Raw genomic sequence first — 72089 nt, 5'->3', positions numbered from 1 at the left:
CGGTCGCCGTCACTATCCTTCGTGATACCTCCATGGTGACGGCCATACGCCGCAACGTCGGACTAGCAGGAGGCTGCGGCACGAGCGCCTCAGTCATGTGACTGCTACTGAACGTGTCCAGAAGCCTGGCAAAGGATTGGTAGGACAGGCGAGACAAGCTGGAGCGCAGGAAAGGGTTGGACTGGATCTGGAAACAAATTCAATACATTTCAAATGATTTAGAAATCCAGCCGGTACTTCACACACGCATGCAGATGAGCTGCACGACCTCGTGGTTTTATTGCTTGTATATTCATCAGATTTGTTTCTGATGTGGCTCTACTGAGGTATTTCTACCTGCTGGGCAGCAAAGCAGTGTGCCTTTACTGGGGGGGGGGGAACTTCCCAGACCAGCTCCAGCCGTCTACCGGCCAATCAGGAACAAACGTTGTTTGCATTCCGGGCATTCTGCTCACATCGGCGTTCAGCTTCCTGCTGTCATGTTAACCCTAGAACTGCCATGGGCTCCGTTTATCCACATTATTACACCAGATGTGTCAAGTCTGGTGAAACTATTATGCTTAGTTTATACAATAGTAATTACAGCTGGTCCTCACTTAGCGACGGAACCACGTTTCAAAGTCCTCATCGCTAAAAGATACCGTCGCTAAACAAAACCTCGAGAATCGGCAGACGTTTTGTGTGGTCACTTTTTTTATATTTGCATACGTATAGGCCATTTATACTGTACATGTACGTACATACTCGCTCACGACGCCACAGCAGCAACAGCGATTCCTTGTCGCTAAACTTTAAAAATTCAGAAAGCCCGTCTTAAATCCTACAAGTCGCAAAGTGAGGACCCCCCCGTATTGTGGACAGTATCCTGGCCGACTCCCAGTGAATGAGTCTTCCTATGGTGCCATTCTCCTGCCGGCCACCAGTATATGTTAGTTCGTAGATTTGCTTTCTTCTGTGACCATGTGTTCATTCATCATAGCGCATGTATCGTTTCTTCCCCTTAAGGTTCTCCCGCTCCATTTTTCACTCCACTGTCTTTTTTAAATTGCAACAATATAGCTTTTGTGTTTGCTTCCACTCTGTCCCCATCAACTCTTATTCCTGTTATCCGACTGGGCCTACTAGTCATGTACAAACTGTACATGGACTGGAAATGTGATTTTGCCAAGTTCCCCCTGGACTTAAATATCTACCCCACCCTTTGCCACCTTCGGTCATGACTCAAAGCTCCAGTATTTGGTCGACTAGAAGATTTTTCAGTATCATACTTTTGTTTGCCAGGTATTCGCCAACTACCTGGTGTGAACGGCCTAGCTTGCGATAAATTCTGCGATTTGACAGGTTTCTGTGTTCTAACTCATCCATCCTACCTTCTTTCTTTCTGACAATGCAATCTTGTGTACCATTAAGTGTTGTATAAAAATATGTGACAATATTCTGAATGAAGTTTATTGAAGTGAAATTCTAGAGTGGTCCTATATTTTTGTCGCTCTTTGGGCCGCTGGAATTTTGGTGGTTTTCGGACCAGACCTTATTGGAGGGCGGGGGAGGTCGGGTGGGGGTGGAATGTGCAGTCTTGATTTTTGTTTGGCTGCTTTAAAGGGTAATTTGCCCCCTGAAAATGGATGGTCCTATGTTTCTGTTACATACTGTATATGCAAAGAAATCCCTAAATAAATCATCTCTGGTATTGTTCAGGGGGCCGGGCCAGATGTGGAAGGAGGCCGTAGTTTGGGGACAGTGAGGGTTCGGGCTTTACGACTAGAATGGAGACACTGGTATTTGCATCAGGGACTTCAAGTATGTTCAATCAAAACTTCAAAAGAAAAAAGAGCTTTGATTCAGTTGGTATTTCCTGTACATTGATGCACCAAATGAAAAAGTCTTAATCAGACAGTTTAATTTACCTTCATTATTGGAGACAAGTCTACCTTGGGACAACGTTATGTAACAAACAATAGAAAAATAAAGATGCTTCTGTGGGACAAAGTTCTCCATGTAGCACTCTGCATAGCCTTGCATGCGATGTGTTCCGGTCGCCGTCACTATCCTTTGTGATACCTCCATGGTGACGGCCATACGCCGCAACGTCGGACTAGCAGGAGGCTGCGGCACGAGCGCCTCAGTCATGTGACTGCTACTGAACGTGTCCAGAAGCCTGGCGAAGGATGGGTAGGACAGGCGAGACAAGCTGGAGCGCAGGAAAGGGTTGGACTGGATCTGGAAACAAATTCAATACATTTCAAATGATTTAGAAATCCAGCCGGTACTTCACACACGCATGCAGATGAGCTGCACGACCTCGTGGTTTTATTGCTTGTATATTCATCAGATTTGTTTCTGATGTGGCTCTACTGAGGTATTTCTACCTGCTGAGCAGCAAAGCAGTGTGCCTTTACTGGGAGGGGGGAAACTTGCCAGACCAGCTCCAGCCGTCTACCGGCCAATCAGGAACAAACGTTGTTTGCATTCCGGGCATTCTGCTCACATCGGCGTTCAGCTTCCTGCTGTCATGTTAACCCTAGAACTGCCATGGGCTCCGTTTATCCACATTATTACACCAGATGTGTCAAGTCTGGTGAAACTATTATGCATAGTTTATACAATAGTAATTACAGCTGGTCCTCACTTAGCGACGGAACCACGTTTCAAAGTCCTCATCGCTAAAAGATACCGTCGCTAAACGAAACCCCGAGAATCGGCAGACGTTTTGTGGTCACTTTTTTTATATTTGCATACGTATAGGCCATTTATACTGTACATGTACGTACGTACTCTCTCATGACGCCACAGCAGCAACAGCGATTCCGTGTCGCTAAACTTTAAAAATTCAGAAAGCCCGTCTTAAATCCTACAAGTCGCAAAGTGAGGACCCCCCCGTATTGTGGACAGTATCCTGGCCGACTCCCCGTGAATGAGTCTTCCTATGGTGCCATTCTCCTGCCGGCCACCAGTATATGTTAGTTCGTAGATTTGCTTTCTTCTGTGACCATGTGTTCATTCATCATAGCGCATGTATCGTTTCTTCCCCTTAAGGTTCTCCCGCTCCATTTTTCACTCCACTGTCTTTTTTAAATTGCCTTTTGTGTTTGCTTCCACTCTGTCCCCATCAACTCTTATTCCTGTTATCCGACTGGGACTACTAGTCATGTACAAACTGTACATGGACTGGAAATGTGATCTTGCCAAGTTCCCCCTGGACTTAAATATCTACCCCACCCTTTGCCACCTTCGGTCATGACTCAAAGCTCCAGTATTTGGGTTCTTGTTTAGGAGTGAGGGAAGGATGGAGCGTGAGATTGACATGCGGATCGGTGCCGCAGTGATGCGGTCGTCGTATCGGTCTGTCGTGGTGAAAAGGCGCTGAGCCGAAAGGAGAAGTTCTTGATTTACCGGCCAATCTACGTTCCTCCTCTCACCTCTGGTCATGGTCAGCAAAGTCTCTTTGCCCATTCATTCAGGCAGGAGGAAAGAACACCAGGCCTGGGTCAGACAGACCAAAGCCACCTCCTGTGGAAACTCAAGGCCTGGTGAAATCAAATCATCTGGTTCACTCATTCACCTCAAGGTTCATCTAAGCTCTGCTGCTGTATCAGTAACAGGGTCGGGGGGTCATGCTGGAGCCTATCCCAGCAGTCTGCGGGCGAGAGCTTGACACTCACCACCTTTCCGTTGCTGTCAATCAGCTTGATCTGCGCATCCCCCTTTTTCTGGACGCTGCCGGTCGTCCGTGTCCCATCCGCCAGCTGCATGATGTGGTTCCTTGGCCTGAAGGTCTCATCGAATCTGATGAAGGCTCGCTCGTCGGTCACGATGTGGGAAGAGGCACCGCTGTCCACGAGAAGTCCCTGCTGTCACGTGGCATGGGGCCTCCATTCGCTCCCCTGGAACGCGAATGTTTCCTTTTCTTCCTTCGCGGGTCTGGAGCCATCTTTATCCTGACGATAACCTTGTCCAGTGTCTGCAATGGTGGCCACTTTATTGCTGTTATGTGGACCTGCCCATCTTCTCTGCGTCTTCTTTTCTTTATTTCTGCAATCTCTTGCTTTATGTCCCACTTTATCACAAATAAAGCATTCTCCGTTGAAGACATATTTTTTCTCCTTCTCGTTACACTTTGATCTGGGCGTTTTGTAATTAGCCGTCATTACTTCATCAGCCCGGGGTCTGCTACGGTAGCGCAGTGAGCATTCAAAACTTCTCAACCTCGCTTTGAACTCAGAGAAGGTTAGCACTTCCCTTGTTTGTGTAACATGTACAGAAAACGGATTGTAGTCATCTGTGAGTCCTTTTAGCACCATTGCCACCAAAAGTGCATCGCTGAGGGTCTCTTTAGCTCTGTTTAATGCGGCCACTATCTTCTCCACACGTGCTAGATAGTCCGCTAGCTCTTCACCGTCAGCCATTAGCATATTGGTTAGCTCCGTGTACAGCCCGACAATTCGCGGCTTTTCTTCTGACTCAAAATGGCGCCTCAATATTTCTAGGCTTCTCTTGCCATCATCTGGCGCTTCATAGAGGATTAGCACAAGTGTCTTGTCGTCCAAACAGCCACAATATTCTGCGTATGCTAGCTTGTTTTTCCTACCCGTCTCGGCAGCTTCATGTGCGTTAGCTCCTGCTGCTAACCCACGTCCAAGGATAGCGTCTTTGAGGTGGATGGTTTTCAAGTACGCTAAAAACCTTGCCTCCCATATATGGTAGCGTGACTCGTCTCCGTCGAAGCGTGGCGGTAGCCCCCGTCCGTGCACCGCCGTACCTAGCCTGGGCCCATAACCTGTTGGCTCTTCTGCAGCAGCTCGCCGGTTATTTGCTTCTTCCATTTCTGGTGAAGACAGCTTCCAGTACTTCGCTTCGTCGTCTCAGCACATACGACACAGGAGACACGTGAATCACTTTCTTTCGGTACAGCCTCTCCTGTGCTTCGCTCATCCATCACCAACTTGCACAGGGAGGTTCCGCCTTTTATTCACACAACATAGAACACAGCGTAACCTTCCGCCCAACTCAGCCGTGGCAAGTAGTGCCAACCTAAGCACACATTAATAGTGGCAAACATCGCTCTCAACAACGCTCAAACAAAGACTCTGACGCAGCTTAAAATAAGATCCATTCTACTTTTGCTTTTGATTCACAACCTGTGACAGTTCTGCCGGGACACAATCCAGTTCTGCGACGTCATCGCTCAGACTAAATTCTGATTGGCTCAGACGGACGGGGAAGTCCGCTCCTCTCGTGTTTTGTCCTCACTTCACCCTTGATGGTCGGACTGGAAGCTTTAAAGAATCTTGTGGCTGTTCTGTTGTTTGAGCTGCAGATGGGACAGTTCACGATGAAGACCTCGGTTCTGGTTCTGGTTCTGGTTCTGGTTCTGGTTCTGGGTACAGGTGTACCTGGGGCGGTGGGAGGTGAGTTTCTATCCTGCTCGCTGGGTTGACGGTTCTGTTGTTGGACTTCCTGACATGTTAGGAGTCTAGAAATGTCCAAACGGTACCGACCCGTCATCTTAAAGTTCTTCCTGTAAAGTCCATTTACTTCAGGTCCAACTGGGACAGGAGGACAGAGGTAGTTCTTCCTTCTTTGTCCTCTTTAATTTGATGGGTTCAGAACCTCCGGCTCAGACGGACATCAGACCTGATGACGGAGGTGTGCTGGTGTCGGTCGGTGGTTCTGCTGAGGTCCAACAACAAACCAGTTTAGAGATGATTTCCAAGCTGCGTCTTCATGATAGAGTTTGTCCACCAGAGAGTGGACAGCTTTATTCTCCAGCTGACAAATGTCCTGATCCGTTTGGATCAGGGTCACCAAAAAAACCTGCAGAGTGTTGACCCGTGTCAGCCTCAGAACCCAGCATGGACTGGACCGCACGGTTTCCACACCGAACTATGAGCAGGGGACGGATTTGTTCAGCATTCTGGACGTGACACAGAAACAGGATGTCCACGTCTTCAGACGACGGCGGAGGTTCTGAGGAGAACAACAATGGAAGTGTCAGAACTCAAAGAGAACAAATCAGAGAACCTTCCTGTTGATACCTGAACAGAACCAACTGTTAGAACCAGGACGAGAAGGAAGAGACGTCAGCTGATGATGGAGGGAATGTTGGAACGTCAGAGGATCAGAATCCGCTCTGAATCCAACGGATATTATAACTGGTGTTATAACTGAGGTTATAACTGAGGTTATAACTGCTGTTATAACTGCTAACTGGTGTTATAACTGGTGTTAGACTGGTATTATAACTGGTATTATAACTGGTGTTATAACTTGTGTTATAACCGGTGTTAGACTGGCGTTCTTTCTTATTCAGAACCGTGTCCTTCAAATATTAAATGTATCAATATTAATGAGAAATATTCTTCACAAAATCTGTTGTGAGAGAAACAGGTTTTGGGTTCTGCAGGTTCTGCCCATCAGGACCTGACGGTGTTTCGGGACCGGGTCACACCTTTATTTGTTGCGGTGCTGAAACCAAAATCTTTAGGGTTAAAAAACCTTTTTAATTAACAAACTCTCCGTCACGGGGGCTGGGCCAAACTGGACGCGGGTTTGAGCTGGTTTAATAGCCCACGAAGGAGCAAGAAAATCAGAGGGAAAGCTCGATGAATCCAGCCGGAGTCCCGAGACGAGCCGGGAGGGCGTCGGCAGGGAGGCACCGCAGAACTGCAGAGGGGAAACACGAACACGTGGAGTCAGGAACTCTGGGAGACGCTGTCGATCCGGCAAGGCGCGGGGCAAGAGCCAGAGTCTTTATTGGAGCAGGTGAGGAGAGGAGGCTCGATTGGAACCAGCTGCTCCAGCTCAGCCCCGCCCCCTGCTCCTCCTGCTCCAGCTCAGACAGAGAGAGAGACACATCAGAAGGAACAGAATCCTGACTCTCTCCGGCATCTGAAAATGATGCCAGTTATCAGCTGATGGTGGAAAATGACCAGCGCGACTTTGTGAAACCAGAGAAGAAGAAGTTCTGCTGGGTTTCAGCTGCAGGAGCCTCAGAGTTCAAACCTGTAATCAGAACCAGAAGTTGTCATCGGTCACAGGTTCAGGTGTGAGTGGAGAGCAGGAAGTGATGTCATCAGGTGGAAACAGGTTCAACCTTCAGATCGTGATTCTGGTTTTTCTTTCAGAGACTCACTCTGTGAAGTATTTCCACACGGCGTCTTCTGGAGTCTCAAACTTCCCGGAGTTTGTGTGTGTTGGTTTGATCGATGACGTCCAGATGTTTCACTATGACAGTAAGACCAAGAGAGCAGAACCCAGACAGGACTGGATGGACAAAGTCACAGCAGAGGATCCAGAGTACTGGACCGAAGAGACGAGGAACAGTGTGGTGAACCAAGAATGGTACAAATTCAGCATGGAAAATTTAAAGAAGCGCTTCAACCAATCAGAAGGTTTGTTTGTGTTTATTAAATGTTGTGTTCATGCTGTAGGAAGTAAACACACACACACACACACACACACACACACCTCTGCAGGAACGCTTTTGCATCACTGCTGGGTTTCTAAAGCTCCGGGACACAGACTGGTTCTGCTGGTTCTGCTGGTTCTGCTGGTTCCAGTGAGGACCAGGTCGATGACTGGAGTCTGTCTCTCTCTCAGGTGTCCACATTGTCCAGCAGCTGACTGGCTGTGAGTGGGACGATGAGACTGGAGAGGTCACTGGTTTTCAGCAGTATGGTTATAATGGAGAAGACTTCATCGTCCTGGACCTGAAGACGGAGACATGGATCGCTCCCAGTCCTCAGGCTGTCATCACCAAACACAGATGGGATCATGATAGAGCTAAGATGGAATACAAGAAGCATTACCTCACCCAGGTGTGTCCTGAGTGGGGAAGGAAGTATCTGGAGTATGGGAGGAGCTCTCTGCTGAGAACAGGTAGAAGCACATCACCTGGTGGAGTTTCAAACCAACAACCTTCATGTTCCTCTGCAGTTTCTGACCCACACACAGAGACACACTCTGTCCTTTACCTCTCTGTCCTCCTCTCTCCTTCATTCTTCTTCTCCTCTGCTCCTCCCTTCTTTTGTCGTCTCCTCTCCTCTGAGGTTTATTTGCGTCGTTTCAGTGTCTCTGGCGACAACAGTGACTCCTGATGACGTGTCTTTGTCTCCTCCTCCAGAGCTCCCCCCTCTAACGTGTCTTTGTCTCCTCCTCCAGAGCTCCCCTCTCTAACGTGTCTTTGTCTTCTCCAGAGCTCCTCTCTCTAACGTGTCTTTGTCTCTTCCTACAGAGCTCCCCTCTCTAACATGTCTTTGTCTCCTCCTCCAGATCTCCCCTCTTTAACGTGTCTTTGTCTCCTCCTCCAGATCTCCCCTCTCTAACGTGTCTTTGTCTCCTCCTCCAGAGCTCCCCTCTCTAACGTGTCTTCGTCTCCTCCTCCAGAGCTCCCCTCTCTAACGTGTCTTTGTCTCCTCCTCCAGAGCTCCCCTCTCTAACGTGTCTTTGTCTCCTCATCCAGATCTCCCCTCTCTAATGTGTCTTTGTCTCCTCCTACAGAGCTCCCCTCTCCAAAATGTCTTTGTCTCCTCCTCCAGAGCTCCCCTCTCTAACGTGTCTTTGTCTCCTCCTCCAGAGCTCCCCTCAGTGTTTCTCCTCCAGAAGACTCCTTCCTCTCCCGTCAGCTGCTTTGCTACAGGTTTCTACCCAGACAGAGCCGCTCTCTTCTGGAGGAAGGATGGGGAGGAGCTTCATGAGGAGGTGGAGCACGGAGAGATCCTCCCCAACCATGACGGAACCTTCCAGATGAGTGTGGACCTGGACCTTTCATTGGCGGCGGCTGAAGACTGGAGGAGGTACGACTGTGTGTTCCAGCTCTTCGGTGTGAAGGACGACTTGGTCACCAGACTGGACAAAGGAAAGATCTGGACCAACTGGGGTGAGACTGGGATCAGGGGGTGAAGGTGGGGACACATTTCTGTCTCTCTGATGGTCCAGATCATGGGTTTGAAGAGTTGGACAGAAGTTTTGTTTCTTTCATTGTTGTTTGCTGTTTTCTGTGTAACTTTAGAGTTCAGATAATCAATAAGCCACCCGGGACCCGGACAACGGTACCAGAACCCTAACCCGGTACCTGCACAGAAGGCGGAAGCCTTTGAATCAGTGATAATGAAACTGTCTTTAAAAAGTCAAACTTCTGTCAGACCATTAGAACACGTGAAGAAGAGTAGATTTAGTGTCTTTATTTGACCATTGGACGAACGGATCCGTCTGTAAATCCGTCACAGGACAGTTTATTGGACGAGTCTCCCTGAGACTGGAACCAACATCAGGACAGAAAGAAGCACAGACCGTCCTCCTGTGGACAGGTGGACATGAAACCACCTAAACAGGACGGCAGGACCACCAACCAGGTGGTGTCCGTCTGCAGGACGGTTCTGTTGGGACATGGACGTTGATCTCTGACCTGCTTCACCTGTGCAGGTGTTGACTTGTTGTTTTCTGCTCTCCAGAGGAACCCACTAACGGGAACGCCATCATCATCATCGTCATCACTGCAGCGGTTCTTCTCGTCCTCACGGCTGCCGTTGGATTCAAGCTGTACAGACAGAGGACAGGTGAGCGACCCAGACAGAACCAGTCTCTGTCTCCTGGCTTTGATTGGACACTTTGACCTGATGAAGCAAACAGGAGGTGGTTTCAGCTTCAGAGTCCAGAACCACGATGACGGACCAGGGAAGACAGTCGTGCTGTGTTGACCCTTGAGTAACTCCTGGACAGTTTAGTCCATTTCAGAAATTCTAAACTCCCTCCAGGACAACCACCGTCCTCTTTGGTGAGGCGGAGTCACAAAATCTCAACGTCCATAATTTGACTGTGTAATCCGTGTTTAACCTGTCCACGACCCTTGAGACAAAAATGTCCATTTGTTCTACATAGTGTCCAAGAAAAGGTCACAGAGGGGTGATTTTTGAAAGGGGGGTAATTTGGGTTTAAATTTGAAAACCCATATTTGCCACCGCCGTTTGTCTGTCCGGCTGTTAGCAAGATAACTCAAAAAGTTCTGGACGGATCTGGATGAACTTTCAAGATAACTCAAAAAGTTCTGGACGGATCTGGATGAAGTTTCAAGATAACTCAAAAAGTTCTGGACGGATCTGGATGAAGTTTCCAGGATTTGTCGGGAATGTTTCCAGGAACAGATGATTACATTTCGGTGATGATCCAGAAGAGATCCTGGATTCTGGATCACTTGGAACTATTTGTTAATATTGCAGTCAATGGAGATTCAAAATATTTTCCTCAATATCTCAGTTGATTATTTATCAATGTTTATGGAATTTGACACTGTCACGCAGGGTGGGGGGGGGTGTCTATCTCTCCACCTGCAACCGTGAGCGGTGGACTGATGCGTCTTTGTTATCCAGGTAAACCTCGTCCACCTTCTGAGGACAGCGCTGAGCTCACGAAGAGACTGCAGCCAGAGGTGGACATGCAGCCGGAGGTGGACATGCAGCCAGAGGTGGACATGCAGCCAGAGGTGGACATGCAGCCGGAGGTGGACATGCAGCCAGAGGTGGACATGCAGCCGGAGGTGGACATGCGGCCGGAGGTGGACATGCGGCCGGAGGTGGACATGCAGCCGGAGGTGGACATGCAGCCAGAGGTCGTCATCCAGCCAGAGGGCGTTGGGACAAGGACAGAATGAACGCAGTGAGTGTCTTCGTGTGGGACACTATGTGTAGAAGAACCTTCTGACACGGGGAGATTATTCTCAGACTTGTGAGACAAGATAGTCTTTGTCCTTTGGTGTCTTTTCCCCAACAAAAGGTGAAGCTGTTTCACCTGAAGGGATCTGAGGTTGTTGGACAAAGACAATCAGTCCACCTGGACATTTAAGGTGGACTGATCGGGTTCGGGTGTGGCTTCGTGGAGTTTCTGCTCAGTTCTGTTGGTTCTGTCTCCGCAGGGTTCTGGGACAAGGAGCGGTGTCCCCACATCGTCCTGTTTGAACTGGAGTCCACCGGGTCTTCACCAGAACCCGATCCGATCAAAGACATCAGCGACGAGGATCCAGTGATCGATACTTATTGATTAGAGTCTAAACGGTGTCATTTAAATATTTCGGGGATTGTTCTCGTCTCTCTTCTCTGGAGACGTCAAACAGGATCTTTAAGACTGTCTTCATCCGACGTCCTTAGAACGTCCTCCATCATTACACTTTAACTCTTCGGCTGCTGGGTTGTTTGTGCTTTCCCTTTGTCCTATTGGTCCTCCTGGTGTCATGTGATCTGAGACGAGAGACATCTGACGGCCTCTAGAGTCGTCTCTGCTGTCCGTCCTCAGAAATCCTTCCTTTGCTTCCAGTCCTTTCTTTTTCTTGCTTAAATTCTGGCACAAATAGACCCAGCAAATTGTCCAAAATGTACATGTTAACATTATTGACGTGAAGTGAAAACTGATATTGAGCACAAAGTGTTGCTCAACACGAACACGCACGCTTTATCATCAGAAACAGAGAAACAGCTGCCAGCTAATATGCCGTTCAAAATAGCTGCTAGCACAAAAAGGCGATTCTAGCTGCTCTCCTTAGAGCTAACGTGATAACTGCTAATAACAGAAGCGCGTCCATCATCACTAGGATAGCTTAAACTTAACATGGGGACATGTATCTGACTAAAACCCAAAACATCGCGTCTTCAGTTTCCCCGTGTGTCCTGTTAGGGTCCTCCGGGTATCATCACGGCTAATGTTGTTAGCCTACGAGGCCTTCTGTTAGCTGCTAGCCTTCCGTTTCGAACCAAGCTGCAACGCGAGACTCACCTGAAAGTTGAATACTTGGACAGGCAAAGGCATCTTTCTGATTCCTGACCACAGTGCCGATGGGAAAATATATTATTAGGAAATTAACTTTCAGGACAGCTAACCGGAACAAGAGAGTCGATCGTCAGCGAGCTTCCGCCTCCCTTCTTCTTCCTCTTCTTTTTTCTTTCAGCACCTGCCGTCCACGGAGTTGCATTACTGCCATCTGCTGGATCAGCACAGCTACATATGGAGCTGTCCAGTGCTGATCCTGAAAGTGGCGTCTTTTCCGCGGCGTTGACTCGGGGAATGTTCTTTATCTTGCCCACTTCGGTTGGTTTTTTTGGTTTCTGCATGTCCATGACAAGACAAGGTGGTGCCTTTTTGGTTTTGCTTTGATTTTGTATCGATTATCTTTGTTCCTGCGTGATGATTGCATTTCAATGGAACTTTTCCACATTATTAGATGTTAATTTATTCCCATCACAAACTTTGGTTCATACTTATGATTTTTCTCATTTACAGTATGGCTTTATCTCTAACAATTTTTAAGTTACAACCTTTTAAAAATGTCAGGGTCCCAAACGTACGCCGACTGTGTTTCCGCTTTTTGCCCACCAGATGGCGGCACGGAGCACGGGAGATGGCCTGAGACCGGAGCAGCTGCACCACATCACCCCTGATTACACTGCCTCCATAAAACCCCAGGTCCCACCAGTGCCGGGCACTCGGATATCATCATCCATGCCGTCACCAAGTCCTCCGTCCGCCTATTGCCTTGCCTGCTCCCTGGTCCTCGGTGAATCTCCCGTGCTCCGCCTTGTTTGCTCTGACCTGGTCGTTGATTCCACAGTTGAGTATCTTTCAGTTTTTGCCTCTGGCCCCGCCACCCTTTTTGCCTTTTGTCCTTTTGTTTGGCGGTTCTCCTTAGTTGTACCTTCTCTGTTCTGTTGCTACTTTGTAGGTCCCTTGGTTGTTACTTTTATAGAAGAGTCCTTAGTTGTTTCTGGTTTCCGTTTCCTTTATTTTTGGGTAATAAGTTTGGTATTTGTTACTTCCGCCTCTGCCTCCTACTTCCGGGCTCCACCATCCGGGCCAGGCCTGACAGATATCCGAGTCACCATGGAGCCCGAGGAAGTCCAGAGACTCCGCCGGGCGGTCGCCGCCCAGAGCGAATTTTTGTCCCAGCAGGCCGACTCCACCCGGGTTTTGTCTCAGGCCATACAGGCCCTTGAGTCCCGGCTCACCCAGGTGGGTTCGGACTCTGCCGCCCCGCCCGCTCCGTCACGAGAGCCTCAGCTGGCCTTACCGGCTCGCTACGCCGGGGAACCCGGACGCTGTGGGCGTTTCCTACACCAGCGCTCGATTTTCTTTGACCAGCAACCACGAACCTACCGGACGGACGAATCCAGGATAGCCGTGGTTCAAAGCCTCCTGCTGGACCACGCCGCCGACTGGGCCCTCGCGGTGGCGGAAGCACACTCCCCCATCAACCGTTCCTACGGCCGCTACACTGAGGAGCTCAGGAGGGTCTTCGACCACCCAACAAGGTCCCGCGACGCGGAGGACCAGCTGCTGCTACTCCGCCAGGGACCCGACACGGTGGCTGCCTACGCCATCCGGTTTCGGATACTCGCCGCAGCCACCAATTGGAACCCGTCTGCCCTTCGGACCGCTTTTCGCCACGGCCTGGCGGAAAATATCAAGGATGAGCTTGCCCTCCGTGACAAGTCCCCGTCCTTGGACGACCTCATCACCCTGGCGGTCACCCTGGACAACCGCCTGTTGCAACGCCGCCAGGAGAGACAGAGCCTCTCCCGACGACCCCGGTCTCCCCCTCGACGGACGCCGTCCCTCCCGGGCCACCCGGCCCCCAGCGAGAGACCACGCCCCAACCCCGTCACCGCACCAGCAGAGGAGCCCATGCAGTTGGGTCGATCCCGGCTGTCCGCCCAGGAGAGGGAGAGACACCGGCGGAACGGCCTCTGTCTGTACTGTGGGGAGTCCGGGCACTTCCTGGCTGCTTGTCCGAGCCGTCCTGCCCCACCGGACCTACGCCAGCTAGGGGCGATGCCTCGAATCCGCTCCACCGCCGCCGTGGACCCGCCGGTCCGGACCCACGTCCCAGGTGCTGTGTCTCACGGGGGACAAATGTTCCCCGTCCAAGCTCTCATTGACTGTGGGTTAGACGCTAATTTCATAGACTCTGAATTCTGTCAGCAGTGTTTGATTCCTGTAGAGCCTCTGGAGAAACCGCTTAAGCTGTGTGCGTTAGACGGCATTAAGCTCACCCCCGTCTCCAGCCGTACTTCCGCTCTCTCGCTCACGCTAGCCGGGAACCACCATGAACACATCACCCTGTACGTTATTCCCTCACCCGGTGCACCAGTAGTCCTCGGTCTCCCCTGGTTACAGCTCCACAACCCCCTCATAGACTGGTCATCCGTTTCCATCTCGGGCTGGAGTGCCTTTTGTCACACCCACTGCCTACGCGCCGCTACACCACCACCCGGCTCCTCACACTCACCCCCCATAGAACCCGCCGATCTGTCTCTGGTCCCCTCCGTGTACCATGACCTCCGGGAGGCGTTCAGTAAGGAACGGGCCTTGACGCTACCACCTCACCGCCCATACGACTGCGCCATAGATCTTATCCCGGGGTCCTCTCTTCCCTCTAGCCGCCTCTACAACCTGTCCCGACCAGAGCATGAGGCCATGGAGGACTACATCACCGATTCCCTGGCTGCCGGGCTCATCCGGCCCTCCACGTCCCCGGTCGGGGCAGGTTTTTTCTTCGTCGGTAAAAAGGACGGCTCACTCCGCCCCTGTATCGATTACCGGACCCTGAATGACATCACCGTTAAAAATAAGTATCCACTCCCGCTCCTAGACTCAGCCTTCACCCCACTCCATCAGGCCACCATCTTCACCACTCTCGACCTGCGTAACGCCTATCCCTTGGTTCGCGTGCGGGAGGGGGACGAGTGGAAGACGGCGTTCAACACTCCTGTGGGTCACTTTGAATACTTAGTGATGCCTTTCGGTCTGTCAAATGCACCTGCCGTGTTTCAGGCCTTGATTAATGATGTGCTGCGAGACATGCTGGGCCGCTTCGTCTTTGTCTTCCTGGATGATATACTGATCTTTTCACGTGACCCACAGGAGCATATACAACATGTCCGCCTAGTTCTCCGGAGGCTCCTGACTAACCGGCTGTTTGTGAAGGCTGAGAAATGCACATTCCACGCACGTTCTGTGAGTTTTCTGGGATTTATTGTGGGGGAGGGAGAACTGAGACCTGATCCTGTGAAGATCCAGGCCGTTACAGAATGGCCGCCGCCCGGGACGTGGAAACAGCTGCAACGATTCCTGGGGTTTGCTAATTTTTACAGACGTTTTATTCATGGTTTCAGTGTCGTTGCAGCTCCACTCACCCGGCTTACCTCCACCAAGATCCCCTTCACCTGGTCACCAGCTGCTCAGACCTCATTCGACCGCCTAAAGGCATTATTCACCTCTGCCCCCATCCTGATCCACCCAGACCCGGCAGCCCAGTTCGTGGTGGAGGTGGACGCCTCTGACGTTGGAGTCGGGGGCGTTCTCTCCCAACGCTCCTCTCAGGACCAGAAACTCCACCCCTGTGCCTTCTATTCCCATCGGCTCACCGTCGCCGAAAGGAATTACGACGTGGGCAACCGCGAACTCCTGGCCGTGGTCCTGGCCCTGCAGGAGTGGCGGCACTGGCTGGAGGGGGCCACCCAGCCTTTCATCGTGTGGACCGACCATAAGAACCTGGCCTACCTCCGCTCCGCCCAACGGTTGAACTCCCACCAGGCCCGGTGGGCCCTTTTTCTGGGCCGGTTCCGCTTCACCCTGGCCTACCGCCCTGGCTCCAAGAACCAGAAACTGGACTCGCTCTCGCACATGTTCCAGACCCCTGAAAAGACCCTGACCCCGGACACCATCTTGCCGCCCGCACTGGTCGTGGGTGTGGCCCGATGGGAGGTTGAAGAGGCCGTCCAGGAGGCCATCCGAGACCTGGAGGTTCCACCGGGCTGTCCCGAGGGCCTCCTCTTTGTGCCGGAACCCCAGTGTTCTGCCGTCCTGAGCTGGGGCCACGCCTCCAAGGTGGCCTGCCACCCTGGAATCCGACGCACCCTGCTCCACCTCCAGCGACGTTTCTGGTGGCCAACCCTCCGGAGGGACGTCCAGGCATACGTTAACGCCTGCCAGGTGTGCGCCCGCAGCAAAACCCCGAACAACGCTCCGGCCGGGCTCCTTCGTCCTCTCCCCATCCCTCACCGTCCCTGGTCACACATCTCGCTGGACTTCATCACCGGGCTGCCTCCGTCCCAAGGTAACACAGTCATCCTTACCATCGTCAATAGGTTCTCCAAGTCTGTCCACTTCATCCCGCTAGTCAAGCTTCCAACCTCCCTGGAGACAGCCCAACTGCTCACCCAGCACGTCTTCCGTCTCCACGGGATCCCCGAGGACATCGTATCCGACCGGGGGCCCCAGTTCACCTTGCAGACCTGGAGGGCTTTCTGCCAGACGCTGGGGGCCTCCGTCAGCCTATCCTCGGGGTATCACCCCCAGTCCAACGGTCAGACGGAGAGAGTCAACCAGGACCTGGAGGCAGCCCTGCGCTGTGTGACCGGGGACCACCCGGCTTCCTGGGCCGACCACCTTCCCTGGATCGAATACGCCCACAACTCCCTGGTTTGTGGGCGTTCCAGGCGGCCCTGGGCTACCAGCCCCCAACGTTCCCGGCCCAGGAGGGTGAGATCGCGGTACCCGCGGTCGAGGACCATCTAGAGCGCGCCCACCAGGCCTGGCAACACACCCGGGATGCCCTCCTCTGGACGACGGAGCAGAACCGCCGCCTGGCAGACTGCCACCGGACCCCGGCCCCGGACTACCAGCCAGGACAGCGGGTGTGGTTGTCCACTCGTGATCTCCCCCTGCAGGCGGTGAGCCGGAAATTGTCCCCCCGTTTCATTGGTCCGTACGAGGTCGAGCGGCTGGTGAACCCGTGTGCCGTCAGGCTTAGGCTACCCCCCTGCCTGCATATCCATCCAGTTTTCCACGTGTCCCTGCTTAAGCCGGTCTCCCACAGTGACCTGTGTCCTCCGGCCGAACCTCCCCCTCCTCCTCGCCTCGTGGACGGCCACCCGGCCTACACGGTCCGCCGTCTCCTGGACGTCCGACGGCGGGGACGGGGGTTCCAGTACCTGGTGGATTGGGAGGGTTACGGCCCGGAGGACCGCTCCTGGATTTCCCGCTCCCTGATCCTCGACCCGTCCCTCCTGGACGACTTCTACAGGGAGTTCCCCGATAAGCCGGGTGGGCCGCCGGGTGGCGGCCGTTGAGGGGGGGTACTGTCAGGGTCCCAAACGTACGCCGACTGTTTCCGCTTTTTGCCCACCAGATGGCGGCACGGGAGATGGCCTGAGACCGGAGCAGCTGCACCACATCACCCCTGATTACACTGCCTCCATAAAACCCCAGGTCCCACCAGTGCCGGGTACTCGGATATCATCATCCATGCCGTCACCAAGTCCTCCGTCCGCCTATTGCCTTGCCTGCTCCCTGGTCCTCGGTGAATCTCCCGTGCTCCGCCTTGTTTGCTCTGACCTGGTCGTTGATTCCACGGTTGAGTATCTTTCAGTTTTTGCCTCTGGCCCCGCCACCCTTTTTGCCTTTTGTCCTTTTGTTTGGCGGTTCTCCTTAGTTGTACCTTCTCTGTTCTGTTGCTACTTTGTAGGTCCCTTGGTTGTTACTTTTATAGAAGAGTCCTTAGTTGTTTCTGGTTTCCGTTTCCTTTATTTTTGGGTAATAAGTTTGGTATTTGTTACTTCCGCCTCTGCCTCCTACTTCCGGGCTCCACCGTCCGGGCCAGGCCTGACAAAAAAAGTGATATCAAAACTGAATATTTTATTGTAATTAGTGGTGGCTAAAGAATAAATAGGTATTTAACAGCATGTTAAGGAGTAGTTACATTTAGTTACATTTTTACTGTGTTACGGTTCACATTTGGCCTTGAGGGCAAACATAATGCTAATGTAGCCCTTGGAGAAAATGAGTTGGACACCCCTGCTCTATTAGGTCACCTAGAACGAGGCTCACCTGGGCTTGGTCCACCTTCTTTATGGTCCTTATTCTCAGGCTAAGCCTGTAATGTCTGAGCATGGATGAGGCTTTGTTTTGTTCAGCGTGCGTCGTTGATACAAGCCTCGATACACGCTTCACAGAGCTTTACACGCTTTGCTTGTTGATTAGTGCTTCTTGTGAATTACGGTTTCTCCCATCATCTACCGTGACTTGGGATGGCAACGAAATGTACCTGACACTGGCTCAAGTGTCATCATTGAAACGGCATTTGGCTTGCTGTCAAATTGCGGGTCGACTGTCCCGTAGTCTGAAGCAATCCTTTTAGCTTCGGTGTTGGTCGTCCTTTAATTAGTATCTCCTGCTTTGATCCAGTTTAGTCCAGTTTAGAAAATTCCTTCAATTTAGATATGTAATCCTTCATTTTGAAATAAAGCCCAAGCAACGAGAAAACAATTACTGGATGGCTGCACTTGACTTGCTGTTAGTTTGCTAATATTACATCTTCTTCTATTGTTTGGCGCCAAGGAGTGCGCCAACTGGAGAACTGCGTGCCTCACTCTGCAGCAGTTTAACGACACTCAGCACAAGAATACGTTACACACTAATTGTATTATTAAAGATCATACAATATAATATGAATTTTAATAAAACAAATACATGATTTTTATGATGACAGGTGAGGCACCCCCTCCCCTGCCTCCCCTGACTGCACGCTACTGGCTGCCTGTCATTATACACTTGTCCAGTAGGTGGTGTTGTGAACACCACAGCAGAAATGAACTCTTTCTCGAACCTATTGGCTCGAGTGGTTCAATGCCCCACGAGGCTTCATCTCACCATAACTAGAATCCAGGAACGCAACTTTAATGTTTCCTGCAGACAAATCAGAATCGGACAGGCAGGAGATGAGTTCCAGGAAACCGGCAGAGTTCACAAAGGAGGTCATCAGATCAGGCAGACAAATCCAGAGGAGCAGGCAAACAGACAAAACCCCAAAAAACAAGCAGGGCAGGGTTCCAGAATCAGGACTAGAGTGCTGGAGAGTAGGAACAAGTCACTGACAATCTGGCAGAGGGCTGGGCAGAATATAAATGCAGTGGGCTGATGAAGAGACGAGCAGCAGGTGTCCAGAGCAGCACAGGTGACGTGCATGAGCTGATGATGCGTGTGGCAGGCAAGATTAGAGCAGGAGGGTGGAGCTACATGGAGCAGGAGGGCGGAGCTACGTGGAGAAGGAAGCTCTGGCCGGTTTCCTGACAGAAAGTATAGGCTCCATAAAAAATAGAAAAATGCGTAAAGCACAAACAACAAAGAAAGAAAAAAAACTAAATTAGGGAAAGAGTTTTGACAAATTTGACCATGCTGTCCTTTTTTGATGACATTACATTTATATAAAGTCAAACTTTGGTCTTAAGAGTACCTGATGTACCTGAAATAGTAACATGTTCGATTAAAGCATTTATCTGCATCCAGTCTAGCTAGCTCTGCAGCACCAGTATTAAGCCCTCCCCACCCACCTGCCACAGCTAACATTGATCGATTTGCTCCTTTAATCACTTTACACCAAAATAACAACATTATTTCCCCACAAATTCATCCAGGTTCACAATGTTCCCTGCGTATATCAGGGAATTAAGGCATCCATGCATCTTCCTCCTGCTTCATCACTGTGATGCGTATTCCTGATTCCACCCCCCCCCCCCGCAGGCCTCTCTCCCTGTCCTACTTATTTTTCTTTTCTTCGGTCCATTATCTCGGCAGTCTTTGCTCACCCATCATCTCTTTCATCTCTCTTTCTCTGTCCTCATTCCTCTTCTGCCTTTATTTTTCATCCTTGCCATATCTTTTTATCACACACGCAAACGTGTGTGTGTGCGCGTGCAAACATAATATACCCAAGGCATTTCAAGCATGGCATAAAAGTGCTGAAAAAACAGTGAAATTACAAAATGTATGTTACGAACAACGACTGCATCAACTCCAGCCGCTGCACCGATCCGTCTGTCAACCTCATGCTGCATCCTCCCCTCACACAGACAGACGATTATTATTATATTGTTGTGCGTAAGTTATCTGTAATTATATAAGATGATATTTGACGATATGTTGTCTTAAGGCTCAGGGACTGAAAATGCAGAGACACAGGTAGATGAATTCAGAAACAGTCTTTCACTCTTGTAAGATACAAACTGAAGAAGTCACGGGACTGGCTGACATCCAAAAACCAGTAACAGAAAAAAGAGAACAATAAAAAAAAACTAAAGCTACTCAAGCGCTGGCTGGAAGCTGAACAGAAACAAGCGGGAAAAGTTCAACATCCACAGAGAGCAGGAGAAAAACAGTTAAAGCGGCGTAGCAGGAGGCACCGACGTGAAGCTCGCTGGCGCAGGTGTGGTGGCAGATGGGAGGCTTTACGAGGAACAGGTGCGTCCGGGGCGCCAGCCGATCCCACCTGCTGCAGGTCGTGGAGCAAGGCACAACAGAACACAGGTGAGCGAGGGAAAACGAGAGAACTGCAGGCAAGGCAGACCATCAGAACATGTTGGACCGCCCTCATGGGGCTGAGACAATCAAGCTATACTGAATCCACACATGTTTGAGGAGCGATTCAGTCGATGTTTAGCTGTAAAGCCCAAATCATCATCACCTCTAAATCAGGTATATTGTAATGTCTGTGATTTCTGTCTCTCAGCCATTATTCACTACAACCGGCCGCTGCGGCCATTTGTCTGAAACTGAAGGAAACCTTGTTGATCAAAACACGCAGCTAATTCCATTTTCATATTCAGAACAGATATTTTGTGGGGTAAAACTCATGTCACTATAGTAACTATACTTCATATTTGTAAAATATTGTATCATTTTAAAATTTAAATGTTTGCCATCCAGTAAAAATACTTGTTTATATCAGGATATCCGAGACGATATCCTGATATAAAATAGGCTCAGTATTCAGTCCTATCGGCATGATTTATTATTTATTTTTATTGAAAGACAAGTCAATACAAAACATTAAACAAAATAAATACACACAATAAGCTTTCCAGGGGGAGAATCTGCGTGACTTCAATGCCAAGTTGAGCAGCTCTAGTCTCACTCCGGGAAAAACGAAGGAAGACTTTTTGAAGCTACATGGAGAATTGTTATTGCTAAGAAACCCTGGAATGTTTAATACCATTTGTTACAACATATCTATGAGAGCAATCCTTTGAGGATGCTGGACATAAGAACAAAGAAAAGGAACAGACTTTGCTGTGAACATGACATGAGAGCGGCACCAAGGTGAAGCCACGCACCTGAACTCCCAAAGGCAACAGCAGAATCACTCTGATTGGCCGGTTTGTAGTTTCTAGTGAGTTCATGCACGGTTCATTTTGTGCACCATTAAAAAAATCATATACCTGTCTTTAATTTAAAAAAAAAAATCATGTTTCAGGAAGGGTTCGTTGAACGTGCATATGGAACTGGTTCGGTACCTCCAACAAGGATAAGAACCGCTGCGCTAGAGCCTGTCTGTTGAATTGATCCATTCAGGAGGAGATGTTTGACCTGAGCCCTGGTTTATAACGGGGGCTGCGTGGACAGCGTGGAAGCGACACCTCCTCCATCTCCTCCTCCTGTGACGCGGCCGCAGCCACATCCAGCTGCCGGCTCGCTCTGCGTGCGTGGCGTGCGTGGCGTGCGTGGCGTGCTCACTCCGGCCGGCTGGATGCGCGCTGCACACCCTGTCTGGTGAGAACCCCGACGGAGCCGCGCAGACTGGATCCGGGGACGGGATCCTGCTGGCCAGAGGTAACGGAAGCCGGAGGAGCCGGTTCTCTAAGCACGGTAACGTACGCGGTAACGGGCACGGAGACACAGATCAAAGGGACCCCCAGTCTGTGCGCGGACATCTCGTGAAACTTCAATCAGGCGGATGCGCCTGAACATTTTCATTCGCATCTCCAAGGCTCAGCGCACGCGCCTTCGCCGCATCCTCGACAGGAACGCGTGCACTTCTGCGATGACGCGCACGCGACGCTTTGTGCATTCATTCATATGGATAACAAGTCACGCGCGCAGGACATCGTTGTTCTTGCAGTATAGGCTGTAATGCGCGCGTGCGTGCGCGCGCGCGCTTTCAAGTCCCTCCAGTGTGGCTGTCGCCCTGCTTCTAACTACATTCAGCCCTTACATGACATTCAGTCTCTCTCTCTCTCTCTCACACACACGCACACGCACACGCACACACACACACCTGTGTAACGGGTCTGTTGTGAGGCGGCGAGGGGCTGGAGGATGGATGTAACTGTCACACTGCTGTTTCTGATATAGCTGTAGCATGACAATATGTGTGTGTGTGTGTGTGTGTGTGTGTGTGTGTGTGTGTGTGTGCGCGTCAGTGTGAACATTGGTGCATGTGACTCTTGACTTTGAAGGTGTGTGTATGTGCATACAAACATGTGTGAGTGTGTTTGACCATCGCTGAGCTGGACCACCTCACCTGTATCACACCTGCAGTGTGGCTGTGCTGTGTGTGTGTGTGCCTGCGTGTGTGCGTGTGTGTGTGTGTGCGTGTGTGTGTGTGTGTGTGTGTGTGTGTGTGTGTGTCAGGAGATCTATCACCTTCCTGACTGTTTCATCAGGTGCCGCCTGTTTTCAGTCCATCTTAAGCTTTAATTGATAAAGATTCATTTACCTGTAGCTTCAGCTGAGAGCATCCAGCCAATGGATGACCGGCAGCAGAACACCTGTTGTTATACGGATGCTGTGAAAGGTCACTCAGGACAGGCCACGCCCCCACACAGGCACAACCATCGCTTCTTAAAGGAAACCCTCTCAGCCCCATCAAAATGGCTGCCTCCAAGTAAAAAAAACTTCCACCTCGTTTCACGATTCATGATTCAGTTCTACGAAGAACAAAAAGGTTCCGGGTTCGAATCCCTTCTGTGAGGAGTGTGCATGTTCTCCCTCGCACGATGAGCTGGCGTCTCATCCGGGGTGTACGCAGGTTGGGATCGGTTCCAGCAGACCCGTGACCCGCAAGGCGGATAAGCTGCTGAGACCAGAAAGTTGAGGTCATCGCGTCTACGAGAAAATGAACGGATGGATGGAATGTGCTATTAACTCGTTCAGTGCCAGCTGCTCTGACCGACCTTTGTGTTCTATGATTGTGTAAACGCCGCACCAACCAAAGGAAGGAGTGAAGTCTCTTCTTTGATCCCGTTACCTCCTCCGAGGCGGCGGTTATGTAATCACCGCCGTTGGTTTGTCTGCTAGCAAGATAACTCAAAAGGTTACATACAAATCTTGATGACATTTTAGATCCCATCAAAGTCTGGGAGCGATCCGGATACCGTTCTGGATACAAAAAAAAATTAGATAAAATTAGATTTCAAGAAATCCGTTCTTGTAAAATCTGCATTCAATTCACTCACTAAAAGCTCGTAACTCAAATCACTCGTATGTCAAATCAATTATAAAATAACTGAAAACAATTTAATCAGTTCCGGCGTCTAAAAACACTCAAAACAACTCGAATAATGAAAAAAACGTTTTTATTTCCAAATAGATACACAAAATGATATACAGTATTACTGTAATATGAAATGTGGTTTTATTATGAGATTAACTTTGAGACAGAGCGAACAGAGGTGGGGGGGGGGGGGGGGGCTGGACTGTACGTACCTTAAACTCTTATATAAATGTCGACATAATAGTTCTGCCTTTGTGTTCTTGATATTCTCCTTCTCTTTGAGGATCCCATCACGGTCACGCTGATCGCTAATTTCCTGCTTCATCTCCATCATCATCATCATCATCATCGTCATTGTCCTTTCTGGTCGCTGCCATCCTCACCACCCGCTTTCTTTGGACCCGTCACCGATCTACTGTGACACACACCTGCTCTGTCACTGCGCATCCTCACTTCAGATGCAGGCAGCCTGGGGGGCGGGACGAAACCTCTGTCCACATGAGAACCAAACATCCTCACTGTCGAGGCCCCGAAACGGCCTCCAGCTTTCAGGCTTTTTGCTGCTTGCTAATGGAGCAGGGTCGAACCCATCACATTCTGGAGTGGGGCAGGATAAGGGACGTCAGTGGGTTTCCTCCGGAGGACAAACATGGCCGCTTCTTTACACTAGTTATTACACTACTCTCTCTCTCTCTCTCTCTCTCTCTCTCTCTTCTTTTCCTACCTGAACGAACACGGGCTGATTTAGGGTCAGTACTTGGTACTTGACTTGAAAGCTGATATGTTTGACTTGCTCCCACCTTCGTAGGATGCAACGCAACAACCTCCTCAAACAAGAGGGATACCAGGATTCACGCTGCCCTGACCTTAGAGGTCAGAGGGTCAGACTTCTGTGACCCCATCTGAAGCATCATGGCCGTTATTTCTGTGTGAGGTTTTTGATGTGAAGGCTGTTTGCTGTCAGACGTATTAACGGCAGCAGCTCCGGCAGCGCGGCTTAAACCTCACACAGATCAGGCAGAACGAGGAGACGGCTGCAGGATATTTGACTGGCTGACATTAAAACCAATGCAGTGGTTGTGGAGATGCTGCTTCTAAATGTATACTCTCCAGGGATCAGGAAGTGTGTGTGTGTGACACTGCTTCTGCTTTCTCCTATTTGTTTGAACTTCTCGTCTCGTCTGATCTCGCTCTGGATCGAGACAGGTGATTACAGACCTACGCAAACTACAAAGGATTGACTGGATGGTTGATTTAGCTGTTTTTGGGTTGATAAGGAACCAAAATCACCATAATAGTGTAGAAACATGGGGAAAGTGAGTGTTTCATAATATGGGACCTTTAAAACGCCATTTGTGCTGGTTGCTATGGTGACTGTTGCTGCAGGGTGGTTTCTGCCCTGCACAGCTGCGGAGGCATTGCTGAACTGAAGGAGACGCACCTGTTACACGTCTCACCTGATCAGCTGCTGCCTCCTGCAACAGATGGCAAAACAGAAATACATTCTCTTTCTCTCTCTCTCTCGCTCAGGTTGCAGTAACATACTGTACCTTACACATACCTTTTATGTGCTGTGTGGTGCCTTTTGTTGTAGTTTTGTTTTTATTTTCTGCATTTCACAAATAAACGACCATTTTAAATGAATAATAACCAATGCAGCGACTGCCCTTGTAGCGTTCAGCTTCTGTCTCCGTCCCATGCCGAGTGCAAATATAACGGGTGAAAGGGATTGGAAGGCTGACGTTGAAGCTGCCATTTATGTTTGAGTTTAATTTCATTACTAAAATAAGTATCCAGATGGCATCAAACTTTGCCGTGTAGAATGTTACAGATATTCTGGTTCCTCAAATGACCACAGCCTGTATTTCTAACCAATCAGAGGCTTCCTCCTGAATCCTTGTAAATGGTGGACTCCTGGAAGATTATACCAGAACTGCAGAGTCGTCATTTTTACCACCTGAACAAAGGAAACAATCCTCTCTATTCTCTCATAGAGAGAATAATGGAGTGTTGGATGCAATAACAAAAAACATGTTTGCATACAGCACATGTTTCATTTCTACCTCTCCGAGAACTGCAATATTAAGCTGCCCTCAACAGTCGCAACACGCCTGGTTGCTTAGAAACTCCAATTGTTCTAATGACTGCTGATAAACCTGAGCTGGGCCTGCAAGGTTTCGACTGGAGGAGAAGACGGACAAGGTTTTACAGTGCACCGGTGTAGGAGAAGCTGATGGTGAGACAGAAACAGTGACCGATTATTTAAACCTTCATCTGAGGATGAGGAGCACACGTTCTGAAAGCATCTCATCGAATCATCGCAGCCTGCGTGTCGTACGTATTCACACGGGCTCGATGACTAAATGTGTCGGGGGAAGGGAAGAGGGATCGAGGAGATACTAAAGCGGGAATAAAGACGTAAAAATAGCAAGAATGCTGGAAGGAGAGGAGAGAGGTAGCCAGCAGGTGAGGATGGTGCATGTGTGTGTGTGTGTGTGTGTGTGTGTGCGTGCCGCCAGGCTACCAGCTTTCATCTGCAATCTCCAGGCTTGTTTAAGCTAACTGTTGTGTTGCTACCCAACAGTTCATTATGATTCTCCTGTTTCTCAGTCCACAAGCAAACTTCACCACGGAGACACGTGAGGGTCGTGCACGTGCCTTCTCATCAGACACGTGCGCATTCAGAGCTCGGTCCAGCAGAGGGTGACTGAACACTGTGACAAGAGGATCCTGGCTGAAAATCCACCTGCTCACACACACACAAATGCAATAAAAAAACACTTACGTGAAAACATTGACTCAGACCAGTCCAGGTTCGCCATGGCAACGAGCCGACAGACAAGTTTCTCCTTTACAGAGATAATGTTCTGAGTAGAAAGATGACGCCAACAGCCTGCCAGTAGAGACAGGTTCGTGTCTCTGGGAAGCTCGTACGAGAGGCGTTAGCTCTGAACTTGTTCCTTTCCTGCCAGAATCAGAATCAGGTTAATGCAAAACATGAATATTAGCTGTATATACATAAATATATATATGTAATTAATCCACCCATATATGTATAGGTGGATTAATCAGGCCTGTCCTGATGACAGCAGAAATGGACAGGATCCATTATCTCCTCAGGTTTACACGCTAACAGGAAGCAGATAATAATTATAATGCTAGACCAATTTTACCAGCGGCTTTTCAGAACATGGCAAAACGTCATATTCCACATTGGTTTCAAAGTTTCATGTCAATTACTTCTGACATCACACCTGAAGGTTGTAGAAGTTAGGATGGCCGGAGGACAGAAAAGTAGTGAACCCACCAACCATGAGGCCAACAGAACAACATCGTGATGAAATCCTTTGACTCCCAAACCGGACCCCCTCCGGCCCCTGACTGCTCCTAGAGATTCTGTCCATAAAGACTGAATGAATGAATGAATATATTTATTAGATAGAATGTTAGAGTACAAGTACAGTCACACAGTAGCATGTATTACAGTACAAGTACAGTCAAACATCCTGTCTAAGAGGAGCATTTCAAAAAAGCCCTTGCGGTCTTGTTTCCGTTGAAAGTCCTTCGTACATAAATCATCGACATTTAACAATACAAATAAAACTAATATTAAATTACTCAATTGATGCAAAATAACACTAGAAAAATGAAATAAAAATAATTTTACACCACAGGTGCAAACTAACAATAAATTTAAAATGAATTACACCACAGATGCAAAATGACAATGAATTACAATATATTACAAAGACACTTAATATGTGCAACGTAGGTGGACAAAAAAGGGAGGGGGGGGGGGGGGGGTGGATCCTGAGAGAGTCGTGATGACTTTCTCCATTTCTGCCCCTCTAAAAGGTGAATTTTTAGGGCTGTTTTGAAGGAGACCAAAGAGGTGCATGTTTTGAGGGCAGGAGTCAAACAGTTCCACCCTTGGGGGGCAGTATTGTAAAAAGATGATTTACCCATGTTTGTCTTATAGGAGGGGGTAATCAGGTTGTTGTTTGAGCTCCCTCTAGTGTTGTGGCTGTGGGTGTCACTCAAGCTCTGGAGGGCAGAGCTGCATTGACTATTTTAAATGCCAATCCCATTTTGAGTTGTTTAACCCTGTCTTCTACCCTGAGCCATTTTAGGCTAGCAAAATGTCCAGGAAGAAGGTGGGTCATGGGCCCCAGATTGAGGAGTAGCCGAATCAGTTTGTTTTGGGAAGTTTGGAGCCTGGTTTTCAGGGACATTTTGATGTTGGAATACCAGGAGGTGCTAGCATAGTCAAAAAGGGGCTGAACGAGGGCTCCAGCAAGCGTCCGGAGAGCACTTTTGTTGACAAAAGTAGATATTCTGCACAAAAATCTTGTTCTTTGATTGACTGTTTTGATCACCATAGTTGCCATGCTAACGCCAGACAGGTATTTGTCAAGAACACAGCCCAAATATGAATAGAAACAGTGATAAAGGGCAGCCCTGATGGAGTCCACCTGCAACAGGTTTGACTTACTGCGAACTAAGCTCATGCTTCGGGCACACAGGCAATGGACAGCCCTCAGCAAAGGGTCCCGGACCCCGGACTCCCCGCAAGCCACGAGGGACGGGGTCGAATGCCTTCTCCAAATCCACAAAACAAATGTGGACTGGTCGGGTGAACTTCCACGACCCCTCGAGCACCCGGCGGCGGGGGTAGAGTTGGTCCAGTGTTCCACGACCGGGACGAAAAGCACATTGTTTCTTCTGCATCTGAGGTTCGACTATCGGTCCGATCCTGGAATAGACTTTCCATGGGAGGCTGAGGAGCGTGATCCCCCTGGCTGGTGCACACGCCCCAGAAAAGGGGGACCAACACCCCGGCCTGCCAATCCAGAGGCACTGTCCCCACCTGTTAGGGTTTGACGTGCCACCTTTGCCCTTTTTGTCATTGATTGGTTTTCTCTGTTCTTCCTGGCAGCATGTACAGCTGAGAGGGGTTTGGCTGAACTCCGCCCAGACACCTGCTGCTTATCTCCCTACTAAACCAGTGCCCAACTTGCAACCCTGGTCAGAGTATGCTTTTGCCCACGCCTGTGAAACTTTGCTGTCCTCTCGTGTTCCGACAAGTCTTGTTCTGGAGACGTGTCAACCAGGACAGTCCCTGCACACCCAGAGGCTCAAGATACTTGGGGTGAATCTCATCCATCCCCGGAGCTTGGAAACCGGAGGTTGGGCCCACGTCATCCTTTTGGGCAGAGGTCCAGCCACCAGGCACGCACATTCGAGCCCCGACCCCGGGCCTGGCTCCAGGGTGGGGCCCGGGTGCCCCATGCCATCCTTGATTTTTGAACTGCTCTTATCACCCATGGGCTGTTTGCCGTGGGACAACCGACCAGGAGCATAAAGCTCTTGACAACATCGCTGCTGGGCCCATTCGGGCCCTCGAACTCCCCCCGCCACGATGAGGTGGCAGTTCAAGGGGGAGACATTCTAAGATGGTTGTTTCGTTTTGAGCTGTTGAAGCTCTTGTTCTTGCGGCATGATGAATCTCCCGACTCTTCAACGCTCATAGCGTCCCTTTGTCTGTCCTGGGTTTTATCCTGTCTTCTCCTGGCACGGGACAAAAACATCACTCCCAGAAAACACACACAGAAAATCTATCCACACTGCTGCACAATACTGACAGGCAATCACACACAGATGGATGCACATGCATGCCTGTGCACATGCACGCACAGTCACATTTGTTTAGATACACTCTTCCTATTGGATGCACACATTGAATCCTGTGTGTGTGTGTCTGCACACGCTCACTTTCTCTATATTTGCTGTTTCTATGCCAGCCCACTGGCCAAGCACATCTCCCCCTCACTCTTTTATTCAGTCACTACACAATGTGTGTGCACAATTTTGTAAATTCAGTCATTGTGACAGGAGGAGAAGATAAAAGAGGAGGAAAAAGGGATTGAGGAGATGCTAAAGGGGGAATAAAGATGGGAAAATAGCAAGAATGCAGGAAGGCGAGGAGGAGAGAGGTAGCCAGCAGGTAAGGATGCTGTATGCTTGTGTGTGTGTGTGTGTGTGTGTGTGTGTGTATGTGCGTGTGTGTGTGTTCATACTGGAATGGTTGCAAAATGAAGGCGAGTTCAAAGAAATAATCCGCCTGGAAATGTTGCAGCTCAGCATCAGCCAAAGCGATAAAAAAAAAGCATGCACACACCTATAACTAATTATTTGCCTTTTTTTCTGCGTGTATTTTGACATTTCGCTGTTTCCATGACTATTAAACCATTACAGGATGTAAAAATAAGTGTTGCTTGGTTTGCTCTGTCTAATATGTAGTTTACAGTCATCAGATGCCTGAATCACTGCCCAAAGCACAGCAGCCGCTACCGAGCCAGGCTCAAGACGTTAACTCATTAAAAATGAGGAATTTATTTAGTAAATCACATCAGTAAAATAAAAAAAACTGTCCACAAGCCCCCAGCCACACCTGGGTGCATCTCAACAACAGCTACCCTGAGGGTGGGGGGGGGCAACGGCCCTTCACCTTATGGATGCTGATGACTCCTGAGGATTCATTAGTCAGGCTTCATGACTCCCGGGGAGCATTAGCATTCATAAGGCGAATGCTAATGCTCTTATTGTCTTGGTGGTTTCGGTCCTTTCTTTGTTTCTGCTCCAACAGGAGTATATGTATCTGTACCATTCAGTTAGGACTGAAGAAGCGTCTTGGATGAGCGACGACACGTCTTCAACCAAACTTGAACAAGTCCAGTTGGCTCTTCGTTTTTTGCTCTTCGTGTTTTGGCGTTGTTGATCTTCTGTCTGGGAGGAAATGGCGTTGGAAGGGTTGCTGCTCCGGGTAGCCACATTTGAGTGTGTGTACAAATATCTTTCTGTAAGGGTATACAATTACAGTGTAGTGTCTGCAAACCGTCGAACCCCCTCCTCGCACTGTACACCGCTGTTAGCGCAATCGTCTGTCTTGAAGGTAAAAATCATAATAAAACCACATTTTATATTACAGTAATACTGTATATCGTTGTGTGTATCTATATAGCAATTAAAAACATTATTTACATTGTTATTAGCGTCGATTTGAGTGTTTTTAAATGGCCGGAACGGATTGAAATGCTTTCAGTTATTTTCTATGGGAATATTGATTGGACATACGAGTGCACCTGGAACCACCCCTATTTTGAGAACACACGTGGTGGTGGTGGTGGTGGGGGGGACAAACGCAGGATCTACAGGGTGGATATCACAAGTAAAACTTGTGACCACAAAGCATTGGGAGTCTAATACTGTCAAACTGTTCCCAACAGATGGAGGGTCAGGTGAGCAACCGAGGAGTGATTCCAGTTTTCTTCAGACATTTGACGAGTTCTGATGAGGTGGTACCAGACAGGAAGTGGGTCTGGGGTTAGGGGGACAAGTCAGCCAGAACCTCAGGAGAACAGAGCGAGACGGAGGACAATAGCGAGAGAGCTAGTGAAGAGAGGGATGAGAAAGGAACCACTGATGATATTGCTGCTGACAGAAAAAGAAAGGAAGGCGAGAAAGGGAGGAGAGGAAGAAAGAGGCAGAAATACATGTTATTACATGAGTGCAGATCATACTAAATAGGCGTCAGAACAATTCTAAGCTCTGTGGCTGTGTGTGTGTGTGTGTGAGTGTGTGTGTGTGTGTGTGTGTGAATGAGTGATGGGCGTGCAGCAGGAATGGAATGCCTGTCTCCTCTTTTTATCATCACAGACTTTCCTAATCCTTGTTATCAAGGTTTGTTCTCCTCTATCTCAGTCTTCCACACCTCCATTTCTCCCATCTTTTTTAATGAATCTCTACTCCATATATATATATATATATATATATATACATATATACATACATATATACCTGTGGAGGTGTGGAAGTGTCTCGGAGAGGTAGCTGTAGAGTTTTTAACGGGGTTGTTTAATACAATCCTAGAGGGGAAGAAGATGCCAGAGGAATGGAGGAGAAGTGTTCTGGTGCCCATTTTCAAGAGGAAGGGAGACACACAGAGTTGTGGAAACTATAGCGGGATAAAGATGATGAGTCATACGATGAAGTTATGAGAAAAAGTAGTTGAGGATAGTTGAGCAGTACAGGGAAGGAAAGTCACAGCCCCACCGACCCCCCTCGCCCTCACAGACTCCCCTACCGCCATCTCCATCGTGGACTGATTCTGATATGGCCATAAACTAATGTACAGTTATTATCTTGACCCACACTGATGATGCTCCCACCACTAATACGAAGGACATGTTTCATTAACCGACCCGATATTGATGTGGTTATTTTTTGCTGTATATCTGAGTCATTTATTTCTGCCAGCAGCTATTTGCAGCTATCACTACATGTTGCTGAGTGAATGTTGAGTCATCTTTACTGGCAGAAGGGCACCACACATCTAAGGTGGGAGCGAACACATAGTCAACCCCCCCCGAGGGGGTGGAAGATCACTATAGCAAATCATTATAAACTGAATTGGCATGTGGTAGGTGTTGGCAGACAGAGCAGACCTCATTTGGCGTGCAACTCTTTCTGCAAGGGTGAAAAAGAGAGAAGGATGGCAAGAGAGGAGTGAAGACCATTAGTGAGTGAAAGAGGGAAAAGGCAGACGGATGCAACGGGAGGAGTGATGGGCAGAGACGCTGAATGTCGGTTTGAGAGGCAGAGAGAGCAGGTAACGCCTACACCTCGTCTCACAGCAGCTCTTCCTATACATTTATTTAGTTCTTTCTGGACGAGCAGTATTTTACTCACCATTGCCTCAGGGAGCACACTAGCGTAAATTCAATGTAAGCCAGCGTGCACAGACGTCCAGTCAGTGGGTCGACCACCGCATGTTTACTTGGATATGTATTACATCAATAAAATAATCAACAAACCTTCCACAGATCTGATTTATTGTGCTGCCATGGAGACGGCATGAAGCTATGGTCGTTTTTGCCCATTTAAGGCCGTCCTATGATGGCATCACGAGACTGAAGAGCTTTGATGAAACCTGGTGCAGAAGTTGCTGAGAAGATAAATGCCCCCCCCCCCCCCCCTTCCCCCCTATTGGTCGTGCAGGATTCTCCACAGTGAAGATGAAAAGGCTTTCATTTCCTTCTGAGCTTCCTCCAGCTGTGTGTGTGTGTGTGTGTGTGTGTGTGTGTGTGTGTCAGAAGGCTTCTTGTGATACATTGTCATATAGCAGACAGACAATGTGATTAATTATCTGCTCGCTCTCTTTCTTCCACTCCCCCCCCCCCCCCGTCCTGCCATCTCATTATTAAATGTTTTTTTTTTTTTAATTCTCTCTCTCATTCCTCATCCCTCTCCTCATGGCATATTCAAACACTGAACTCATTCTGAAGCTCCCCATCTAAAATCGATGCCGTCAGAGGAAGCTGGATTTCTCCAGCGCCATCGTACTACGTTGTGTAGTCTTGGTACAAAGTAAGGCACAATTTAACCTCAATAAATCAGAGGCGTGCTTGTGGAAAGCATTACTGTTCAACGTTAGTTGTGTGTCCCTGTAGTCTATTGGATTCTAGATTCCATCATAACTGCTGGAGTTTTTATGACGCTCCATATCATTTCGCAGCACAAACCAAACTACTGCGCCGGCCAGGTTGCGCAGTTTACAACCAAATGTTTTGGAGCGATGGAGAAACTGCTAAATGATGTTCAGCCCTGGATTGCATCTGTGCCATCGGAGTCTCATCGGAGGACAAACCCTGTGCATTTCAAGGCTACGCTACATGCTTTAATATACGCAGCTATTTAAAGAATTCAGACCTTCAGGGCTGCAGTCAGCGTAGCTCGCTCATTATGCCTGGGAGCTAATGAGTTAATCTGCATTTTGGTGTTTACTCCTGAATTTAGTCGTGCTGCGTTTCCCCTGAAAAAGAGCCGAGCGGCGTCCATTAATGAGAGAAGCTACCCGGAGGTTCAGCTGCAGGAGGAGCCGTTTGACGTCCACGTTCTTATTGATGCTGGCGATGATATTTCCTCCTGCAGAGGCTTTGATGTCTGCTGAGAAATATATAAATAAGTTCACAAACAACACACACACACACACACACACACACGTGCACACAGTTGATAATACTGCTGCTGCATACAGACGACAGCTGGACTGTATCTCCAGACACACTAAACAGGATGTGGACACTGCCCCCCCCCCCATCCGTCTTCTATCTGGCAGCAGTCATAGCAGGGATACCCAGACTTGGCCTCCTGCAGCTTGTCCTTGGGGAACCCGAGGCGTTCCCAGGCCAGTCAATCGTGTGTGAGTTGAATCATGTGTCTACAAATAACACACGTAATAGTTAACTATTTATGCAGTTGAATGTTAAAGTAGTTAGCTGCTAGTTACAGCTTGTGGGTAATGATTACAGGAAAAGGTCCCTCAAGGTCACCCAGGAGGAAGAGCTGCAGGAGGAGCTTCTTGTCCTCAGCATTCCTATTGATGCAGCCAGCATGAGATTATAATGCAGATTAAATGCAGATTAAAACCTCTTTGTTCAGTTGATTCATTTACAGCTCAGGTTAAATTGGAGGCCGGTGTGCGGTTTGGTTTTATTCTGCACTGCTCGGGCAACAACACAATGAAACTACCACTCCATCACTCCCGTGACGGCGATGCTAAATATTTTGTTTATACCGTTAGCATATGCGTTTATACTCTCTCCTTGGTGTAGGGCATGTTCTGGTTTAAGAAAAACAACTTTCTGCTACAAATGTACTCTTTTCTTGATATTTTTCTCTCACTTGACGCTGACTGATACCTTTTTCATTTCCTATATCACATTATAAAAGTTTATTTTTAAAAACATCAGTACTCATCTCAGAGTGTTTGAAAAGATAACCTTCAGTATAATGAGGCACCGAGTCTGTCACCCCTGTAAAAAGGACAATGCTTTATTACCTGAAAGGTGTCCCAACATAAGATGCACCTAAAGCTGTACCCGAAGCAGATTACGTAATCGCAGGCGTCTGTCTATCCGTTCTTAGCGAGATAACTCTGGACGGATCTCAGGAAATGTTACCAGGAACAGATGATTCAATTTTGATGATGATCCAGAAGAGATCCTGGATCCTGGATCCTGGATCACTTTGAAATCTTCGGTAACACTGCAGTCAATAGCGCTTCAAAATGAGATCCTCAATATCTCAGTTTATTATTGACAGATGTTTATGGAATTTAACGCAGTCATGTAGGGTGAGGGGGGGGGATCTCTACCTCACCACCAAATCTAATCCAGAGCGGATCCAGAATGAAGTCAGTAAAAAATAGTTAGTTTTTAACATTCAAACCCCATTTATGGATTAAAAAATCAGTTAAAAATACACGTACAACTCTGATTCACTTTCACTTTCTCACATGTTTTGCAGCAAAGCCTTTTTAACATGCTTAACTTGAAGTGAGACTTGGGCTGAGTTTTCACACAACATGGACACGGTTATATTCAGGAAACCATCAAGGACAAGCCTTTGCTGTGACACAGGAAGCTGGCCTTGTGGCATTCGGGAATGCGTGACCCACCACTCGACCTTGACCTCTGTCTCTCTTGGGACTCGCTCGCTTTGTGAATTACATCATTCCTTGCAGATTTGTTCATATTTACACAGCTCTGCCTGCCAGAATGGTGGTTTCCATGCTGTTGGACTGAGGCGACTCTGGAGAGAACTCTCTGGAGTCTGAATGCACTGTATCAGAAACACATTACGCATCTGGAAGAGAGGCCTGGTGTGAGGAGACTGATGGTGAATATGAGGCAAACAGCAGCTGTCTGGCTCAGCAAACATCACTTCATTCTTCCATTGTTTTTTTATCGTCATCTTTTTGTCTTTTCATCACGTTGTCTCTGTTTGTGAGTGCTTCTCTCTCATGTAGCTTTTCATGTACGTCTTGAAAGACTTTCTCTGATCTATTTTCTTGTGTGTCCAGAACCTCAGCCTGCCTGGATCCCGCTCACCATGATACTTTTCTGACTTTCATATTTTAGCTGTAGCAGTGATGAGGAAATGATCACAGGGTGTTTTTTTAATCTGTCAGTCAAAATAGTGAAACTCTCTCAGCTTGAAGCATTTCTCCTGATGGGAAACTCAATTGGCTAGCCTCATGCAGAGAGACACGACCTGAAGCTGTCATGACTTTTAATCAAAAGAGATCTAATCCTGCCAATTTGAGCATAAACACAAAATAGGCTATTGTTTGATATCATCGCATTTAGGACATATTTTACTGTCGGGTTCTTCCTTCATGGAATGCAGCCTCATATGTAGCACTGGTAGCATGGATACAGCCAGTGTGTTCCTTTAGCCCAGGGGTGTCAAACTCATTTTGTCCGAGGGCCACATCAGCATTACGGTTGCCCTCAAAGGGCCAGTTGTAAATGTACCATCGTGTAAATGTAACTAAATGGAATGTAATGAAAATAAAATGTAACTACTCCTTAACATGCTGCTAAATAACTGTATTTACTACTACATACTTAATTAAATTATAAATATTACATATGCAATTGCATAGTTCTAAAACTATATCGATACCTTACTGCTGTAAAAATATCCGCCGAGGTTATGTAATCGCCGGCGTCTGTCTGTAATTTGTTCTTCAATATCTCCATTGACTATTGACCAATATTTAGGGAATTTAACACACTCACGTAGGGTGGGGGGGGGGGGGGGGGGGCTCTATCTCACCACTGAATATCATCTGGGTCGGATCCAGAATGGAGTCAGCAACAAATATTTAATGTTAACATTAAAACCCCATTTACAGATTAGAAATCAGTTACAAATACACATCAACTCTGATTCAGCATTTTACAAAAACAAATGTCTGCACAAAGCTCTTGCGAGCCACAAAAAATGACGTGGCGGGCCACATTGGCCCCCGGGCCTTGAGTTTGACTGGTTGAGTGGTTGAGAGGGTCGTCCTGCGACCGAGAGGTTGGCGGTTTGATCCCCGGCTCAGGCGCATGTGTACACTGTCGTTGTGTCCTTAGGCAAGACACTTCACCCGCATTGCCCGGGCGCATGCGCACGCTGCGACCAGCAGCAGTTCAAACTGCTGTAAACCAAATCGCCCTCCAAGGGACAGATTAATAAAGTATTGTATTGTATTGTATGCTTTAGCCGGTCCCAAGCCCAGGTAAATGCAGAGGATTAAACATGCAATACTTTATGCATTTTACACTTGGCAATGACAATAATGTTAAGAGAGGACAAATTCATCACAAAGCATGGAGGGTTCCACCTGAAGTCCAACATTCTGAGCAATAGGAGTCTCAAAGTTGAGAAAAACTTCAAGTTCAGGTTTTAGACTGACCAACATCTACTGGTGAATCAACCATGCACAGTGGTTGTGCGTGTGTGTTTGTGGTTTTGACAGTCCCAGCTGACAGATATAGTAGAAAGAAGGAGCATAAAATGATGGAGGAGTACTAGAGGCTGAAGGAGCGGAAGTGGTCCTTACCGCTACCCTCACAGATATCAGAATGTAACTATTATTCCTGCACCAGAGCACTCAGCGTTGAAGTTCTCAGAGAACACCGTCGTTGCTGCTGTTGCTGCCGTGCAGGTGCATACGCTGACGCACTTTCATCATCTGGTTTTGGTCCATCATCTTCCTCGATGAGCACAAAACCAGTCTTAAAAGGAACACCCGTCTGTCACAGCTGCATTTGCTTTGCCCAGCAGGTCGCCATGTGGGATTCACGATGTCATCAGAATCATTGCGGTTGGTCGACAACTCCTGCATCAACACACGCATGGACAGATACGCAACTTCAGATGACACACAGAGACACAAACAAACAACAGGCCTCGAGGGCAGTTTCAACAGAGCTGACAGGGTCAGTGACAAGTGACAAAACACACACACACACACACATCTCTTCCTCCTCCTCGTCCTCCTCTCTGTGTGAAGTCTTCCTTCTCTCTCTATATATATGCAGTGTATATAGAGAGAGACCAGCTACTGGTTGACAGGACAGTTGCCAGGAGCACCAACACACACGGATACTGGAATACCTGAAAGTGCATGACATTAACAGGACGCTAAGAACCTTCCTCCAGAACTCAATGAGGCTACGGAAGACGACTCGAGAAGCTAACTCAAAGACAGTTGCACAGGTGAGCATCAAGTGCGGCATCTAGCAAGGAGATGCTCTATCATCTGCAAAGGCCTAAAACCCCTCAGCCAGATCATGACCCAGAGCGGCTTCAGGTACCGGTTCTGAAGTGGCCCGACCATCAGCCTTCTCCTCTACATGGATGACATCAAGCTGCCAAGAACGAGCGTGACATCGACTCCCCGACTCACCTCACCAGGATATGCATCAATGACATCGGGATGTCAGTCGGACGAGAAAAGTGTGGGCGAATGGCATCTAGAAGAGGGACGATGACGACAACTGAAGGGGTTAAACAACCTGAAGGCAACATAACGGATGTGCAGGACAGCTACAAACACCTGGGATCCCACAGGCAAATTATAACCATGAGGAGACAGCTAGGAGGTCATGTACCCCCAACAAATTGAAGGTGCCCCAATCAACAAGTGATCGGGGTACTAGGGGCAGTAACCCCCAAGCTGGGTGCATGGCTCCAGTAGTCATCGGAGCACTAGGGGCAGTAACCCCCAAGCTGGGTGCATGGCTCCAGTAGTGATCGGGGTACTAGGGGCAGTAACCCCCAAGCTGGGTGCATGGCTCCAGTAGTCATCGGAGCACTAGGGGCAGTAACCCCCAAGCTGGGTGCATGGCTCCAGTAGTCATCGGAGCACTAGGGGCAGTAACCCCCAAGCTGGGTGCATGGCTCCAGTAGTGATCGGGGTACTAGGGGCAGTAACCCCCAAGCTGGGTGCATGGCTCCAGTACTGATCGGGGTACTAGGGGCAGTAACCCCCAAGCTGGGTGCACGGCTCCAGTAGTGATCGGGGTACTAGGGGCAGTAACCCCCAAGCTGGGTGCACGGCTCCAGTACTGATCGGGGTACTAGGGGCAGTAACCCCCAAGCTGGGTGCACGGCTCCAGTAGTGATCAGGGTACTAGGGGCAGTAACCCCCAAGCTGGGTGCATGGCTCCAGTAGTGATCGGGGTACTAGGGGCAGTAACCCCCAAGCTGGGTGCACGATTCCAGTAGTGATCGGGGTACTAGGGGCAGTAACCCCCAAGCTGGGTGCATGGCTCCAGTAGTGATTGGGGTACTAGGGGCAGTAACCCCCAAGCTGGGTGCACGACTCCAGCAGTGATCGGGGTACTAGGGGCAGTAACCCCCAAGCTGGGTGCACGACTCCAGCAGTGATCGGGGTACTAGGAGCAGTAACCCCCAAGCTGGGTGCACGGCTCCAGTATTTTTTTTAGTGTGTGTATGTGTTTGTCCTTCAGGATCAAAGACATGGGTCACAGCTGTCCAGAAGAGGGAGCAGTTCCTATGTTGCAGTCACCCCCTTTATGAGATGGGTGGTGGACTGGTGGTCCTAATCTGGGCCCCTGCATTTGTCAAAATGTCCTTGTCCAAGAGGCAGAGCTCAGTTTGCTCTCGGTGTGAATGTTTACTGCCCCTAATGAGCAGGTGGTTCTCCGCATGCTACAAACGCCCCCACTGTACGAGTGGATGAAGAGTGCCTTGTGTCGCAAAGAGCGGCGAGGATCAGCCACGAGACACTGCAGTCTATTAACAACGTACTCTTTACCATTTAGATCCTGTTTGTTCTCTAATGTCAGAGAATAACAAGGTTTATTATGACTCAAAGATCTCAAAATATGACAAGTTTTAAGCATAATAAATCAGAAAGTATTATAGTCCATTGGAATTAATGAAAGTACGTGTCCATATACTTGTTAATCTATATGCAAAGTAAGGTTTTACGCTTAAAGAGATTGTATGCAGTCTTAATTATTCATCACTAGGTTAGAGCCCAAACCCAAATACACAGCACAAGCAGACAGTTTCTAGTTTCAGAAGGACTTTACGAATCTTTCCGTAGTCTGGAGAGAGAAAATGCTTCACACAGTGAGAGAGGAGGAAACATGTACGTGCATCCTGAGCTGGTGGTTCTGCTGCCGGCTGTCCTCAGTTAAGCTGTGTATTTCTGTTTCTGTCTTATTTCTCCTGACGCCCAGCTCATCGGTATCAGTATTATTAGTCACTCATGACGTATTTAAGTTATTCCTGTTTTTTTATAAAGCCTACTTCCTTAGTTGCCAGTTGTAGTATTTCGTACAGGGAAGTTTTTTGGGTTATTTATTTTAGACTCCAGCCAGTCTCCGTACCTGTATTTATGTATTTCATGAGCTTTGAGTAAAAACCTGCAAACTGTTATTGTGCCTCTGTTTGTGCATTCTGGGCTCCGGTCTCGGTCTGGTTCTAGTTCATCTCAGAAGCCGATCGGCATCACTTGTGCAGCAGTGAGCTGTGTCCATCGTGTGAAGTCTCGTGAGTCAATTCAGAAATGCCAGAACGCAGTGCTGGTGAGGACTGGCCCATTGCGGGCACTGGGTCCAATCACAGATCCGTGTAGTTTAGGTATCGTGACATGGCAGTGCAAAAAATAAAATAAAAAAATTACACTACGAGGAAATATTAGAAAAAGCTGGGATTTAAAAATGTCTGCCACAAAAGACGAAGCCCGAACGGGTCTGTTACATAATCGAACGTCAAGTCGTCATTCTGTGTGGAAGCTTTTTAACATGTCAAACAACCCACGTCTTTTTCTGAAGCAAGAACACGAACATTTGTTCTATCAAACACGCTGAAGTTGCCATTTAAACAATGTCGATGTCAGTCACAGTCTCACAGCGGCGCAGGTTTGCGGGAAAGTGCCCCCTTCCCCTCGCCCCCGAAATCACATTCAGCATGGGGGGGTTGTAATCTAGAACATTTTAGTGAGTCGAGTAACCCCCGGCTCCAAAGGTCACCTTCCAGTGCTGAGATCAGGATATCGCCTTCTGTTTCTTGTCGAAGATTCTTGTAAACATTACAGCATCAATGTACAGTTAATAGATGCACAATGATCAATACAGCAACATTCAGAATGTTATGTAATAATTCATGTATTCATATCAAATCAAGCGGTCAGGAAAATGAATGGCCTTTGTTTTTACGAACTCTTTATTTGTCCTATGAGGTACACATGGTACACACACAATGACATTTTATTTTTCACCCGTACTACGTGCCAAACTGACAATCACCACATATATGTGGGGGCCTTGCAGCATGCAGAGAGGGCACAGTGAGGGGTGCGGTGATGCGGTCGTATCGGTCCGTCGTGGTGAAGAAGGAGCCGAGCCAAAAGGCGAAGCTCTGGATTTACCGGTCGGTCTGCGTTCCTGCTCTCACCTACAGTCATGAGCTTTGGGTCAGGACCGAATGGACAGGATCAAGCGGTCGAAATGAGCTTCCTCCGCTGGGTGGCTGGGGGGGCCCCCCCTTAGAGACAGGAGAAGGAGCTCAGTAACCAGGGAGGAGCTCAGAGTAGAGCCACTGCTCCTCCACATCCAGAGGAGTCAGCTGAGGTGGCTGGGGCATCTATTTTGGGGCATCTATTTGCCTCCTGGATGCCTCCAATATTTCCATATTGACAATGCTCTTAAACAACCAACCAACCAAGCGGGCGCTGTCCTCCAGTAGATGCCTGTATTTCTGTGTGTATCTGAAGACACCACATCCGGTGAGCAGACAGGTCCTGCTACCAGAGTATAGTTTGTAGCTACCTTTAGAATATGTGGTACAACTGATGAAATGTACAAAGTATCTGAAGGATACTTGGAAGGAAGAGGTAGCTGCAGTGAGCTTGTTGAACCGGTTGAAGAAATCGTTGCGGTCGATCGTCTTCTCCATTGTCCCCTTCCGTCTGGATGTTATAACCAGTGATGGTTTTCACTCACACACACACACACACGTTTTGCATAGTCGTGTGATGTGCTGTAACTGTGTTGTGCTACAGAGTGGACAATCAGCCACACACACAGAGAGACTTCCTCTGTCTCTGAGCGTCAGTGCAGATTCCCAGAACCCGACAGCAGCCTGCAAAAGCTCCCGGCCGGGAAACGGCGATCCAACCAGGGAAACGGCGCTCCTGGCCGGGAAACGGCGCTCCCACCAGGGAAGCGGCGTTCCTGTGACCTTTCCTCAGTCGTTGCTTCAGGGCATCAGATCAGTGTGCTCTCTGGCCTGTTGCCCTCACAGCGTGGCATTTGTCTTACTTACTGCTGAACCTCCGGCATGTTTTGACTTTACCAAAATAATTAATTTCTTATCAAGGCAGCGAGTGTGTGTGTGTGTGTGTGTGTGTGTAGGTGTGTAGGTGTGTGTGTGTGAGTGTGTGTGTGTGTGTGTGTTTTTACAACTTAAATCCCATGGAATCCCTTAGGAAATTATTAAGATAATAACACAAACAAGACAATACATTTTTAAGTAGCACTATAACTCCACACGTATTTATTTCATGCTTAGCTATTAGCAACAGAGCTGACATTGAACTGAAGAAGAGGAGCTGATTAGAGTTTAGTGATCACAGTCTGCAGTTCAGGACAGCCGAGTCATACAAATGATGATGATGATGAATATATTTATTAGATAGAATGTTAGAGTACAAGTACAGTCAAATAATAGAATGTATTACAGTACAAGTACAGTCAACAATACCATGTATTACAGTACAAGTACAGTCAACAATACCATGTATTACAGTACAAGTACAGTCAAACAATAGCATGTATTACAGCACAAATACAGTCAAACAATAGAATGTATTACAGTACTAGTACAGTCAAACAGTAGTATGTATTACAGTACAAGTACAGTCAAATATCCTGTCTAAGAGGAGCATTTCTAAAAAGCCCTTGCGGTCTTGATTCCTTTGAAAGTCCTTCGTACATAAATCATCGACATTTAACAATACCAATAAAATAAAAATAAAAATAAATTACTCCATAGATGCAAAATAACAATAAATTAAAAAGACACGCATGTTTGTACTGAGTTTCGTGGCTGTACGACAATGTTTGCATTGGCCCTGTCCCCATCTGCGCAGTGTATTTTGACTTTTGTAGGTGGCGCTGTAGCGCCACTTTTTAATTCCTGTGAAACACATTTTAAAATTTCGCCGGACCTGAAATTTTGTGCAAATGTTTGTGAGTTTTCAAGCATTTTCAGGGGGGGGGGGGGGTCAAATTCCTGTTTAAAGAGCAGAAGAAAGATGTAAAATAGTGTCCTCCCCACACTACAGTCCCCCAACAGCAAAATGTACAAGCATGTCTCCGTACTCTGTGCCATTTACACACAAGGCAAAGTAGCTTAAATGTCCCCGTGCAGCAGGGACTCAAGTCAATGACTTTTCTGTGTTCTTGTAATCACACAGTCCATGTTCAAGATAGCAACGATTCCCCCATCGCTCCTGACTAAAGCTCATTTCACGCTAACCTGCAACGTGGCGGCACAGAAAGTCAGTGAAGATGAAATCCGTGCGGATTTTTCTGTCACATTTGATCGACAGAAGCATCAAAACAAATTCATTGCACTGTAAATCATTCTCATTTGCACTTGTAACAGTTAATTGGAAAATGCATGATGGATGCTAAGCAGACAAGGATAATTAAATGAGCCCCTCTGGTGAACTTTGGCGGCACTTTATATAGAGCATGATCAGAAAAATCATTCCCTACCATGCTGCATGTGATGGCTGTCAGGAGTCAGGAAGGAAGAGAAACAGGGAGAAAAAAAGACATGGAAATACTTGAAAAAACGATATCTGAGCTGAGAAAAATAGCACGATGAAAGATTTAATGAGCAGAAAATGTCCGGCTTGAACGTTGCTTGTCGTCTGATTGGCAATTCTAATTTGCTTTGTGTGTTTCTCTGCAGGCCAGTGAAGGTAGTGGCGCCAGTGGACGTGAATGATGTACATGCAAAGTAAGTGCACGATCACCACAGCAGCCAGCCATCTGTTAGAGGTCGAGTATCGACACACACAGCTGCTACTGCGTAACGTCTGCGATTGGGTTTCTCTCAGTTCACCCGCCGTGTTGAGCAGTTCATTTACCATGACGGACTGATAGTGGTGGCATTTGGTGACCCTTCTTTAGGCTGACAGCAGGGGTCCTTATTGCTTATGGACTGGTGCATGGGCACGCCTGTAGCGCCGCATTATTTAATAACGCCACATTATGCATTATGTAATAATGGCGCAATATGTGAAAATGTAATAAATGTTCACATCATAATGTAATAACTTTCCCCATTAAAACACAGCATTATGTAATAACGCCACATTATGTAATAATGCAGCATTACGTGAAAATGTAATAAATGGTCACATCATTATGTAATAACTTTCCACATTATGTAATAACGCTGCACGATGTAATAACGCCGCATTATGTGAAAATGTAATAAATGGTCACATCATTATGTAATAACTCCACATTATGCAATAACTTGCCGCATTTTGTATAGAAATTCCTGAATGCAATATGTAATAAAGTTTAACGCATTTTGTAGTATTTTGTTACATATTACACCGGTTATTACAAAATGCAAATGTTAAACTTTTTTATGAAGAAAATTTTATAGTTTGGTGCATTTTGTAATAAACCACCAAACTTAATTTGAGAAAAACACAAACATTATCAGTGCACTGTAATCTCAGGAGACACACACACATCTGGAATATGTTAAACAAATATTATGTGATTAGAAAGCAGAAAAAAGACAAAAATAATTATAGAATAGAAAAAACTTTATTCCACTTCTATTTGTGTTAATGCAGATTAGATGTCATTTTGGTGGTTTATTACAGTATAATGCACCAAATTATTACATTGTATTCATAAAAAAAAGTTTACATCTGTATTTTTTAATAACCGGTGCAATAAGTAACAACTTATTACGAAATGCAGTAAACTTTATTACATATTGCGTTCAACAATTTTGTTACAAAATGCGGCAAGTTATTACACACTGCAGTGTTATTACACAATGCAGTGCTACAAGGCCATTAACTCATTCAATGCCAGCTGTCTTTGCTCATTTTGCCCAGTGTGTCAAGACCCACAGAATATTCTGTACTCTGACTAAGCAAACACTGAACCCACCAAATGAAAGATTAAAGTCTCCTCTTTCATCAGGAAGAAAAGGTTTATACCATTTCTTGTTCTGGAGTTATTGGCCATTGAAGAAAGTCAGAATTCAATTTCAAACCTAGTTGACATCTTTAGACGTCAATGGCATTGACTGAGTTAAAATTTGTATAAAACAATTTATACAGTAATTTGAAAGCAGATGTCATTACGATTCTCTCAATGCCATTCAACTTTTTTTAATGACATTTGGGTCAGTTTGATTCAATCTATTGTGCCAATCAGGACTGGGTTGGTGCTGAAAAAGGAATAACTTGTAGGCCATTTGTTTGATTGGCAGCGATGGGGAGGAACAGCCGTGAAATGTTCTCAGGTGTCTCACAGGAGGAATCGCTGATGGATCGTTTAGTGTTAAAGCTTCATCTAACGACCGCAGTGATCAGGAGGGAAGCGCACTTGTTCACAGTGAATCTGACAGGAGACTGCCGGCACCATTTAAGAGAAAATAAATGCCGCTGTCTATTTAAAAATGACTTTTCTTCCTCACTGGATTGCATCTACATTCTCATGAATTGACCACGCAGTGTTGCTGCGTGAATCCAGAATCCAACCGGATCACCCAAACAGTGTGGCTATGATTACACCGACGTCTCATGAAATCCTGCCAACATCAAACGCCCGAGAAGAAGAAATTATAAGGAAAACTGGAACACGAGGCAATACTAAAAATGCAAATGTCAATAAAGCTGAATCAGAAGCGCAGCTCAGAACCTACTATTGGCTGCTTGTCAACTCAGAGTGGGCTGAGAACGATGCTGCTGCTGGGATGGATCAGACCCCTCCACGCAGTGGCCGGCTGATCGAATGCATAAAGTGCTTTATAAGACAAGCCAGCCAAACACGAGAGCATCTGCTCATCAGGAGGCACCGTCATTAACTCATTCAGTGCCAGCTGGACCAATCACAGCTGGGGGAGTTGGGGATGTCTGACGGCATCACTCAGCTTGATTTGAAGCAAATGTTGCTGTCGTCATTCTTTTAGCGCAATCATGATTATTAGTGGTACTGCTGTAGCAAGTCATGCAGTGCAGTGCCAGACGTCAGTCCTGTGTTCCTCCTTGCAGTGAATGAGGCGGATAGTGTGATGAAAGTGGCGGAGTGGCAGCAGACCTACTACGCCTCAGACTCAGGCATCCAGTCGGGAGCAACTACAGTCCAGGACGATGAAAGCAGCACTGAATATAGTGGCCGTAAGAAGTACATTGGCAGTATTACTAACAATACTCGTGCTACTCCTAGCTCTGCCACTGCTGGAGTAGGAGGAGCCCCAACTGCTGGTGCCCTTGAGAGCCCTACAGGTAGGACCCTTGACAGCGGAGCAGATCATTTGATGTCACAAATGAATGTGTTCTTCTTTTCTTTTCTTTTTTTGCACACACTGGTTTTAATCGTCTTATTCCTTCTTTCTGGTCATCAACAGATTTCTCTAGAGTCTTTATTGTTTGGCGATCTTTTATATCTGCAGAGTGAATTGATTGCTGTTATATATATATATAACATAGTGATCCATTTGCTGGTTGTAAATTATCCATTTTCTGAATTGCTTGTGTATTTACCTGCTAATGATCCGTCTTTCCCAGGCTCAGTTAAACAAATTCAAATTAAAGCTATAGAAAGAAAGAAAGAAAGCTTTACTAATGTCATCGATACACTGCAAGCACACACAAATGTTTCATTGACACCCGAGTACAAAGCAACCACACACATGCAGGGGCCCTAGCGTGTGGAGAGGAATAGGGTGAAGGTGCTGCCATGATCTGCGCATGCTGAACAATTTGGGGGGACAGTGCCTTGCTCAAAGGCACCTTGGTGGTGCTCTGGAGGTAGACTGGCCACTCTCCAGCCACCAGTCCACACTCACACACATTTTGTCTACGCTGGGACAGGAGCCGGTGAAACGGTAGACGTCTCCGCTTCCCAGCCCAAGACCCAACCCTCTGAGCCACTGCTGCCCCACACGTATTAATGTATGATGTGCTGAACAATATATCCCTGCAAGTGCTTTTGGCAACTGAGGCCCACGAAATATACACCTGATTTATTTACCTGTTACCTGGTTGGTTTGGTGGCTACAGTCAGGGGTGGGGTGGAGATGTTGAGATGCAAAGTTGAGATGCAAAGGGCAACTGGTTGGTACTCAGGGCAAGGGGCAGGTGCTCTAGCACCACCTGGTGTTTATCTGTGCTCGCCACTGGAAGGGATCATTTCTTTACTTACTTATTGATGACTGTAAGGTCGTGGTAGGAGAGAGTTTAGCCAGCCAACATAGGCTGGTGGTGTGTAAGAAGAGGAAGAGGATTAAAGCAGAGCAGAGGACAAAGTACTTGAGGCTAGACTAAGGACAGAAGTAAGTATTTGTGAGCAGCAGTATGGCTTTATGCAGAGGAAAAGTACCACAGACGCATTGTTAGCATTGAGGCTACAATGGAGAAGTACAGGGAAGGTCAGAAGGAGCTGCATTGTGTCTTCATATTATTTATTTTCAGCTGAAACAGGGGAATTTAGTTTGATCGAATTTGGCGGTCCTCAGTTAATCCACATTTCGGGAGACAAGGAGAGACTTCAGTCCCTCTAAGTCTTTGCCAAATCCGGTGAGCTGTCAATACAGTTCTGCCTGCTGGCGCAATACGATATCCAGTCTCTGCTTTTCTTCCACGGATCGAGCCGTGAGCTCACGTGACAGTCCTCGATCCGGACCCGGTCCCCCAAAGCCCTGAAAAGCAGTGGTCAATTTATCAAGAACTTTGAAAGCCGTCGTCTTGAAGACTTTCTGATACACCAGGGCAACTCCCAGTCCTGGTGTATCAGGACTGAAAGGACAAGATTTCGGATACAAGCGGTTGAAATTAATTCCTGAGGCAGGGTGGCTGGACGCAGCCTCAGAGACAGGGTGAGAAGCTCAGTCAGCAGGGAGGAACTCGGAGTAGAGCCGCTGCTCCTCTACAGTGACAAATCTATCTATCTAACTACCTACCTACATTGAGAGGGGTCAGCTGAGGTGGCTGGGGCATCTATTGCTGATGCCTCCTGGACACCTTCCTGGGGAGTTGTTCCGGGTATGTCCCGCTGGGAGGAGGCCTTGGGCAAGACCTAGGATGTGCTGAAGAGACTATGTCTTTCGACTGGGAACGACTTGGGGCTCTCCCGGAACAGCTAGAGGAGGAGTCTGGGGAGAGGGAAGTGTGCAAATCCATGCTCAGACTGTTGCCGCTGCGAGCCTGCCCCGGATACGGGGTTGAAAATGGATGGATGATGAAACTATACAAAATCAATGCTATACTTAGAGCCTTCATCAAGAACTCAATGAGAATGTGGAGGAAAACCCTACAGGCCAACTTGAAGACAATTTCCCAAGTTATCATCAAGTATGGCGTTGCACTGTCGCCACTACTGTTCTGCCTAGGGACGCCAACGGGTTTTGACCTTACCGGGTCTTCATCAGGGCATTCATAATGTCTAATGCCACACATTAAACATCTGAAATATTGTATGCAATGCTGCTGGTTTTGTTTTCTGGGACTTACACAACATAAACACCGTAAAAAGCAGTTTGAAAAGTAGAAACGTCTCTACACTCCATGTGGGTACCAGACCTTCTTTTAATGCCAATTGTTTCTGGATCCCACTGGTCTAAAGGGGTCCCAGCCAAAGAAGTGAACGTCAGGACTGTGGCCTTGCTGATTTACAGTCAGCGCATGGTGGCATGGTGATATGATCGCTTCCACAGCCAGCACCGCTAGCACAGGATTAGACAGCAGCTCATCAGTCGGCATTCTCTGTGAGAAAAATCTGTTGTTGTTTTTCTGACACCAGAAAAGCTCATTTCATTGTGGTGCCTGGTTCACAGAGATTGTGTTAGCTCTCCCGAGCTGACCTCGTTGGTGCTGGGAAATACGCGTTCCTGTACAGGCAGGCAGGAAGATTATGAAATGAGGTAATGCGTGAACCATCACATTCAAAATGAGCCACCGGATTACGAAGGAGAACTCTGAGCACATCCTCCTTCCACTTCTACAGCCTGTTCTCTCACTTTGACTCTGCCAACTGGATGTTTGCATGCCGTAAAATATCAGTAAAGTACTTAATAATCAATATTATTAGTACATATAATCATCATAGAATTCAATGGTCCTTTGCAACTCTACTTTGATGAAAGGATTTCAGTTCTGAGGACGAGACCCAAGTAAATCCCAAGAAAACCTGGTAGGATTCAGACTAGCTGTCAATGAAAAATGAAATATAATCAATCAGATAATCAATTTACCATCAAATGAGTTCTATGTGCTTTATTCCTCCTCCTCATCAGCTAAATATTGAATCATTTTCCCCCACATGCGTTCCTGCGGGACTGTTGTTGGTCAGGTGATCCAGCCGAAGACAAACCGAACAGGCTCCATGTTTCTCTGTGTCTCCATCTCCTCATGACAGATTTAGAAGCTCAGTACTCACTGACTCGGGCTCAGCGCGTCAGGGCCGCCATGTTCCCAGAGACCCTCGTAGAGGGCGAGGCGGCCATGCTGGTCCAAGCAGACCCCGCACAGCAGAGCAACGTGCAACGGCTGGCCGAACCTTCACAGCTGTTGAAGACAGCAATCGTCCACCTGATCAACTACCAGGACGATGCAGAGCTGGCCACCAGGGCGGTGCCAGAACTTACCAAGCTGCTGGCAGACGAGGATCCGGTATGACCAGTTCATATGGAATTCCTTAATAATAATATTGTTGCTCCCGTTTCTAGACATTCGGAGAGGCTTTGCTTCACGCTGTAAGATGAAGGTGAAGGTGAAGGTCAGGTGCGTGGCTCGGTGTCCCTGAGAGACGCAGCATCAGGACCTGGCTGCGTGGCTAGCACTGACACCTAGTGGCTACATCTATAGCAATTCAACAATTCATGAGGCTCACTTCAGAACTATAAAAAAATATATCAAGTATTTTGGGTAATGTATTTTTGCATACTTTGCAACACTAGAAGCACAAGTCTTTTTTTTTTCTCTTGTTTTTAGGTTGTGGTGAACAAGGCAGCGATGATCGTCAACCAGCTGACCCGGAAGGAGGCCAGTCGGCGGGTGCTGGTTCAGTCTTCGGCAATGGTGGGCGCCGTGGTGCGCACCATGACAACGGCGGTTGACTTGGAGACAGCCCGCTGTGCAGCCAGTGTGCTCCACAGCCTGTCCCACCAGAGCGAAGGGCTAATGGCCATCTTCAAATCTGGAGGGGTACCAGCGTTGGTCCGCATGCTCAGGTAGCAGCACGTTCCCGCCCAATCCAGCCGGTTGGCTTCACAGCAGGACAACATTTGCAGCGTGTGTGCAGGATGAGACCAGGAAGTGGCACACACACATCTAAATGATAAATATGATTACTGCCTACGAGCACTAGACAGTCTCAGGATCTGGATCACATTGTCTTAATTGTTAGTGTGATTGTTATTCTAGAGAAATGAGATTCAGGATTTCTGATGTGCTCTAGAGCAGCGGTCCCCAACCTTTTTCCTGCCACCGACCGGTTTCATGCCGTGAAATTTTTTCGCGGTGCTCAAAGCGCTTTACATGAGGCCTCACATTCACCCATTCACACACACATTCATACTCCAGTGGGCGACTGCCGCCATGCGAGGTGCAGCCAGACCACTGGGAGCAATTCGGGGTTCAGTGTCTTGCCCAAGGACACTTTGACATGCAGACAGTCAGAGCTGGGATTCGGACCACCGACTTTCTGATCACTGTACGACCCACTCTACCAACTGAGCCACAGTTGGCGCTGGAGGACATGTCCAGAGAGCCCGTCCAACATTCACCGGGATATTTAATCGACAAACGTGCTCTGAAACATCGGCACGATAGTCTACATGGCCAGACAGGAAGTGGTTAAACTGAGACTGGTCACCTTTATTGAATGCTGGCGCAGGAACGTTTCCATCCACGTCGAGTGATTGAACACACACACACACACACACACACACACACACACGCTTTTTATATTGCTCTGTGATGAAGGGTAATGATGACAGTCAGCACCGCTAACTGCCTCCCCACCTCCTGTGCTTCCAGCCCATACGCCATTGGATCAGAAGGTGATACATCAAACACTGATAACCGTCTCGGAGAACGACCCCCTCTTAATTTTTCTTTACATATTTATATCCCTTTCTTCTCTTCCTCCTCTTGTCGCCCCACGCAGTTCGCCAGTGGAATCAGTCTTGTTCTATGCCATCACCACACTCCACAACCTCCTACTGCACCAAGAAGGCGCCAAGATGGCGCTGCGTCTGGCCGATGGCCTTCAGAGGATGGTTCCCTTGCTGAAGAAGAGCAACCCCAAGTTCTTAGCCATCACCACGGACTGTCTGCAGCTCTTGTCTTACGGCAACCAGGAGAGCAAGGTGAGCCGGCTAAGGGAAGGGGATCCTTCCGCCCAACATGTTTCATACCGAATGACACCTAATTTCTTTACGTTCTTTTTCTTATTATTAGCTGATCATCTTAGCCAATGGAGGCCCAGAGGGTCTGGTGTTCATCATGAGAAACTACAACTACGAGAAGCTTTTATGGACCACCAGCCGCGTTCTGAAAGTGCTGTCAGTCTGTCCCAGCAATAAGCCAGCAATAGTAGAGGCTGGTAAGTCAGAGTGAACATTCAGGGCAGATTCTACGGGATCTAGCGGCGTAGGCGGGACTTCATTTAGCGTTACGTTCGTTAATGGGTTAATTTCAGCTTTCCTTTGAAAACCAGCTGAACCAAAAATGATCATCTAACGATATATTACTGGCCCATCGCGTTAAGATGACTTTTGCTGCTGTTTGAAATGTGTGAATGCGTGCATTGCCCTGACCTGGTGTGTCTGGAGGAGGCATGCCTCTGCGTGTCCTGGTGAGCTTCACCAATCATGGAATAGCACTTGCCTCCCTCAGCGGCAAGTGAGACATGAGACATGTCTTCTGGTTCTGATCCAGAATGAGGTCATGAACAAATATTACATTTTAACATTAAAACCCATTTATGGATTCAAAATACACATCAACTCTGATTCACTTTGACTTTTCACGGTTGGTGTATAAAGATACCAAGAACAATCTAGAACCTGGTGCTGATCTAGATCACCATGTGGACGGTGTAGATCCAGTTAGGAGGGGAATGAGCTGCTTGGAGGAGGTCTGAGCTCTCTGAGTGTTTTTCTTAAATGTGTTTTTTTTTTTCATATTCTTTTCAGAAAGGCCAAATTATAGTGCCCCTGATTTCATGCTTAAAATCAATAAAAGGGTGGAAGACCCACGGGGGTGAATATAGGCTTCGTTAAATAGATGCAATGATCGCAATGTAACTGTATTTTTACATCTGGGTCAGGTGGCATGCAGGCTTTGGGCCAACATCTCACAGGATCCAGTCATCGTCTGATCCAGAACTGCCTGTGGACACTCCGCAATCTGTCAGATGCTGCAACCAAACAGGTACAGTTTTATGCAAGCAGTAACTCTAGTACTCGGGAGTGCTCCAGTACCCACTCTGCCTGGGTACACAGAGTATCTGCTGAAGATGAGAGCCTGCTTGATGTCACATTCAAATACTTTTAAAGGTGCATGAAGTGGAACAAACTCATTGACATTAGAAAAACAACACAGTCTCTGGGTTGCTGTCAATTCCTTGATGGAAAGCCTTTTTGACACAGCAGAACCCCCAAACTGAAATTAGTCGCGCTGGCTCTGCTTTTCTTTTCACTGTTTTCCTGGTTTAAATTGTAATTGGACATACAGCATATAATTCAAGAGTTGCATTGGAAAACTGCAGAACCATTCAGGGAATGGTCATTTAGAAATAGGTCTCTATATTCTGATTCACATTCTATATCTCTATATTCAGTGTGTCGAGGCTGTTCATTGTGCCGGGCGGTCTTTGTTTTCTGCAGGAGGGGTTGGACGGTCTGCTGCAGATCCTGGTCACCCAGCTGGGCTCAGATGACGTCAACATGTTGACCTGTGCGACGGGCATCCTTTCCAACCTCACATGTAATAATGCACGCAACAAGGTAGCCATCAAACGTCTGTGGCCATACGGACATTCCAGTCTTCAGTCCAGCCATCCATCCATCCGTCCAGCCATCCAGCCATCCATCCATCCATCCATCCATCCATCCATCCATCCATCCATCCATCCATCCATTCATCCATCCATCCATCCATCATCTCGTAGATGAGACGACCTCAATTGTCTCGTCTGCAGCTGCTTTTTCCGCCTTGTGGATCACGGCTGTTTTTGGACCCTATCCCAGCTGTCTATGGCGAAGAGGCGGGTTACACACCGGATATGTCGCCAGTGCATCATGGGGCCTTATGTTATCATGTGATTTATTAAACATGTGCATTGATGGCCAGACGTGGCACAACCCCAACCTTCCTGCAGGGAAGGAAATTAGATACATACATTTCATGAAGTGACGCTTCAGCAAATACCTGAAATTCTTATTCCCTCAGACGCTGGTGACTCAGTACGGTGGGGTGGAGGCACTGATCCACGCTGTGCTTCGTGCTGGGGAGAAGGAGGATGTTGCCGAGCCAGCGGTCTGTGCCCTGCGCCACCTCACCTCCCGCCACCAGGATGCCGAGCTGGCCCAGAATGCTGTGCGACTCCACTACGGCATCCCAGCTGTTGTGAAGCTGCTGGGCCAGCCACACTACTGGCCTGTAGTAAAGGTGCGTGGAGGCAGATGATGAGATGGGTATATTATTACGATGCAATAGGATATCACAGCTTAGATGAGAAGGAAAGGGAAGGATGGTAACGCTGCTTAAACATAACACATGTCATGCTCTGTCAATTCCACTGAGGGGAGGCAGTGATAACGATAACAGGACTTAAATGCAAATCATACACCTACAATGTATAAAGAGAATAATCAACAAAGCAAACAAAAAAAGGGTAATACTCTACTCCGACATATCGCCCATGACATTCACCCCCCAAAACACTTCAGCTGTGACAACACCCTCTGGCAAGCTGCTTCCCTGGGGAGTCAGGAAGACAGACACTGAGAGCTCCCGAGACAAAAAAGGACAGGTTTGTTCTTGGGGAGAGGGAGAGAGAGAGAGAGAAGAGGAGGAGGAGGAGGAGGGGGGGTGACAGTGACTGAGTTTGAATTCCTGTGCAACATCATTTGTGCAAATCAGGAACTGGATCATAAACGTCGGCTGCAGGTGGTTGAGAAAATCCAGAATGACGAATTATTTAGTCAAATGAAGGGATTTTTAGTAAAAGAAGTTTGTCTTACTATTAAGAGACATGTTGGGCAGCACGGTGGCACAGTGGTTAGCGCTGTTGCCTCACAGCAAAAAGGCTTATTTTTCTTTTTCTCTTTTAGCTCTTCACTTCATTCGTGTTCAGCAGTGACAACGTACACAACGTCAGTCTCTGTTAGAGTTCTATGCTTTTTATTCTTATAGTGATTGTGACCGTCACCTGCCCTCTTGGCAGCCTAGCCTATTCCTATTTTATTGATTTTATTACCTGCTTACCGCCGTAGAGGGCTGTGCACACCGCAGTGAACACACAACATGGACAAACAAAAAGTGACAAATACACAGTGTTCTGAGAAGAAAGTGCAATGGATTTATTTGTGCTCCTTAATTCTACCCCTTCCATCCAATCATCACCAAGAGTTGTCCCAATACACCAGGTTCACATCAGCCTCTAGAGGAAAGTATGGATCACCAAGTTCTCAGATCTGAGGAAAAAGAGAGAGAGCATAGTGAGAGCCACAAACACTGAACCAGCAACCGCCACTGACTCAGAGATCTGTGGGCGGAGTTAACTCTCTAAACGAGTTTTAATAGGTGCTGGTGTGGTGGATGACTGCACCTAAGAACGGGGCAGCCATCCCGGACCCAACAATGGCAACATGAGCCCCCAGATCACCCCAAGCAGCCACAGCAACCCAGGAACGACCCCCACGGCCCCACCAGAGCCACACGCAGAAGAACCAGCCCAGGGCCCGGGGGCGACCGTCACCAACACAGCCGACGAAACCAAGGCCAGCGCAGCGGCACGGGGCACAGCGGGCCGGCCCGGCGCCCCAATAATACCCAACACCACGCCCCCCGCAACCACCCACCCCCTCCCAGCACCCATCACATCCACCTCCCCAGGCTGTCAGAATACTGAACTCCGTCCCATGTCTACCACCTCCCACGTGCACGAGGACTATAAGGGACTAAAGCACTCTGAAATATTCACAGGCTTATACGGACTCGTCGTGTCTCTTTTGGCACTTCAGTGGGAGTTGGACACCGGTGAGCTCCTGTGAATGACCAGATGCTCTGAGTTTTTTCGCCTCTTGTTCTGCTGGCTTGCTTTAATCGGAAGCATCGCTCAACAGTTAATAAACATGTCAAGTACATGCTTCCAGGAGTTCCAAGACTTTTGGGGCGCTGCATGCACCATGGTCTTTGAAGCTCACCAATACATCTCTTATGTCTGTCCTGTCCTCCTCAGGCAACAATTGGTCTGATCCGAAACCTGGCACTGTGTCCGACCAATCAGACGCCGCTGAGGGAGGCAAGTGCTATTCCACGATTGGTAAAGCTCCTGCTGAAAGCTCACCAGGACACACAGAGACATGCCTCCTCTGCACAGCAGACATACCAGGTCAGGGCAATGCACGCACGCATGCACGCACACACGCACACACACACACACACACACTGGTGTTTTTGGTGAAACCAGCCCATGTTCTACTAACGATAACTAAAGAACTAAAGAACTAAAGATAAAGGCAGGCAGTGAATGAGTTAATGGAAGTCTGGCCTTGGCCTCTTTGCCAGCTGTTCTGGCAGCGCTGTTGCTGGGAAATCTGCAGGACATGAAAAAAACTGGCGTCCCTCCTCTGCACAGATCTCAAAATGCTGTCCAAGGCATTAGCGACCAGGCTGAGGGAAGCATAAAAGTGGAATCCAATTTATTCCCGTGCAAAGTTTTCATCCTCGACCTCCATCAGGCATTGAAATCGGAAGTGGTTTAGAGATTTGAATTGAATTGAACTCCAAATTTCAGTTTTGAACTCCTGGGCAATGATTGTATTGGCCATCATAAAAGGGCACCATCTGGATAGAACTGAATTCTACACCTGTAGAAGAGAGAAAATCAGAACCAAGCCCAAAGACTCAACACCAATAAACGTTTATTTGTCTAGCGGCAAGAAACGAGACTAGTATTCTCTCTGTCAGCAAGGATGGAAGCTGCTCTCTAGCTGCTTCGTTGATTCTCAGAGAAACATCCCCCCCCCCCGCCCCCCCTGGTTTTATTAGCAGATAAGAACGTGTACATGCGTAAATCACCCAGACATGAAGACTCCAACCTTGAGCAGATAGCTCTTTCTCACAACACAAAGTGTTCACTTCTTCAGTCTAGTCAGCTTATAACAGATATACGATTGTCACATACTTTATGATTATATTGAGTATTGATAATGAAGGAAGTGATTATAAATGATATTAAAAAGAACCATGACATAACGAATGCTACTGATTGGTGAATTAATGATAAACACATGTGCAGATTTATCTAACAATTTATCTATCATTCTCATGTATCCATCCCGGGACGGATCAGGTTCCGTGAGATCCGTAACTGGGATAGCAAATTGCAAACAATAGGCAGTGATTTTTTAATGAAAGGGAAAACATGAGCACGCATGATAATTTGAATTATTAATCTTTACCAATGACCGGTAACTTATAGAAATAAAAAAAATTGAGTGTTAAATTCTCAGATTGGAAATTACGTCATGACCTGCAGCCACACTTCATCAGTGTGTGTGAACGCATAGAAAGCAAGTTTATTTAATTATACACACTTTATATTGTCCAGCACAGTGGATGAGACTGCTGTAGCATGTAGCATGTAGCTTGTACTGTCCCACTACAAAAGCAGAAGCAACATCACCAGATTCACAAGGGAACTCAAACCGAAGGGACCCCGAGGGACAGCGACAGTCTGAGGTTGGTGCACGGTGGAGTGAACGACAGTCTGAGGGTGGTGCACGGTGGAGTGAACGACAGTCTGAGGTTGGTGCACGGTGGAGTGATGCGTTTTCATTCACCAATCACTCTTTTCTTCTGGCACAGCTTCTTCGGTCAGGAGTGTGTGTTGACTGACAGGTTCTTCTATTAGACTATGGTGGCGTTCATCTATGGCCTACAGCAGGTGGTTACTAGCACGCACTGCTGGAGCAGCTAAAAGTGTTTTATAACATTGTTACTTGTCATCCAGCGAGGTCCTGCATCTACGCAGTGTCGCTCGGGATCGGAGGTGTGGCCTGTTCAGTGCGATGGTTACTCACACGTCGCACCGGACACTGTTGTTCGTTGTGGTAGCACCTGCAGTGGGTGGCGTGCGTCCAAGTTGCTCCTTCGGCGACCTTTTCACCAGTGTGGGTCGTCAGCTCATGCACCTCTTTGGCCTCCTTCAAAACGGCCCTAAAAATACACCTTTTAGGGGGACAGAAATGGAGATAGTCATCACGTCTCTCTCCGGATCAACCCCCCCCCCCCCCCCACCCCCTTCTTTGTCCACCTACGTTGCACATATTAATTGCCTTCGTAATTTATTGTAATTTATGTAATTTATTGTCATTCATTGTCATTTTGCATCAGTGGTGTAATTTATTTTAAATTTATTGTTAGTTTGCATCGGTGGTGTAAAATCATTTTATTTTTCTAATGTTACATTGCATCAATTGAGTTATTGAATATTGGTTTTATTTTTGTTTGTATTGTTAATTGTGGATGATTTATGTACGAAGGACTTTCAACGGAAACAAGACCGCAAGGGCTTTTTTGAAATGATCCTCTTAGACAGGATGTTTGACTTTATTTGTACTGTAATACATGCTACTGTACTTGTACGCTAACATTCTATCTAATAAATATATTCATCATCATCATCAGCTGAACTTGGAAGGGATCCCGCCACGGTTGGTGTTCCCAGGACTTTCATCGGGTGTTCTTTACCTGCACAAAGTCTCCGGGTCCGCTATTCGGGCAGGTGCATCTGCTGCTGCTGCTGGCAAGACGACACGTCCTCTCTCTTTGGTCTCAGTCAGTACCTGCGTTAGATTCATGCAGTATTGGGTCAGTGCATCATCACACAGTGTGCTTGGCCATAGGAACCAGTCCAGTGTTTGGAGGTCGTCCAACCAACACCTCGATTGGCGACGACAGATTATGCTGTGGGTTAGTCCTCATCTGCATTTGCATCAGTACCAAAGGTAAACATTTAATCCAGGATAATTCCAACATAACTTCGTTCATCTGGCTTTCAGAGTGTGGCTGGTAACTGCAGTGTGTTCAGGTCCAACTTGAGTCTGTCACTGAGTTCTGAAAGCATTTTGTTAGAAAAACATGAATCATTTGTTGAACCATTGTCAGAGAGAATCATCTTCTCCTTCGCTGAAGCACTTTGTGTTTCTTTGTGCTTCAACCAAATTCGAAAGCAAGGTGAGCGTTCCACCAAGTCCATCATCAGATGCTGACAACGTCTCTGAGGGAGACGAGCAAGTCAATGGACGTGTCCGTCACACATTAAACACTCAAAAGCAACATATCAAAATCAAATCTATTTTTTGTGAACCACTGAGCCTGAAAATAGCAACACCTCCTCCCCTTTGACACATGGTCGACCCCATGAGTGAACTGAATCTCCTCTCTGTGCAAAAGTAAAAGTAACAAACAAATGCACTTGTGAAATTGAGACAGGATGAACAAACAGGGAATAATAAACATCAAACAAAGACGGTGCTTTGAAATCCTTCAGAATGGGAGACACCATTCATTATCGTCAGGGGCGGACCAATCATTCTCAAGGGCTCCCACATCACGAGGTGATGAAACATGCTGTTTCATCGAGTCCGTCACAAAATCCCCTCGTTGTTATTCAGTGATCAGTTATACACGTACATCATGGCGCATGCGTGAAACTGTAACGCCATTAGAATCACAAACAAGAGTCATTTCAAAGAAGGTGTCATGAGATCTCGACCAAAGAAAATTAACAGAACAGAAAGAAGAACTCAAAGACTCTGTGACACTCTAAAACGTTTACCCTCAACAGTCCGTTTACTTTCAACAGGCTTAGATGGAGGTTTGTGTGTCACAGCATCAGAATCAACTACACACAAAACGTGAATACCATTTATATATAACAGAACAATAGGAAGCTGTTCATAAGCGTTGTGTTTTAACAACGTCTATTGTTGCTATTTGAGCTCATCTCTCTTTGCATCATTAAGTTTAAACATCAGTTGACGTGTGTGTGTGTGTGTGTGTGTTTGCATCTCACGTGAACCGGAGGGCGATCCGTCAGTCAGTCAATCCGAGCCAGCCACAGAGAAGGAGGGACCCCCCCCCCCCCCCCATCCACGACACCGCTGTTGATCACCCCGTATCTTCCGTCGGTCCCTCAGTGGTTCCGGTCACTCCCTCATCCTGCGTCCTCCTCTGTCCACCATTGAAGCATCCGTCTGGGTCATCGTTCTGCCACAGGATGAGAGCATGTTCTCTTCCTCGTTCGTGACGATGTCTCCCACGGGACGTCCTCTCACGGGAGGGACGCTGCTCTTGAGACATACTCAGCGCCCGTAAAGCAGAGAGCGTGGCGTGCTCGCTGGAGGAAAATCTTTTTTCTCTTCTTCTTCTTCTTCTTCGCATGTTTGACGTGGCGCATGTAATCGGTCAGTCTGTTGTAAGCCCCACATATCATGCCCGAGTGAGCAGTGTGGGCTGATCCGGGGGGGGGGGGGGGGGCACTGGACCCTCAGTGGAGTGGAACCTGAGGTGGACAGTGAACTCTGGTCTGTTGGTGATGCACCAGTATAGGTTGAAGGTGAGAGCCTGGTCTTCTGGTCGTGGACGGTGGGAGGAGGAACCCAACCCCCAGCGGCTGGAGCAGAGTGACCCGCGGGGGCCAAACTCCAGCACAGTGGAGCAGTTTGTGGAGCAAAGGGAAACAATTAGTTTCTGCATATTGACTTAACATTTCTGAATCGACTTTCTGCTTCCCGCTTTTCCAACCTTTGTCATATTTATCACATAATATTATCTCATATTACATCAATCGACTTGAACCTCTGAGCCTAGAATGCTATCATCTTTTGTAACATAGATCTGAGACACGTTAAAGCGCAGGAAGCAAAACAGTAGGAGGATGACAATCACAGGAGTAAGGGCTTTGAACAGAATGTAATTCATTTATTTTTTTTATTAATAATGATTTAAGGTATTTGTGCTACCATCCCTCCTCTTGAGGCGTGGCAATGGCCACGGATCACTATTGCTGCCCATATGTAGAGAGATTTAGGCAGAACCGGTCCCCCGTCAGACATGAATGTCATCTTTGATGATGTCATTGCTTTCAATGACCTGGTAGTTTATGTACCTTTTAAAATGTTAGAGATTTTTTCCTATCTGTCCTTCACTCCATGATTATCTACTTGTTCTTTTATATCTAGTCATGCTGAATCGTGTGTTTTTCTTTTCTTGGCGCCCTGCAGTAACGCGCCCAGTGCCCTCTCTTCCCACAGTTCCAACACTCGTTGCCTATCGGCTGTTCAGCCTTCCTTCCACCCCCTCCTCTGCCACCCCGGCCTCGGCCTCTCTGATACGGCCTGCCTCTGTCTTGGTAAAACTCTTCCTTTTCCCCATCATAAAACATGCGTGCAACTCTCTCTGCATGTATCGCCCATGTCATGAATTCGGACAGAGTTAAGTTCGGCAAGGTGACACAATGCTCCATCACCCAGCGGCTGATTTTGGGTTTACAGTTCAGCAGGAGCATATTCTTTAACTGTTGCCGGTACGGACCGTCCTCATTATTATCATCATGAAGGGCACTGTTCTGTTGAAACACTGTTTCCAGTCTAGCTCTGAAATCATCAATCAGTTCCTCAGGTTTTTGCTTTGTCTGACATATTTTACCGTAATCTGCTCTCTGCCTAAACACTTCTCTTACGCTCACATGCAAGGCATTTATTCTGTGTTGCAGGTCAATGTGATCGTACGGTATCGGTACCGCGGGCTCCCCATGCACCGGTGACCAGGGTCCTCTCACTTTTGCCCAATCTCCTCCCATAGCAGCCATGTGTGCTTGTTGACATTCCGGGCCGTTTAGATGATAAGAAATTCTTAACTGCTCCATCTGTTCAAGGAAATCATCCACGCTCTCTTTATATGATGTGATGTGCTCTACTGCTTTAATCACATCCTCCTGAGTCCAGGTTCTATACACCAAGACAGTGCGTGGTTCAGGTGGCGGATCCTGGGGTGCAGCGTAAGATGGAATCGGTGCCTCAAACATAGGATAAACTCCCCCCTCCTCATTTTCTACGGAGCTGACCTTTGGTGGGGGGGGCGACAGCATGCCATTCAATGGTTCAGTGCTTCGAGTGGGGCGATAGCTTTGATGTGTGTCCCCATAAAGTGGGGGTGCAGATTGGTACATTCCTCCGGAGGGAGGCAAGACCCCACAGTGGTCATTATCATGCTTTGCACCCAGACCTGGGCTGGTTGCCAAGACAACAACAGAGCTGGTCGGTTCTGTGGGAGCTGCCGCTACCCCTCCCAGCCCTGTGTATTCCCGCTTATGTGTAACACACCCCATATCATCTTCTGCTTTGGTGAACGTCAAATCTAATTTATTTTGGTCGGCCTTTTTACGCCTTTCAATTTCCTCTTTACGTTTTTGTGCTTCATCAAGCCACTTTGACGCCGCATCCAATCCTGCCTTTTCTTTTCCCCTTGTAGTTTTATTTTCTGTTTTTATTTTAAGCACCAATGTTGCGCAGGATTGGACTTCCAGTTTCCCATTGAAGTTATATTTTTGTATCCAGGAGTCTAAGTTATGGGTTGACCCAGAGTGTTTATATTCCATGTATTTTGCATCCCCTTCTAATTTTGGTTTCGCACTTTTGTTTCCCATTTTGCTTCAGTGGTTATTTATTCTTCAACTTGTATTTATTCTATCTTAAATACATCTATTTCTATATAGAATCCCTTTAATAGGGTGAAGTGCAACTCCCGGCTTCTCGCTTGGCGTCCTAACACAGATTTGCAGATCGTTTTCCCTCCAGTCTTCATGAATGAGTTTAAAAAGTCTTCCCCAGTGACGGTTTTACGTTGACACTGTGAGGTCTCAGGCTGTTTTACTGTTACAACTTTAACTCATTCCGTTCATCCACATGAAGCATTATTCACAGACACATGCACACAGTTTTAAGTCTAGAACTTAACAGCAACGATCAGATCTGTATTATTTATTTTAGGCCTTTACTTTAATGACGTCGTTTTAGGACTGTACGCTAACCCTATTCACTCGTCTTTAGAAACTTTACCGTTTCTGCACGATGAGAAAAATCCTTCTCCGCTATGAGGTCTCCCACTGACTGCGTCCTTTCGGAGCCTCCGCGCTAGGGCTGATCCCTACCCGCCTTATTGAGGAAAACAAGGTGCTTCTTACCTTCAGGATGGTCTGTTCTCTGGTTCGGATCCCGTCAACCCGATCCCCAGGGACTGGCCCGTGAAGGATTGGCCCCTGGAAAAGGGTCTTGGTGGATAAAAGTGTGCACCTCTAATCAATTCTTCCAAGCCAGCCCACTGGCGGACGGGTGTATTGGATCCGAAGTACTGTCAGGTTTGTGACACTGTAAAAGAGATAAAATCAGAACCAAGCCCCAAAGATTCAACACCAATAAACATTTACTCGTCTTGCGGCAAGAAACGAGACTAGTATTCTTTCTTTCAGCAAGGGAGAATGGAGCTGCTCTCTCGCTGCCTCCTTCGATTCTCAGAGAAGCAGCTCTCCTCCTGCTCGTTTTATTAGCAGATAAGAACGTGTACATGCGTAAATCACCCAGACATGAAGACTCCAACCTTGAGCAGATAGCTCTTTCTCACAACACAAAGTGTTCACTTCTTCAGTCTAGTCAGCTTATAGCAGATATACGATTGTAACATACTTTATGATTACCGTATTTTCCGGATTATAAGTCGCGGTTTTTTTCATAGTTTGGTCGGGGGTGCGACTTATAAATCGGAGCAACTTATATATGCTTTTTTTTACAAAATCTGTGAGCGCAGAGACAGTAGCCTACACATTTCTATAACAGGTGTTACAGGGAACTCTGTGACCCGTCAGAATCTGTCGCGGTTTCTGGAGGTTCAGAGTTATCTGTCACACCTGTTATCTAAAAACACAAATTAGAAGGGCTGATTGAAAATGGCGCCGAAAAGAAAGTCATATTCCGCGGCTTACAAGCTTCAGATAGTGAAATATGGAGCCGAAAACGGCAATCGAGCAGCAGAAAGAAAGTTTGGAGTGAGCGAAAAACTTGTAAGGGACTGGCGAAAAGCGGAGGCTACGCTTACTGAAATGAAGAAAACAAAGAAAGCTAATCGCGGGCGACAAGCTAGGTGGCCGCAGTTGGAGGAACGAGTTCACGCATGGGTGCTTGAACAACGTGCTGCTGGGAGAGGTTTGTCAACGGTGCAGTTGCGTCTCCACGCCCAAGTGGTTGCCAGGGCGGTGAATATAAACGGCTTTGCGGGAGGACCTTCTTGGTGTTACCGCTTCATGCAACGCAAACGCCTCTCTATCAGAGCAAGGACGACACTGTCCCAAAAACTGCCAGCGGACTTCCAAGCCAAGGTTGACAGTTTCCGCGCGTTCATTGAAAAGCATGTAAGTGATCACAACGTGACACCGGATCATATTATCAACATGGACGAGGTCCCCCTCACTTTTGACATCCCCATGGGCCGAAGTGTTGCAGAGAAAGGGCAAAAAAGTGTGAATATTGTTACAACTGGTCATGAGAGATCACACTTCACAGTGGTGCTGGCATGTTGTGGAGACGGATCAAAACTGCCACCGATGGTCATTTTCAAACGAAAAACCATGCCAAAAATCCAATCCTCCTCAGTTGAAGTCGCCGTGAACGCGAAAGGGTGGATTGATCAAGAAATGATGAACTTGTGGCTCACAAAGTGCTACAATAAGCGACCGGATGGCTTCTTTAGAGCACGCAAAGCTCTGCTTGTGATGGATAGCATGAGAGCGCACATCACACCACAGTTAAAAAATAAATTAAAAGTTCTCAACTCCATACCTGCCATCATCCCTGGAGGCTTAACCAAAATACTCCAGCCACTTGATATCTCCGTGAATAGGAGCTTTAAGTCAGTTTTGCGTAACCTGTGGGAGCAGTGGATGACGGATGGAGAGCACAGCTTCACGGCAACCGGGAGAATGCGCCATGCAACTTTCCTGGAAGTCATTGAATGGATCGACAAAGCATGGGCTTCAGTGACAACCGCAACCATCCTGTCGGGATTCAGAAAGGCTGGAATAATTGGAACTGCAACTGACGACGAGTCTGATGTAAGAGACGTAGAAGAGGAAGCGGCGTCTTGTCTACCTGCCGAGTTGGGGGAGTTGTTCAAAAGTGACACCGAGGATGAAGATTTCCTTGGATTTCGTGATTCGGAATAAAACCTGATATTTTGGTAAACGTGATAGCATGTTCTTTGTGCTATATGTTGTTTGGTGTTGGATTTTATCAAATAAATTTTCCCCAAAAATGCGACTTATCCTCCAGTGCGACCTATATATGGTTTTTTCTTCTTAATTATGCATTTTTTGGCTGGTGCGACCTACAATCCGGAGCGACGTATAATCCAAAAAATACGGTATATTGAGTATGATTATGAAGGAAATTATTATAAATGGCATTAAAAGGAACCATGACATAACTAATGCTACTGATTGGTGAATTAATGATAAACACATGCGCAGATTTATCTAACAATAACTAATTCACTTTATCTGTGTCCTAAACTAGAATCACGTGGCACTCCTTTACACTCCTAGCCGTAGCATTCAAGTCAAACCTTTCCTGCTCATCAGAATCACAATCAGAAGGTGTTTATTGTCAATGAGGGCTCACAGACAAGGAATGTTTCTCTGTGAAGTCGTGCTACATGTAACAGTAACGACTAAGATACAAAAAACATACAAGTACAGAACGCATCATTTCTTATATATGACAAATGTCACACAGACGACCAACCAGTGACAACAGAGCACATATGATGGTGACTTGTGGCATCAATCTCTTTCTTTCCTGTGTCTTTCTTATTTATCAGGATGGTGTTCGTATGGAAGAAATAGTAGAAGGCTGCACAGGAGCTCTTCACATTCTGGCCAGAGACCCGATAAACAGAGGAGAGATCGCCAGCATGCAGACCATACCCCTGTTTGTGCAGGTACACCCACATGCATGCTACAAAATGCATTCGGCATGCGCATCATCAGGCAGCCCAAGCTGCAGAACAACTGAGAGGTCGATTCTACCGTATGCATTGTTAATTTGACCTTCATCTTGATGACATGTTGAGTCTATGTGTCTGTAAGTGCTCTTCTAAATGCAGCACACATGTGGAAATGAGCAGCACATTGTTCTCTCAACTCAATATATATTCTCTTATGCACTGACACACTTAAACGCATACAAGTTTATTGCGGAGGGAAGCAGCTACTGCTGTGGAAAAAACTCGAAGACGAACAACCAAATATCTTCAGAACTGGAAAAATCATAAATGTGTTCAAACACACTGGAAACATGCGAACTGGAAGGAGGCGGCCTTCGTGTGTTCTGACGGTTGCTGGAATGACAGCAATATGAGTGTTCAGTTGTATACCTGCTCTGCTCTAAAGTCGCCAGCCCCCAGTCAACGGTGTGTGAGTAGCCCGTGTGGTTAAAACACATCTCAACCTCCAAGATCACAGGGCGATGTTTGTGTGTGTCCAGCTGCTGTACTCCTACGTGGAGAATGTGAAACGAGTGTCGGCTGGCCTGCTGTGCGAGTTGGCCCTGGACAAGCAGTCTGCAGAGCTCATTGATGCCGAGGGGGCATCTGCACCCCTCATGGAGCTGCTGCACTCCAACAACGAGGGAATCGGTAGGCCTCGCCCTCTCTCTTGATCTGAGACAGTCATCTATTCCATGCTTTATGGCCTAGAACAGGGGTGCTCACACTGTTTCAGCATGCAAGCTACTTATAAAATGACCAAGTCACAAAGATCTACCCACAAAAAAAAATGCAAAACATAGAAGTATTTTCAAATATATCGAGGATTCTTTATTTACAATTCATGTTGATGTACCCTGCGTAACCGCATGAGCCAATATTGCACAACACAATTTAATTAACTATGAACATTTTTTGTATTTACATCAGTTTACTTTGATGACTTGCATTGACTTGAATCAGCCAGGGATGCATAGTCCGGACAGTAGCTGCTGACAGCCAGCCTCAAGAACATTTCCAAATGTTCATCGGTCATGGTGGAGCGGGACTTGGACTTGATGATTTTCATGTGTGGAAAGGCTGACGCATAAATAAGTGGAGTCGAATAATGCAGTCAAGGAGGCAGCACATGTCCTCATGTTGGGGTAGTTTTCCTCCAGAACTGTCCACGAGGTCCTGACTTCAGTTCGATGTCGGCTTGAAGAGTCAAAATCTCATTTTCCACTCCAGAAGAGTTCAGGTGAAACAGTGTTGCAATTTTTGATGCGAGTGTATCAATATCAGCATCTTCCAGAAAAGGATAGCACATGAATGTAGCGACTGGCTCGATCAAGATCAAAGAAAAGTCTTGAAACTTATTGTCAAACTCTGACAGACAATTGTCAATCTGCTCCGTGTAGCGAGCGCTGTCAAGTTGCACACTGGTCTTCCCTTGCGTCTCCAGTTCTGACGCCAGGTTCTGGAAATTTGCCAAATCATGGTGCTGGCGCTTCGAGGAGTGATGTTGTTTTGTTGGTGGATTATGCAATGGTAATTCAAGAAGTCTGGGAAAGCGTCGTCCTCCCTGCACTTGGCAATAAATCCATTGACGCGCCAACCATTGCGGGCGCTCCGTCCGTGGTGATAGACACCAATTTGTACACTGGAAGCTGAGTTTTCTCAATAAAGTTTTTAAACAACAGAAATATGTCCTCTCCTCGTACGTGTTCTTTCATGGCAAGTACTGTTAATAGCTCCTCTTTTGCAGTGGCTTCACAGCGCCGTGTAACTGTACGTCTTGACAGCTGCAGAGCTTTGATTGAAGATAATATTTCTGCCTTATTTTTAAAGTCTCGGAACAATGAGTCAGCTGCTTTAACGAATGCCTCTTTCACCATCTCTCCGTCTTGGAAGGACTTCTTGTTAGTAATGATGACATGACTCACGCAATGCCTCGGTGGCGGCTTTTGCTTTGGAAGTAGGTTGCGTGAAAAATGACTGCTGTCCGGACAACTGGGATTTTAATTCGTTAACTTATCTCTTTCTCAGCTCGCTTTTCGGCGGAAATTCGGTGTCGTATTTCCCATGAACAGTCCGAAAATGGCGCTCCACATTTCCCTTCTTCGGTAATGCGATGGTAGTCTGGCAGATCAGGATCGACGTATTGAGCACCCCTGGCCTAGAAACTCACACGCCTTGATCTCTTTTGAGTCTATCTAGGTGTTTGTTATATATTTAAAAGCATCAAATGAAACTGCATGATTCAGTTGGACACTTGGTTTAGGTTAAGTGACTTCAAAGACATTTCTGTGTGTGTGTGTGTGTAAATGATGAGGCTATTGCTGTTTGCCTGCAGCCACCTACGCTGCCGCGGTGCTGTTTCGAATCTCAGAAGACAAGAGTTCAGACTACAGGAAGAGAGTGTCAGTGGAGCTCACACACTCACTCTTCAAACATGACCCAACGGCCTGGGAAATGGTGAGTATGCTGTGTGAAGGTGGACAGGCATTCACCCGGTCTCCCAATAACAGCACCCAGGCATTCACCCGGTCTCCCATTAACAGCACCCAGGCATTCACCTGGTCTCCTATTAACAGCACCCAGGCATTCACCCGGTCTCCCAATAACAGCACCCAGGCATTCACCCGGTCTCCCATTAACAGCACCCAGGCATTTACCTGGTCTCCCATTAACAGCACCCAGGCATTCACCCGGTCTCCCTTCAACAACACCCAGGCATTCACCCCATCTCCCTTTAACAGCACCCATGCATTCACCCGGTCTTCCTTCAACAACACCCAGGCATTCACCTGGTCTCCCTTTAACAGCATTATGGGTGATGTATGTATCTATATATATATATATAAAATGTTTTTTGTTGTTGCATTTGAAATAAATATAAAAAACCCCAAAACAAAACGTTTCACCTCTCATCCAAGAGGCTTCTTCAGTTCTAAATGAGGGTCGAGGGTCCAGATACTAAAACTCCTGCTCCAACAGCCGCTGGTTTCGAGCCGGCATCCTTCCAGTCTGCGAGCCAAGTCCTTATGCTACAAACACGCAGTAATATTTCAGTGTGTCTCCTCCTCAACGAGTGATAAATACTTGATCCTGTCTTCTTTTGACAGATAAAATGTTGCTATTGCTTATGTAAAGAATAAATACATCTCTGTCTCTGTTTTCAGGCCCATACTGCTGTTCCCTTAGAGCCCACGTACCTAGCGGATGGTGAGTACCCGGATTTACAGGGTAGGTAAATGTAGCCTTGTAGGTTTAACAAGTCTGCAGTGGGATTTTCCCATTTTACACGCTTAAATGCAGATTATGTACGTTCTACCTGTACTGTCAATGAAAACAGAGTAGCGTTGGATCATGGGAGCATTTATTTTCTTTTCAACCAGTCGTTATTACCATATAATATCTCATGACATGACCCAGGCATAAATGTTTGCAGATGAGTTCAGTTTTAAAGCATTGCTGCCATCTCTGTTAACCCCGCCCCTCCACGACGGACCTGAAGGCTCCAGTGGATGTTTGTGTGGACCAATGAGCGGCCCCCAAGAAGCAGAGAACAGAGACGAGGCTGACGTTAGATCCTTTACTGACACAGTAAATGAGCAAAGGAAAATAAGAGCTGAAAACAAGGCACGGGTCGGCTGGAGCCCTAACAGTCCAGACAACAAAAATACACAGCCGAAAAAATCAACACGCTCAATTTAAACCAATGGCGACTGGCTGGTGTCGCAAAAAAACGTGAGCCGCAGCAACAGGTCCTGCAGCAAATGAGAACATAGGTGTAAGCATGGGTGACGAGTCGTGGTCCTGATCAAAAGCATTCATGGTCACCTGATTTACTCTGCATTGCCATGTCATCGGTGACATCTCAAACAATGTGCTAATTTTTTTATTCTTGTAGAATGTTCTGTCTGCAGAAGCCTTTTGAGTTAGCAGCACTTTCCCGATTGCGATGGTGTTAATGGCTGTCTAATTTATATACCGTTATTTATAAATCACATATTATACTCTCTTTCTCCACAACTTAATGCAGTTCCCAAACACTTATATGAGATATCTGTGCCAATCATTGGTCAAAATAGCAACCAGTTGCTGCAGGACAGCGTCCCTCATTTCTGTCTCCAACAGGTCTGTCAGAGAAGCCCCTGAAAACAAAACCGAAACTAAGTTCATTGAAAGCACGCAATGAATGTACATGCATGTAGAACACAGGAAATGATGCAACACATATAGGCAGGGCATGGCGAAGCACGAACATGACAGCCCTTCCATCATAAGCGCCCTGATTAGAAACGGCAGTGACACCTTCTGACAAGCTAGATGTGCAGCAATAATCAGTTCTCTAAACTTCATCCACTCGTCTCTCCCAATTGAAAACGCTCATGGGACTAATCCAATACAAACTCAAAAGGAGTTAAGTTAAGCTTTCACCTTAACATGTTTTTGTCTTGAACAAAAAGGAGAAGTAAAGGAGCGTAATGCGTTCGACACTAAATTGTTCTCTCTTTTCCGCTTTGTGTAAATGCTAATCCCACTCCTCTATCTTTAATTCATATTTGAGTCTTCATCCCAAGTATTTAAGTTATGTGTATGTGTGTATTGGAAACTGGGAAACTGGGTTCTTCATATCCCATTCTATTTCTAGATAATTAATTTTCGAATTTGCCCCCCCACCACCACACACACACACTGAATCTGTTACATCGTCCACACAGCCCGCCAGTCACTTACATATATTATCTTAAGAGACCGCCTCCAAGAGCAAAGCATAAAAGAGTGTCAAGAGTTTCTTCATTGAGGGTTAAGGTGCATTGAAACATGGAACTCATGGAATATGAGGTACTCGTGTTTAATTCTGCCAACAAGCCAAATGCTGCCCCATTTGTGATTGATTTTTGCTCTTATACAGCTGCTTGCACAGACATAAGGTAAGGGTTCACTGGTGCACCCAGCCGGCAGAGCAGAGGGAGGTATGACCAACAAGGTCCACCGGGCCACCGAATAACTCAGAACACGCAGGGCTGTTAGATCTTCTCTCATCAAGTCACAGCCATCTGGTTTACAAGACTGTGTCTCGAGGATATGATTATATAGCCTCAATTCCAAAAGGTTGTGATCCACTATAAAACCTTATTCAAACAGAATCTGATGGATTCCAATGTCCTGTTTGACATTGATTTCAGCTGGAAACTGAAAACAAGAAGGTACTGGGTTCAAATCCACCTGAGCAACCGTGACCATCCTTGGCAGAGTCGTTAGACAGGGCAAAGTTCATTCTGTTAGTGTTTCTGGAAGTAGTAAAACAATACCCTGTGACCAACACAAAAAATAAAATAAAAAAGAAGTTGATTAAATTCTTCGGCTTTGTTGGTAATTGTAGTAGTTTTTGTAAGAACCTTTCAACCGTGGTGGCAACACGAACTACTAAATTTTGTATGGACGCCGATCTGTTAAGCTGCTTTTGAAGTTATTAAAGCGACTCCTTCTTCTGCGCCTGTTCTGGCTGCATCACGATTCGACAGACCTTTAAGTTTGTTGAACCTGCACCAGCCATATGTTGGTGCGGGTTCTTCCTGGACTCCTCTCTGGGAAGGTGTTCTGGGCATATCTGCTGGGAGGAGGCCTCGTGGAAGACCTTGGCTTTGTTTTATAACCTTGCCCTGTCACAGGGCAGGAGAAGGTCTGAATTTGGTGGGTCTCATCCAATGACAATAGTCAGCGTGGAAGAGATCTCAAACTTAAGTGTAACTGGAGAGCGGCTACATGTTGGATTGGATCTCCAATTATACTCACCTTGTTAGGAATTTTGGGGCTTCCTGTTCTTATCAGGCTTCCAAAGATCATCCATGCTTTGTGAGGCACACCAGAATCTTTTTCTTTTGAAGGCTTGTTATGTGTCCCAAAACCCCATATACAGTCACAAAAGTCAAGCTTACAATATGCGGTTTTATCAGCCAGCTACTATTTTATGCCAGTTTATAGATCCCCTCACACTTCTTTACATTTCTGAAAACCAGGAGAAATCGGCGCAGTTAGCTCCAGCTATCATACTCAACATGTTGAACATGCATCTGCTTCTCTGTTTCTCAGATTTAAACGGTTCTTACCATCCCTATGGCTATGCTGATCTCCCTCTGGACGCCCTACCGCTAGACCCTGACCTCCATGATCCCTACATATCTGACATGACCTACGACCTAAGACAGGCCTACCCAGAACCACTCTAACAGGTAAACATACACAACACTGCCTTTTTGTTACCCTTAGAAACGGTGACTAGCTGTTATCACCTTCCGGATCTCGGTCTCCCGTGTGAATCAATGCCAGTCTGAAGAACCGGAGTGAGAGAAGTGAGTTACGGCCATAGAACCTATGTGCTCGCTGGTTGACATTGGTTTGTCTCTGCAGTAAGCCCGGATCCATCCACTGCCACGGTTTCCCCAACTATTTTTGAATGGACCTTGTCTAGCTCTATTTATCTTACTGTACATTTTTTTATTTGAGCTTTTTTATAGTGCAACTCACAGATATAATATGCTCCTTCAAAACAGGATGCGAGTGACGAAGACATGACAGGCATTACACACTGACTGTTCGTGAAGCCTTTTCTCTGGTTCATTCTTCCTTGCCTTGGCTTAAACAATCACATAGCTGGAAAGCAGATGTTCTCCCTATGCTGCCACTAACGTTACAACAGAGTTGGGCTGTAGCTGATCCAGACGTCAGCAGCAAAGCCCGACTGCAGTCAGTGATTCTAATGTTAATAACGTGACATATTTTTTTTACTACTTATTTACACTCTATTCATGTGCCAAACAGATCCATCAGTACGAAAGTCTGTGTCGCTGAAATGACAAAAGTTTCCCCAACAGCAAATAAGTATACTGTTGAGGATGCTGAGACGATGCGCCTATAAAAGGTGGCTTAGGTCGGGAGAGTGTCGTCCATTTCTCAGAAGATCAATGGCCCCAGTTATCCCAGTCTGTGTGCCGATGTATCCATTAACCTCTCGCAACCCTTACTTGCTGCCCAGGTGCCATAAGGTCCGCCCACTGCTAATCAGGGATGGGTCAAATCAAAAGAAGTTTCACAACACTGTACTACATATCTTTTTTTTGATGTACCACAGTATGTGTATATGTATGTATGTAACAATATAAAACATTGCGCTATATAACATAAAAATAACATTTAAAGACAAAGCAGAAAACAACAATGTGTTATTGTTGAAATGTTCCACCAGGTGTTCCAAACTTGACCAAAATGGGAATGTCACTTTTAAATTACCCAAAAATGTATCTTTGAGTTTTA

The 72089-nt window shown here is 47.2% G+C and overlaps 2 protein-coding genes across 2 annotated transcripts; both read left to right on the top strand.

The window, feature by feature from the left end:
• Nucleotides 1-7066: 7066 nt before the first annotated feature.
• LOC137905631 (major histocompatibility complex class I-related gene protein-like) lies at nt 7067-12394 on the top strand. Its single transcript, XM_068749873.1, has 6 exons — nt 7067-7391; nt 7600-7878; nt 8576-8889; nt 9455-9557; nt 10368-10434; nt 12364-12394. Exons 1-6 carry the CDS (start codon nt 7067-7069, stop codon nt 12392-12394), a joined length of 1119 nt encoding a protein of 372 aa, XP_068605974.1.
• Nucleotides 12395-43197: 30803 nt separating this feature from the next.
• Nucleotides 43198-71005, top strand: LOC137905291 (junction plakoglobin-like). Its single transcript, XM_068749511.1, has 15 exons — nt 43198-43213; nt 45504-45737; nt 48868-49121; nt 49443-49681; nt 50620-50821; nt 50913-51057; nt 51784-51887; nt 52343-52462; nt 52908-53126; nt 54922-55074; nt 64620-64739; nt 65285-65435; nt 67120-67241; nt 67949-67991; nt 70869-71005. The coding sequence occupies exons 1-15, from the start codon at nt 43198-43200 to the stop codon at nt 71003-71005; spliced, it is 2259 nt and encodes a 752-aa protein (XP_068605612.1).
• Nucleotides 71006-72089: the final 1084 nt, after the last annotated feature.

This window comes from Brachionichthys hirsutus, chromosome 16, assembly GCF_040956055.1.
Source record: "Brachionichthys hirsutus isolate HB-005 chromosome 16, CSIRO-AGI_Bhir_v1, whole genome shotgun sequence".
Classification (NCBI taxonomy): domain Eukaryota; kingdom Metazoa; phylum Chordata; class Actinopteri; order Lophiiformes; family Brachionichthyidae; genus Brachionichthys; species Brachionichthys hirsutus.
Note: the sequence above shows the minus strand (reverse complement) of the source record. Positions and strands in the feature narration are given on the sequence as shown.

Excerpts from the sequence above, each read along its gene's own strand:
- LOC137905631 (XM_068749873.1), top strand. The coding sequence starts at position 7,067 with ATGTCATCAGGTGGAAACAGGTTCAACCTTCAGATCGTGATTCTGGTT. Across the intron at positions 7,879-8,575 it reads GAGCTCTCTGCTGAGAACAG|AGCTCCCCTCAGTGTTTCTC; the intron begins GTAGAAGCACAT and ends CTCCTCCTCCAG. Across the intron at positions 9,558-10,367 it reads GCTGTACAGACAGAGGACAG|GTAAACCTCGTCCACCTTCT; the intron begins GTGAGCGACCCA and ends TTTGTTATCCAG.
- LOC137905291 (XM_068749511.1), top strand. Across the intron at positions 45,738-48,867 it reads TGCCCTTGAGAGCCCTACAG|ATTTAGAAGCTCAGTACTCA; the intron begins GTAGGACCCTTG and ends TCCTCATGACAG. Across the intron at positions 51,058-51,783 it reads GCCAGCAATAGTAGAGGCTG|GTGGCATGCAGGCTTTGGGC; the intron begins GTAAGTCAGAGT and ends CATCTGGGTCAG.